Source organism: Helianthus annuus, chromosome 4 (assembly GCF_002127325.2).
Source record: "Helianthus annuus cultivar XRQ/B chromosome 4, HanXRQr2.0-SUNRISE, whole genome shotgun sequence".
In the NCBI taxonomy this organism is placed as follows: Eukaryota; Viridiplantae; Streptophyta; class Magnoliopsida; order Asterales; family Asteraceae; genus Helianthus; species Helianthus annuus.
The window spans coordinates 160,419,255-160,491,343 of record NC_035436.2 but is presented as its reverse complement, the minus strand read 5'-3'; the positions used below and the strand labels follow the sequence as shown (position 1 = coordinate 160,491,343).

At 39.5% G+C, this 72,089-nt stretch overlaps 3 protein-coding genes across 4 annotated transcripts; 1 reads left to right on the top strand and 2 right to left on the bottom strand.

Annotated features, from left to right (window-relative positions):
• Positions 1 to 47,284: 47,284 nt before the first annotated feature.
• LOC110933873 lies at positions 47,285 to 52,363 on the bottom strand. Of its 2 annotated transcripts, XM_035988575.1 has the most exons (4): positions 49,351 to 52,363; positions 48,014 to 49,272; positions 47,759 to 47,923; positions 47,285 to 47,671 (listed from the first exon to the last, which is right to left on the bottom strand). In XM_035988575.1, the coding sequence occupies exons 2-4, from the start codon at positions 48,611 to 48,613 to the stop codon at positions 47,357 to 47,359; spliced, it is 1,080 nt and encodes a 359-aa protein (XP_035844468.1). In that variant the 5' UTR covers positions 48,614 to 49,272; positions 49,351 to 52,363; the 3' UTR covers positions 47,285 to 47,356. The 2 variants fall into 2 exon arrangements, with proteins under 2 accessions (XP_035844468.1, XP_035844467.1); XM_035988574.1 differs by having other exon boundaries at positions 48,014 to 52,363.
• A 5,547-nt stretch (positions 52,364 to 57,910) lies between these two features.
• LOC110937214 (auxin response factor 6) lies at positions 57,911 to 64,009 on the top strand. The gene is made up of 13 exons (XM_022179605.2): positions 57,911 to 58,660; positions 58,923 to 59,035; positions 59,386 to 59,484; positions 59,591 to 59,647; positions 59,754 to 59,909; positions 59,993 to 60,077; positions 60,185 to 60,275; positions 60,370 to 60,534; positions 61,204 to 61,326; positions 61,419 to 61,642; positions 61,718 to 62,700; positions 62,812 to 63,002; positions 63,607 to 64,009. Exons 1-13 carry the CDS (start codon positions 58,618 to 58,620, stop codon positions 63,797 to 63,799), a joined length of 2,523 nt encoding a protein of 840 aa, XP_022035297.1. The 5' UTR covers positions 57,911 to 58,617; the 3' UTR covers positions 63,800 to 64,009.
• A 1,434-nt stretch (positions 64,010 to 65,443) lies between these two features.
• Positions 65,444 to 68,255, bottom strand: LOC110937215. Its single transcript, XM_022179606.2, has 5 exons — positions 68,085 to 68,255; positions 67,604 to 67,766; positions 66,117 to 67,116; positions 65,946 to 66,027; positions 65,444 to 65,814 (listed from the first exon to the last, which is right to left on the bottom strand). Exons 1-5 carry the CDS (start codon positions 68,115 to 68,117, stop codon positions 65,608 to 65,610), a joined length of 1,485 nt encoding a protein of 494 aa, XP_022035298.1. The 5' UTR covers positions 68,118 to 68,255; the 3' UTR covers positions 65,444 to 65,607.
• Positions 68,256 to 72,089: the final 3,834 nt, after the last annotated feature.

Here is a 72,089-nt window from a genome sequence, read left to right as displayed (position 1 = left end):
GGGTTTAGTTGACTTTGTTAATGGGAGCTGTAGTTGCCGAGTTTGGCAGGTTTCTGGTTTACCGTGCGGGCATGTTATTGTCGTGTCAAAATTTTTAGGTGAAACCGATTGCAGTAAGTATTACTTCCCGTGTTACTCAAACGAAGTCTATAAAAAAACTTATGAAGAAGCGATTAATCCTCTTCCTCATAGATCTGAATGGGAGACTCCAGAAGACCTTATCAATCTTCAACCGCCGCATATGACAAAACGCCAAGCTGGTGGTCCTCGAGAAAACCACCGGATCTTATCCCGCGGGGAAGAACCTACTCCCATGTATTGTTCCCGGTGTAACTCATACGGTCATTATCGGGATGTCTGTCGACAGCCAATGCCGTCAGAAATTCGTACTCGCAAAGGCCCAGACAATGGGAAAGGGAAAGAAACCGATGATCCTGATCATTTTACACAATCTCCGTCTAATTATATGTATCCGTCTTTTAACTTGGGAGACTTTTAATACTATAATTTATTTTGTGTATTTTAATTTCTCAAATAACGTAGTAAGTCTATTTAGATGCAAATAATTAACATTGAAAATCATTTCGTTACAATATGTTATTATTTTTTTATATTACATGCATATATAGAACCATTAAACATTAACAGGTGTGAAGCGCCCGGCATAGAGTTCATCTGTGTCACGGCCCCCGTCCCGGTTTTACCTGGTCCAGGAGCCGCGATTCAGAAACCCGTGGTATTTAATATTTGATTTGACAACGGAAGTTTTGACAGGATCTTTAAACTTGAAAATGTCCGATTATTTTATTTCATAATTTGGGACGAACCCCGTAATTTACAATAGAGGAATTTCACAAAGAAATTCCCTGATTTACAAAACATGTTTATTTATTTACTGAGCCACCACTTCAAGCTTTATTAGTGCTCCGTAGCATTTTTCCTTGATTCACAGTAGGTCACCTGAAACATGTTTTAAAAATATTTTTTTTTGTCAGCGAGGAAATACTGGTGGGTCACTCAAATTTGATAAAACGACACATAGCTATCAATTACAGCATAAGAGCGATTACAATGGCTTTTATCTTATTTTTATCTGGCGCCGTGTCACCTCCTGGTGATGATGGTCATACCACTATTGGCTCCTTTCACCCAAGTAGTGATGATTATCACTGTTAGGATTTATTAGCCTAACCGTGAGAAATTAGTAATGTGCACAATACCCCACTAGCCAATGATTCAAGATAACCACAACTTAATCCCTGTAATTATAACTTTTGAAAATAATTTGGAGTATTGTAAAACATTATTGATAAAAAGAGAATGACTCACATTGCAAGTTTAAACGAGCAGAGTTTAGCCTACTGATAAGCCTGATAACCTAATTTAAACAACAATGCACACGAACTAGGTCAGTAACTAATACATCATTTACGATAACTCACGAGATTAAAACCTTCACAACAAATGACAAAGTGCAACACTTAAACATCCATCGAATTTACGACGAATGACAAAGTATAGCCCTAATGTGGGCAGCACTTAAACATTCATCGGATAGTTTCAATCGATCGGACATTGAATCGTAGCAACGATCGAGTTAATACCTTGTATTGTAGCAGCGTCTTGATACCTTAAAACTTCGAATTTAAGCAGTATACTTCGTGTTTGAATGAAATTTTCGAGCACAGGTGAATGTCCCATGCACAGGCTAGTTATAGCCAGATTTTGAGTTTTACTCGGCCCGCGTAAGACTTAATAAGAGCTTACGCGGCCCGCGAGAGTCCCTAGTCTACGTGTAGGGCATACGTGTCACGAGTAGGGTCGCCAAGTGTATGACACGTAGCCCGGTATGCTTATCCGGTCAACAACACTTTGACGTGGCCCGCGTAAGCTTCTCTTGTGGCTTACGCGGCCCGCCTGAAACCAGAAAATTGATTTTTCTTGATTTTTGATATGGATTATGGTTTCAGGGGTCCGGGTTTTTACTTACGGGTCGTTTATGGACATTTTTGAAGGTCCTTACAATCTGCCATGTACCGTCTATATCTGAAACAAGCATCCTGAAGGTTTCCTTCGTTCCATGTTAAAGAACGATCCCGAACAAGTTTTTCCATTAGCATACATATGATGACTCCTGAATTTCTGCCAATACGATCTGTTTGATCAGGCCACACGAAATCCCCTACTATTTGCATGGCACGCGTCTCATATATTTCTAAGTGTTGCCAGTATGATATACGTCCGAGAAACCACAAAAATAGAGACTCAAATTCTAGCACAATTTGATGTACTCTTCTGTGTACGCAAAATGAATCTCCGTAATTAATCGTATCACAAGTATTGGCAAAGAAAATTCTTAATTCTAGTGACTTTAGCTTTATTTTAAAAAGCAACCTATTTTGTTCCTTGTCCGGTATAGGAATGTATACTTGCAAAAAGTGAATAATCTTAGGCTCTAAATCAATGTTGTAAATAAAAAAAACAAGAATTCTTAGCAAAAAATAATATTACATCAAACACGTTTAAGTTCTTATTCCAAAAAAAAACCCTGACATTTAACTAATAATCGGAATGGTCTTCCGCTTCAGAATCATACTCTACTCCTTCTTCCATTTCCGCACGATAAGCTTCAAAACGCACTTCATCGTACAGTCTTTCGAAATCCAATTCCTCGTCTGAGTCTTCGTCAGCAGTAACCGTCAAATATTCTTGTGGAATAATCTGGTCCAAAGGACGTTGTCGTTCATCGGTGTTAGGTAACGGCACAAGCGCCTGACACTGACCTGAATCGCTAAATGGTGCTTCACGTGTTGGCTGTTGCACCGGGTTTGGGGGGTTACGAGTTTGGGAATTGTTTGGTTCAGGGTTATCTGAGGGTGGGTTTGGGTGGTTAACCGGTTGGGAAATGTTGACGTTGATATGAATGTGTAGATGAATGTTGTATTCTTAATTCGCCGTGAGGTAGAAAAAAGGGGGATGTCAGTTGAGTAGTGGACCAACATGTGTTTAAATAGATGTGGAGTAAGAATGAGAGTCGTGCTTCGGTATATACGGTATAAGTATTTACAAGGTAAAACAACAGTAAATATAAAATCTTAATAAAAAACGGATATAATAAAATAAAAAAATTGATTAAGCCTACCGTATCAATTTCCCAGAATGGAGGATATGTTGTTGTAGAACCATCTGCGTATCTGGTTGCATCAATATCTTGTTCATTTAACATGTCGAAGAAATTTGGCGGTAGAACTGTCCAACGATAATCGTTTGACGACAGTGTCCTTGCATTTGTTTCAATCTCTCGTTCATACATGAGTTTGTTACACCATGCTTTTACGTGCTAAAAATAACGGTAATTTATTTATTACAAAAATAATGAAACTGATTTTTATTACGAAAATATTTATTATTAAGGTACCGTTTTTTGAATAAAACCCGCTCCAGTAAATCCAAGCAGTCCCCCCCCCCCACCAAGCTTTTCCTAGTGGTGTTATCCCCGTGTATGAAGAATAGCAAGTAGGATTATCCCCATCGTAGTAAAATTCAAGAACATTTGGAGACAGCTGGCGTTCCCGATCCTGTTGATTGATCCAAACTGTGTTTTGTATGGAAGGAGGAATGCTTGTCATTGGTAATGTTTTAACACATATGTCTTTGTATAAAGGTGGAACACACATATATATACACATAGAGAGCAGTACAAATGTATTTAATTTTTTTAAACCAAAACAATACAATTATCCTACAATTACGGGATCATCATCATCAAAGACGTTGTCACTTGTACTATCGGGTAACACGGAATCATAAAATAGTAAAGCTAGTTGACATCTCATTCGTTCCGCTGTTTTCTGAGTATCTTCACCATCGTTCAACGGTTTTTTATTTATCAACCTGTCAAGAAATATGCAAACCCAAACTCCACAGTCTCCCAAAGGTCCGGACTGCTGAGGAGCATCGGTTGCATAAATAACTTCGAAGGGGGTAATATAACGGTAATGGTCTGTGGGCATTATAACCATGAATTCGTAGCCAATGGTCAAACACAAAATTTATATGACACACCACATCCGTTCAGCGTCTAAATAATCTGAACTAGACAAATACCACGCGCTTTGCAACTCATTTTCAGTGGGCAATATAACCAAAGATGGCTTAAATTCACGTTTCTGCAATGTTAAAACAAAAAAAAAACGATTAATAAAATATTAATATCTCTCTCTGCCATTTTGGTCCCTGTGGTTTGGTCAATTTTGCAACTTTAGTCCAAAACTCAATTTTTTTGCAAAATGGCAGTTTACTCTTATTAATATAAACAATAAAAATGTTTATGTTTATTTTTTAAACTTTATTACTTTGGATATGAAAAGCTACTAAAAATAATAATAAAAAATTAAAAATTAAAAACAGTAAAATTTTAAATTTTATAAGTTTAACGCCCTAAATAGTTCAATTTTAATTTTTTTTGGGTTTCCTGTTAACGGAATATGAACACCCTAAACAGCCCACCCATTATACTTTAAAATATAATATACGGAGTTATCTATATTTAAAGATAAAGATTTTTACCTTTGCAGTTAGTTGAAGCAATCCGTCCACAGTGCTCCTCATAAACTTATTGCCTTCTTTCAATCCCAAAAATCTTGGAATCGTCGCACCTTGAAATCATTCCCTTGAATTCTTAAATTGAGGAAAAATCTTCAACACCCACATCTACACAAGAGAATTTATTGAAATTTTATATGGTTTTTGAAATAACTATATTAATTGACATTCACGGGTACCTTGAAGGGCCAGACAAATCCAGCCAAAGAAAAACCTTTAGCGTCTTCTTTTTGCCGATTGTGCAAATTGTATATGGCACTATAAGTACTTTCCATAAAATAATTACCCCATGGATATTGTCATAATTCTTCTAAATTATCCACAAGGTCTAAAAGCATATTATCAACAACATTGGTTTTTTGCCAACCCAAAAAACCTTGACCGATTAGCATGAGGAGACATATCCTCGTGGCGTCATCTTCGTTAGGCTGCCTAATGTTCTCGAATAAAGTCATTATTCTCCCAAAACTAATAGTTGATCCAGGTTCAAAATATCTGTTCTTAAATGAGTTTAGATGGTCTATAGGTGACCAAGAAGTGTGCCTAAAACGTAGCCCCGTTATTAAACAAAATTGTTTAGGGGTGAATGTAAATAACTCCCCTCGTAATCTATACGAAATACCAAGACGGGGAAAAGGAGTCGATATTTGTAGTTGTGCAACACCATATAAAAGAAGGCTATCACATATGGTGCATCTATTGTCTAAATATGGACCGAAACACGTCTGCCTAATAGCTGTTTCAATCGCCAGAGTCATCACGTAACGCAAAGATTGTAAAACCAACCACTTTTCTCGTACTTTAATGGTTATTTGCTATATAAGAAGAAAAAAATAGTATACGAATTCAAATAAAAATCTTATCTTTTATTCAATAATCCGCAAACATTTTACCGGGCATGAAGGGGGGGTCCATGAAAGCTTCTTCCATCTCTTGGTCGTTTGGCATGTTCCCGAAATCATTTGGCATGTTCACGTGTCGGTTGAAGTCCATAGTGGGGGGCCCACAACTAATGTCGAAGAAGTGTGATTAGTGGTCCCAGACGGGTCAACGATCTTTCGGATCTTCAACGTTGGGTCTTCAAGTGCTTTGCTTTGCTCCAAAGTGGAGAAAAGTTTCAAAGTGTTTTGGTGTTTGTCACATGGGAGGAAACGGCTGCTCGTTCTTGTTGACCCGACTTGAATGTCGTCTGACGAGGAACAATACTTTATTGGAACACGTGAAGTCAAACGGCTTGGCCATATGTTGGAAACGGCACAAAAAGCAACTGCAAATGGCTTGGAAAGTTATCTGAAGCAGCTCGAATAAGGACTGACGTGACAGCGGAACAATTGAACTGAAACGACTCGGGCATGCAGCGGAAACGACATGAACATGTTGACCCGGCTTGAATGTCGGTTGAAACGGCACAAGCATGAAACTGAAAAGGCTTGACTTTTTACTTTATTGGAGCACGTGCACTGAAACGGCTCGGGCAATTACATGAAACGGCTCGGGCAGTTGCTTTTTACTTTATTGGAGCACGTGCATTGAAACGGCACAAGCATGAAACGGTGAAGGCTTGACTTTTTACTTTATTGGAGCACGTGCCTTGAAACAGCTCGGGCAGTTACATGAAACGGCCCGGGCAATAGCTTTATTGAAAGGAGTGTGTTGAAACCGCTTAAAAAATTATTTTTTTTCAAATTTTTTTTTCATGTTAAATAAGATCGCAAAATATTCTTACAACGCCATTGAGAAGCCTTGAAACTCCCTTGAAACAAATAATGGTTGACAAAGACAACAGTGACGTATACTGCTCTCAACCAGTTAGTAAATCATCAACGTGGATTCTTAAGAAATGGAGAGCACCCAGACAGTCGGGTGAAACTTTGTCAACAACACGATATCTATAATAAACAATCTCTTATAAAATTCTTAAGAAGATATAAAGGTCTTGAACAAGAACAAATATCAAAATCGGCAAGAAACACCGTTAGACAATTGCAGATCAGCAGTAAGATGATCTGCACACGTTGATTTCAGAATTCCGATGACTGAGACGCTGATGTTCAGAAACAGCGACCACGATCAGAAGCACAGCGACAAACGGGAACACCGCGACGATCTTTCAATCTCGAACACAACGAACCAACCGGACATAATGTTCTAGAAATTGACTGGGATGCGTGGACAGCCAACTGAGATGTACAGCAGCAATGAATGAGAGGACAAAGTGATGTCTTTTTTTGTTGTCTCCCAACGAACAACCAAGGAGATTATAAAAAGCTTGGGCAGCAACAACCCTAGCCCAATATGCAGCCCATCTCCACATAGAGCGAGACCAAGAGCCCAAACATGAAACAAGAAGAAAAACTAACTTAATACATATAGAATTGAATAAAATAAAGGAGCCAGAATATATATTTCAACACCCCCCCTCAATTCAATATGCAAAACAGTTAAAAAGACCCAAATGTTTACAAACCTTTTCATGTGCTTGAACAGGCAATCCTTTTGTAAAGACATCTGCGGTTTGATTTTCAGAAGTAACACCAATGGTCTTAAGAACCCCTTTTGAAATCTTTTCTCTTAAAAAGAAAAGATCAATCTCAAAATGTTTGGTACGTTCGTGAAAAACAGGGTTAGCAGCAATGGATATAGCTGCTGTATTGTCACAAAATAAGGAGACAGGAAGTTTAATATTAACTTTAAGTTCTTTTAGAATGTTAAGAAGCCAAAGAATTTCACATGTCGCAGCACACATCGCACGATATTCTGCCTCAGCAGAAGATCTGGATATAGTGGACTGCTTTTTGCTTTTCCATGAAATAAGAGAGTTTCCTAAGAAAATACAAAAACCCGTGACAGACTTTCTAGAGTTAACACATTTACCCCAGTCAGAATCCGCAAAGGCTTTAAGATCTAAAGAAGCCCCCTTCTTAAACAGTATACCGTTTCCAGGAGATCCCTTAAGATACCTTAAGAGTCTCAAAGCAATTTTAAAATGAGCATTAGTGGGACTATGCATATATTGACTTAGATAGTGCACAGAATAGGCAATATCAGGCCTTGTGTGTGAAAGGTATATTAATTTTCCCACTAACTTTTGATAGACAGAGATATCCAGTAACACTTGATTATCTTGTTCACATAAATGCGTTAAAACATGATTTACTTCAATAGGACTGTTCACGGGTTTACACCCAGTCAAACCAAACTCAGCAAGCAAGTCAAGACACTATTTTCTTTGAGACAAACACAAACCATCTTTGGTTTTTAACACTTCAATCCCAAGAAAATATTTTAACATTCCCATATCTTTAATTAAAAACTTAGATTTAAGGAGAGATTTTATTTTATCCACTTCAGTTGAACAACTACCAGTTATGATAATATCATCCACATAAACAAGTAAAATAATAAACACCGTTTTACTTGTTTTAACAAACATGGAATGGTCACACTTACTTTGTTCGAAACCAAGTTCAAGTAACACATTAACAAGCTTCTCATTCCACATTCGAGGAGCTTGTTTAAGACCATAAAGAGATTTCTTAAGTTTACAAACCTTATTTTCATGGTTGGAACCATAACCATCAGGAAGAGTCATATAGACTTCTTCATTCAAATTTCCATATAAAAAGGCATTATTTATATCAAGTTGATATAAATCCCAACCATTATTAACAGCAACAGTTAGGACACATCTGACAGTGACCATTTTCACAACAGGAGAAAATGTCTCAAAAAAATCTATCCCCTCCTTTTGACTGAAGCCCTTTGCTACAAGCCTAGCCTTATACCTTTCTATCTCGCCTGAGGCTTTATACTTAATTTTGTATATCCATTTACAGCCTATAGCTTTCCTATTAGGAGGCAAATCAACGATTTCCCAAGTGTCATTTCTGTGTAACGCTTCTAATTCATCATTCATAGCCTCAACCCAGTTCTTATCAGACTTAGCCTCAAAAAAATTTTTAGGCTCGGAAGTTTTATTCAGCATAGAAGCAAAACAAAGATTACATGGGTCCAAATTAGCATAGTTTAGAACTTTTTCAAGACCATATTTAACCTTACCATCAACAATATAGTCATCAAGTTTAGAAGGAAATTTGGTATTTCTGGAAGACCTCCTAGGAACTGTATTAGTTTGACCAACATTATCTCCCTCAGAGTTATTAGAAGTATCCTCAACTTCATTATCATGCTCAGCCCTGTCCATATGTTCATCAGTGACACTTGGTTGCTGAAAATCGGCCTTTCCTAAAGTATCACTAGATTCAACATTGGACTGCTGAGACCCATGATCAGAAATAGGATTATTTATGATTTCATCATCAGGAGTAGGGCCAACTTTGGGACAAGGAGTACTAACAGAGTCATACAAATCAAAGAAATTAAGAGTATTAACATTCGGAGTAAGATCATGATCAGGTAAAGTTATTTTCTCTTTAAAAGGAAAAATAGTTTCATAAAACCTAACATCCCTAGAGAAATACATCACCTTATGATCAAGACTCCAAAGTTTATAACCTTTCTTTTCATTTGAATAACCTATTAGCACACTTTTTTCAGCATGACTTTTAAACTTATCTGAATTGTTTAAAATCGTACTAAAACAAAGACATCCTATAACCCTAAGTTGACCCAAAACAGGTTCAAAACCATACACACATTCATAAGGAGACCTTCCCTTCAATACCGACGATGGAGTCCTGTTAATAAGATAAGTAGCAGTTAAGACACATTCTGACCAGAATTTAAGAGGAAACCCACCTTGAAACAGTAAAGCTCTAGCAACATTTAAGAGGTGCCTATGTTTTCTTTCGACTATACCATTCTGTTGAGGTGTATGTACACAAGAAGTTTGATGGACAATCCCATTAGAATAACAAAAATCACTCATTTGATTATTAATAAACTCGGTTCCATTATCACTTCTAAAGGTTTTAACATGTTTATCAAACTGAGTTTTAAGCAAGTTAAAAAAACCTTGTATATGATAAAAAACTTCACTTTTGTTTCTCATTAGATACACCCATACAGCCCTGGTATAGTCGTCAACGATAGTAAGAAAGAACTTAAACCCATCTTTACTAGGAATCTTGTAAGGACCCCAAACATCAAGATGGACTAATTCTCCTAACATTTTCGATTTGTGATCACTTAAAGGGAAGGGATCTCTATGTTGTTTGGCTCTATGACAGATTTCACATGGTAACAGATTAGTATTTTTAACATCCAATTTGTTTTTTAATACATGTAAAACAGGTTCAGCAGGATGGCCTAATCTAGCATGCCATAGATTAACATCACATTTAGCATTACACACCTTAACAGATGAGCTACCACAGAAATAGAGACCATCAAGTTGATTACCAGTCACCTGGATTTTCTTTGTTTGAGAATCCTGAATATAACAGTTATTTTCATCAAATGTCACAGGTAATTTGCAATCTTTGGCTAACTTATGAACAGAGACAAGGTTAACACAATAATCAGGAACAAGAAAAACATCATATAAAATGACCTTATCACTTAACTTGATATCACCGATTTTAGTAACCAAGGCACTCGTGCCATTTGGATGTTTAACTTTTATATTATATTCAGTTACATCAATTTGATTAATAAAACCAACATCAGTCATGACCATATGTTGATTAGCCCCAGAGTCAATGATCCACCCAACCTTATTTCCATCCTTGAAAAAATTAGAAAAACAGTAAACAGGTTTGGGATCACATGAGGTTTTGCAAGACGTATCAACAAAGCTATTAAAGCATACAGAATTGTTAGACCTACCAGCAAAACCACTGCTTTGTGGATCATTTTTTGACTTATCATTCAAAAGACTAAGAAGTTGAGCCACCTGTTCACTAGTCAAAGAACTCATAGTAGAAGATGGAGAAGCAGTATTAGACGTTTCAGTAATAACATTATTACTAACCCTGCTACCCTTATTCCCATTGTTCTTTGATTTCATCCAAGTAGGATAGCCAACCAGCTCAAAACATTTTTCAATAGTATGATCCATCTTGTTACAGTGAGAACATTTAAGATTTGGATTAGGGGATTTAATACCTTTTTTCTTTGAATCAAAACCTTGATTTATTTTAGCAGCAAAGCCAACAGTAATATTAGGGATTCTTTCAGAAAAAATTTTCATATGAAGATGTGACTCTTCTCTTGAAATAATGGAAAAAGCATCTTTTACCGAAGGAAGAGTTTCTCTGGTTAAAAGATTAGTTCTCACAGACTGGTATGTACTATCAAGACCCATCAGAAATTGCATCAGTTTAATAAGATGATTAAAATCATTAAATTGTTTAGATGCATCACATGTACATGAAGGTAAAGCAAGTAACTGATCAAGTTGTTTCCACATGCAATTCAATTTATGATAATATTCAGAAACAGGCATGCCACTTTGTGTAAATGAATTAATTTTTTGATACAAATTAAACACAATAGACCCATCAACTTTATCATAAGTTTCCTTTAAGTCTTTCCATACTTCAGAAGCAAGCTTAGAATACACATGACCAAGGTACAGCTCATCAGACACAGAATTTAGAATCCAAGTGAGAACAATTGAGTTACATCTATCCCACTGTCTACCTAGCACTTCATCAGTAGTAGACCTACGACAAGAACCATCAATAAACCCAATTTTATTCTTAACTTGTAGAGCTAAATTCATAGAGTTTGCCCAAACTGTATAATTTTCTGTCCCCTTAAGTTTAATAGTAACAATAGACAGATTAGCACAATCACTAGGGTGCAAAAATAAGGGGTCACCTGCATCAATCTTACTAATCAAAGTAGCACTAGTCGAACTCATAGTATCAGTAGTGACTACAACATCATCTCCAGTCATAGTTATCAATCAAAAACAGAATAAGATAATAAGCAGATATAGCACAAAAAACAGCACAGAATTAATCAAGAAACAATCAAGACACGACACGACAAATGCAACAGAGTGAACCCTCTCTGTATCCCAAAAATCAAGCCGGTCTTGCTAAACCCGGTATCAATATGCCTAGACAAACTGACTCAGTGATGCAAAAAATTTAAAAATAAGATAAGGGTAGAACGATCTCACAGCGGGTGCGTATAACTCCAGTAATCAGACTTGTAACCTTCACTTAGGGTTACAAGAATCTGATCAGATGATGAGAGGAAAAAAACTGTTCTGTTGGTTTGATAACCTTCAAGAAGCCGCAACCGAAAAACCCTAAAAGTTAGGGTTTCAAACTTCAGCCGGTACAGAAAAACAAGAAACGAGAACCACCAGGTATGAAGTCGGCAGAACTAAACTAGAGCCACCAAGACTCCTATATCCATGATTGCAGCGGAATCAACTGGAACCACCAGAAACCCCTTGATTGCAGCGGAAGAAATCAACCCAAGAGCACCTAGTGCTCTGATACCATGTCAACAACACGATATCTATAATAAACAATCTCTTATAAAATTCTTAAGAAGATATAAAGGTCTTGAACAAGAACAAATATCAAAATCGGCAAGAAACACCGTTAGACAATTGCAGATCAGCAGTAAGATGATCTGCACACGTTGATGTCAGAATTCCGATGACTGAGACGCTGATGTTCAAAAACAGCGACCACGATCAGAAGCACAGCGACAAACGGGAACACCGCGACGATCTGTCAATCTCGAACACAACGAACCAACCGGACAGAATGTTCTAGAAATTGACTGGGATGCGTGGATAGCCAACTGAGATGTACAGCAGCAATGAATGAGAGGACAAAGTGATGTCTTTTTTTGTTGTCTCCCAACGAACAACCAAGGAGATTATAAAAAGCTTGGGCAGCAACAACCCTAGCCCAATATGCAGCCCATCTCCACATAGAGCGAGACCAAGAGCCCAAACATGAAACAAGAAGAAAAACTAACTTAATACATATAGAATTGAATAAAATAAAGGAGCCAGAATATATATTTCAACAAACTTCATCGTCTGAAACGGTTGTGCCGCAAGTGCCAGAAGAAAACAACTTTGTAACTAATCGTCAAAGCTTACAGCCGAACAAAGGCGGAAGATGGGCAATTCCAGACGACGAATCTGAGAATTGGTCAAAAGATGTTGCAACATTTTACAGTAATGGAGACGCCCCATTCTGTTATTCAGCTGTTTTCAGTCGTTATGTGGAATTGGACAAAAAATTTTGGGGCACTCTGTTAGGCTATCGTTGTAATGGCTACCTAACAGCAACGGTAATTTCATTAGAACTTTTATATTAACAAAATGTGTATTTTTACTGTTTATTACATGTAACTTGTATTAATATAATATTTGTTAAACAGCATACTGAAGGATGGACTGGACGACTAATGGCTTGGAGAAGAAGAAAGTTACAAAGGGATCCCACGTTAAATTTGCGGTGGACAATTCTTCCACCTCAATTCTATGACATGTTACTACAATCCGTTCCTAAGAGCGTGGTTGGTTATGGAAATGGTAAAGAAAACCCATTTCCTTCCTTTTTTGACGTGGATTTTGTATTTTTCCCACTGCCGATTGAGAATAACGAATGGATGTTGGTACGATTAGAGTTGGCATCCCAGGAATTAGTTTTGTACCAATTTGAAAACTTTTGTGGACGAGGAGACAAATTTAGGGCAGTTATTATTCCACGGTTGACGAAGCTTAAGGTGTATTTAACTGGTTTGCTGGTGCATTTGCAGTATTGGAAAAAGACAGGCAAACCAGAATGTTGCATAACTCATGAGCTAAACGATAACTACGTGATTTCTAACAGGTCAATCGTAGGCAATGAAGCTGTCTATCTGTGTATGCTTATGGAGCATCTCGTTACGGACAAACCAATTAACATTACTGGAGACGTAAAACAAATATGTTTGTCATATAGACGATTCATGGCTGATAAACTGTATTTTTTTGCGGTGTTTGCCACGCCCAAATGCTGTTAAATAAAATAACTCTTCTTTTTAATATGTTTTAACATTTAATATTATATCCTCCCATTTAACCCCATTTTCATTTCAAAGCTATAAATACATACATTACTCCTCCCATTTAACCCCATTCTCATCTCAAAGTTCCCACTAACAAAAAAATGGATTCTTGGACCGACGAGGAAGATATTGCTGCTGTCGTTTCGTACGCTACCGCTCGTGATCTAAGCACTTATTCAGTTTTCGATACAGCTTTCCGAGGGCAGGTTTTCAACTACTTTTGCATTCACCTACAAGAGACGTCCCGAAGTGTCGATGCCTTGACGACTCGTCTTGCTTTTCTACGCTTTAAATGTAACCGTTTTTTAGGAAGGTGCAAAAATGTTAAAAAAACTAATCCGAACATGGAAGAAAAAGAGGTCGTTGAAGAGGCCCTGCTCGACTACGCAATACTTTACGACGAGGACTTTGAACACCTTTCAGTGTTTGAAACTTTAAAAATTTATCTATAATTCATGAAATGAATTTGTAATATTTAGGTTGTATCGTGCAACTTAAATGTATGACTTTTAACCGTTTGTCTATGTGAACCGTGATTTTAGTTTTTTAACTCTTTTTACACATTAATTTTTATAAACATATTTTGGCCAAAACAGCCCAAACACAACAAAAATTTCTAGTGTTTGGCCCAAAGAGCCCACAACGTTTTATAAAACATAATTGGGCCTACACAGCCCACAGGCAACATATAAACGGCCCAAACAGATTAATTTTCTATTGTTTCGGCCCAAACAGGCAACAACGTTTTATTTTATAATATTTGGTCCAACACTGTTTTATTTTATGTTTAACTTATTATAAAGATTAATTATTATAAAACATATTTAAATAAAAGAATATAAAAATAAACACCAAACAGCCCACTGCGTTTTAAATTAACGGCCCAAACAGCCCATTACGTTATAAAGATTAATTATTATAAAACATAACTAAAACTTGGGCCTGTTTTATAAAACATATTCGGCCCAAACAGCCCACTGCGTTTTAAATGAACGGCCCGTTATATTTTTTAAATTATATTTCTAGTGATATTTGGGCCACTTTTATAAAACATATTTTCTAAAACTTGGGCCTGTTATATAAAATGAACGGCCCGTTTTTTTCTAATACTTGGGCCACTTTTATTTTGTAATACGTGGGCCTGTTTTATATGGACGGCCCAAACAGATTAAATTTCTAATGTTTGGGCCCAAACAGGCAACAACGTTTTAAATGAACGGCCCAAACAGCCCACTACGTTTTAAATTAACAGCCCTTTTAATTTTCTAATACTTGGGCCCAAGCCGTTTGTTAACGGACTCAAATATTATAAAACATAAATTTAAGCCTAAACCGTTTGTAGACTTTATTTTATAATATATTTTTTTAAGTTATTTTTTAAATTAGACAAAATTTTTTAAAGGAGACAAAAAAAATTTTATATTAATATAACAAACATAAACATTAAACATAAGATAAAAAAAAAAGTAAACAAAACATAATAAAAAAAATCTAAAACCAAATCCTAATAGCCTCCCATTCCGAGACATGCTTGAATTCATGTCCCTCGTCATGTCGGTAGTTGATCAGAGCCACCTCCTTCTGATCGTCCTCAACAAGATCCGACATTTCTCTCTCCACCTTCTTAAAATAGCGGTCAAACCTCTCACATTCCAACCGCAGCACGCGAAACCTGGACGATAAGGCGTCGACGGTCCGGTTATGGTTCGGACCACGTAGCTGCCCAAAAATCTGTTGAACCTGAACCCAGAGCCCCCCCTGTCCGCGTCGTGGAGGATCGGTCATGGCCTCCTCCCATGCTTCGCACAAAGCGATGTCTTCAACGTCTGTCTAGGAAGTGGCCATTTTCAGGTGAGTCGTTGACGGAGTCGGAGAAGATTTCTATTGAAAACGGCGAAGATTTTTTTATTTCAGACGGCGTGGTGAAATTGAACGTGGTGGGGGTGTTTATATAGTGGGTAAACGTGGGGACTTGGAACGGCAACGGTTAGCTTTAATAAAGGCGGTTGACGTTTTTTGATTTTTTTCTTTTTTTGGGTAAAAAAGGCGGTTGAGTTTCTTTATTTATTTTTTTTTTCGTTAACTTGTTAAGTTTATTTTTCTAGTGAACGGCCCAAACACATAAACAGCCCAAAACATAATTAAAATTATTTAAAATGAACGGCCCAAACACATAAACAGCCCAAATAGCCAAAATAGATTTAAAATTATTTAAAATGAACGGCCCAAACACATAAACAGCCCAAACAAATTTAAAATTATTTAAAATGAACGGGCCAAACACATAAACAGCCCAAACAAGATTTAAAATTATTTGCATGGTAATTTACTGCACTATTATATATCGAATGAAAAACAAGTAACTTTTATTATTATTTAATACAAATTACATAAAAGATATAACATGTAAAAATACAAACATAACTTCGCCAAACCGCTGAAACGGCTAGTAGAGAAAAAAGCTCGGTCTCCAAGCAAGCAGTCTTCAGATAACAACATAACTTCGCCAAACCGCTGCTTAGGACTCGGTTGATAACTGAGAGCAGATTGAAATTTAGGGGTGATTCAAATCTCTTCTTCTGAAATTCGAGTCAAAACGCGTGTAGCAATGATAAAGATGCGTTTTGAACTCGAAAGTTCCATCCACACTCACTGGGTAAGTAGAGGTGGCATTTCGGAAGAGAAGGACACTCCAATATGAGAAACGATATCAAAAGCTAATTTGACAATTAAAGCTAATTTGACAATTAAAGCCTAGGAACACGTCTTTTACACTAACAGATACGTGAGGTTTCATAAATATTTATTGCCTTTGATACACGAAAACATGTATGACAATCAAATAAAGAAAGCAGGATAACATTTTCTATGAGATTTAAGTGTGGCAGAGGGATTCGTTTAACAAGTACACAAAAAAAAAAAAGTGGGTAAATATATAGGGGAACAGACGGTCAAACGGCTCGAACAACACATTGACCCGGCTCGAAGTATAGGTTGAAACGGCTCGGAGCAGTTGAGACGGCACAAACAATGGGGCGAAACGGCTCGGAGCCAGCTGAAACGGCTTGGCTGGCAGAAGTGGGGCCATGTGTGTACGGTAACGGCTCGGCTCCAACCCATGCACACGGCTTGGCTCACTGAAGGTACTCGGCTAAGTTCCTTCAACAGGAGCCGATTGTAACGGCTTGGCTATGATCTTTCAATGTTAAAAGGACACGTGGCGTGGACTGCAACATCCTCAAGCCGTTACAGGCTTTGTCGGACACGTGGCACACAATGGTTGGCTGGTCGTTATAAGAAAATCTTTTGCCGTTTCAGCATGAGGAAACGGCTTGGTGTGCCGTGTCAATTGGCCAAATTTGAAAAAATGACGTTGATTTGGCTATTTTCGTGGTTTTCCCTTTTTTTAATACCAATATTGGTTAAAACCTGACAAAAAAACTCATGTTTATTGCATCAATAATGAGTATGGTATAAACATATATTCATGGGTGTAATGTTATGCTAAACTTTCAGATGTTGACTTTTATATTTTCGTGTTGTATCTAGAAACAAATTTGCATTTATTTGAACTTCTTACTTAGTCTTTAGAATAGTCTTTAGAAAGAGTCCTATAAAAATGCACAAAAATGTATATAGCACTTATTATCTATGTATTTAGATTTCAAAATTAACTTTTGATATATCAACATTTTAAACCTTAGGCCACTCGGTGTGGGGCTCGGTTTGGCCCGTCCTGAACCATCTCCGGTCCTCAATACCATCCCGGGTGATCCATCGTCGTCCAAATTGTCGAGGGTGGGACGCTGGAGACGGTCACAAAATGACAAAAAAATTCATCCGTTTAACAACGGCTATTATTTAAAAAAATCAATTTTCATTTACCTATAAATACACCCAAAACATCCTATTTTTTACCCACTTCAATCATTCTCTCTCACAACTTTATACAGTTCTTCTACTTTTTATACAATTCTTCTACTTTATATAAAACTCTTCTACTTTTGACATGGATCCATACAACCCGAACAACCCAAACCCGAACCAAAACGTTTTTACGGTACCCGGCTACTTCCTTCAATGGAACGTTTTTATGTAATGTTTGGTTTTTAATATTACGTAATGTTTGGTTTTTAATATTATGTAACTAGGGTTAAGAACCGCCTGCGTTGCGCCGCGGGTACATCGTAAACATTGAATGGATTAGTCCAGACGTTATATGATGCATTAACCATATGAAAACACACACTTCGAGGTATCCAAGTGAACTCAATGTAACCTGTATAAGCATTGTGATTGAATCAAACATAAAGTAAATCAAATTCATATCGAACAATCATAACGTATTACATGTGACCCAACTCATACATAAAAAAGGTAACGGGTATGAAGGAAAATATGCACATGTAATCGAAAGGGATTAATTAGAGCTTTCGATAAAAGGGGAGAAAAAGAAACCATAATTTGACTCCATTCGGTTCGAAACAAACTTTACGAAACATACATAAAATAAACACGAAAACATATTATATTTGACCTGAATTATTTCAAAAAAAGTTTACGTCGAAACGTAGAACAACTTGAATTTATACCAAAACGTACATAAAAATATGCATGTAAAAATGGTTTCTTTAAACGAAAACGTTAATTGACCCGACTCGTCTATAAAAAAAGTTTACGTCGGAATGTAGAACAAATCATATTTATACATACCCATACATAAAATATGCACGTAAAAAATAGTTTTTAAGTAAAGAAAGTATAGGGGTAAACCGAAACAAAATATTAGTAAAAAATTAATAGGATAGAAACGCTTGTAAAACCGTGCCAAGTAGTACCAATGCCACAACGACATCGACTCTCAACATCATAAAAATAAAATAGATAAAATGGTAAAAATTACACTGAATGAAAAGCAGACTAAAATCGTTGAACCACGTACACCCGTTACAGTGTGTTAATGCGAAGAAATTAGCCTGAGACGTAAAACGTAGAAAATAATAACTTAGTCGATCTAGGACTTGCCCGTTGCGGCGAACTTTTCAAAAGGGAAAAAATGGACGCGTTGCGACGGGTCTGTCAAATACGAAAAAATAGAGCAAAAAACGTTAAACCTCACATGCACGCTACGACATGTTAGCGAAAAAATTAACCAGAAACGTAAAACGTAGAAAATAATAACTTAGTCGATCTAGGACTTGCCCGTTGCAGCGAACTTTTCAAAAGGGAAAAAATGGACGCATTGCGACGGGTCTTTCAAATATGAAAAAATAGAGCAAAAAACGTTAAACCTCACATGCACGCTACGACATGTTAACTCGCAAAATTTAGAATGAAACGTAAAACGAAAAACTTGCGAAAGATCAAAAGTATGGGGGAGCAAAGTTGTAAATAATAAAGTGTTGTGTTAAATTATAAAAGATGGAAAACTTTGGATTAAAAGTAAAAAAAAATAAAAGAGGTCAAAACATAAAATATGAAATGTTTGGGTTAAAAGTGAAAAATCAAGTTTTTTTTTTTTTTTTTTTTTTTTGAAACACTCTCCAAGTTCATGGTACAACTCATCCAAGCAAAATGTAGTTGCTTATTTATAATGGAATAATTAATGATTTTATTTTTGTATCTTATTAGAGGTTAAAAAACTAGATGAATTAAAAAAAAAATAACTATGTGGGGTAGGGTCATCACCCATTTTCTTGGTTTCATCCTTAGAGGGGCATATGACGTAGCGTTGAGGTGAAGGGTTATCCTCCCTCTTTATACTTAGCTTTTAATGTGCACGAGAAATTAGGTTGTTATTGGTGTGACCCCATTTTTTTTCATGTGGCTTTGAGTTTTGAGTTTAAATCTATAATCCTCACTGTCCTTGGACTTCGGTCTCATTGTGACCACTAACATCATTGTCATTGCATCAACTTTTAGTTCTTTTAACATTGTGTGTGTAGGTCTTCAATTGTGCAAACGCCCCATTACATTTCTTTCTCATCCATGCTTATGTTCGCATAAACAACACCTCAAATTAGGGCGTGGTTCTTCAAAACCCAATAACAAAAAAATAAGGCTGGAGGGTGAGGGAGGGCGTCACCTCACCACCGATAGCGCCCCCGGGCCGCCACCACCCATACCGACCAATTTAAAGGGGGTGTCATGGGTCTCCTGCCATTGTGTTAACGGAAGAAAAGGGGGGGTGTGCAGGTGGGGCCCACCTCTTTTCAACCAATGAAATCTTTTTTTTTTTAATTTTGTTTAATAGGGGGGGGTATCCCACACCCTGCAAGTTAAGGGAAAGGGCCTTAAAGCCCCCTATCCGACGTGACGTGATAAAACCCTTAGGAGCTTTATCCCACACTCTTCAGCCTAAGATTTACATGAGAAGCTATACAACTAACACGCCAACAAGTGAAGGTGAGAGATGCAATAGGAAAAATCGTGGAGCGGTAGATGCAAATGGCTTAGGAGTAAGAGGTGGTGATGATGTTTGGTGGCATTGTTTATTAGAACTGGCAATGGTCGGGGTGATTCCAAATGCCAAAGATGGTGACAAAGGTGGGACAGTCATTGTTAGGGTCATTTATGACGATGGGTGTTACGTGACAATTCATAAAGTTCTTAGAGTTAGTAACATTTAAAGTAATAGTTAATATCAATAATAATTCACATTCAATTTTTTTACAATATTTATAAATGTATGTGGTATATGTTTAATGATGTAGCTGTTATTAATAAAGGTATGAAGAAGAACACGTTTCCTATTCTATATGTCAATTGATACATTGAATGATGACTTTTAAAATTTTTACATATTTTTTTTTTTTTTTTGAACGGCCAACGAATCCTCCAAATGGGCTATTGGCGAAATTCACCATATCGGGATACACTCGCCTTCCGAACCGGGGAAAACCCCCACCTAGGGCCGAAGCCCGTGAACACTCGCCCGAAGGCACGACAGTGCGGTGAGGTAAAACCCGCTCAGTTCAAGGATCGGACTAGCGATCGCCGCCTACTCGCCTAGTCTCCCATCATCACCAGGTGACGCAGAAACTAAATGCTAGGGGCAGGAATTGAACTTGAGTCACTTGGAACACAAGGTCTCTCTAAATGAATTTTTTGATGTCTACACAAACCAAAAGTATAGTACATACATAACAAACACAATCAATAAGCAACGCAATGTACAAATTTCCAAAATGACAAGTAATAAGTTTATTATGTATTACTAATTTTGTTATGTTAGAATCTCCTATATAACAATAATAAAATTAAGAGGAGGTTTATGTTATACCCTTAAAAGACATTTAATATTTGACTAGCTATAAGCATAGTTTTCAAAGGCGCATTCAAGACGCAAAAGATGAGTTGGGGGCCCTCAATGCAAGGCGCTTCAAAAGCGAGGTCTTTTTCATTCCTATACTAGCTATTAGTCGAAAGTTAAGCAAATTGACTTTTGCTTCTAACCATTTCGGTCAAGTCAATGTTCGAATCGAACTTTGCAACGTGATCGTAATAATGAAGGTGTTAATCCTTGTGATTGTACCTTCTGAAGATGACGTTAAGTAGGCGAATGACGGGCCAAAATTATATGAAATAAAAGTCAAAATTGTAAATTTTGCAAATTATGCTAAATAAACTTCTAGGCATCAAAACCTTAATTTTTGTCATCATAAGAGTTCATATAACATATTAGGTGCTCGAGCTACTGGCGCTGCTCCAGGAGCTAGCTCGATTTGAAACTCAACTTGGCGATGAGGCGGAAGACCAGGTAATTCCTCAGGAAATACCTCGGGAATATCGCCCGCAATAGGGATGTTTTCAATTCTCTTCTCTTCCGTTGATGTGTCAGTAACGAGTGCTAAAATGGCAGTGTGGCCCTTTCGCAAACACTTCTGGGCCTTAAGGAAAGAGATGATGCCTTCGACAGCACCACTCTTGTCGCCACGAATCATGAGAGGTTCTTCACCAGAACGAGGAATGCGGACAATTTTCTCCTTACAAACAATCTCCGCTTGATGATGAGATAGCCAATCCATCCCAATAACAACGTCGAAACTACCAAGTGTGATAGGAATAAGATCGATAGAGAATGTCTGACCAGCTAAGACGAGGTTACAACCTTTAACTACGTGTGTGGCTTCAAGACTTTTACCGTTAGCTAGTTCTACCGTGTGTTTGGTGTTCAGAAGTGTTGGAGTGTGTTTAAGCATTTGGCTAACTTTTACGGACACATAGCTAGTATCGGCACCTGAATCGAATAAAATAGTAACAAAGAAGTCATCCAGAAGAAACTTACCCATCACAACGTTGGGATCGTTCCTTGCTTCTCCCTGACCAATCACGAACACACGACCTTTTGCCCCATTGCCATTGTTGTTTCCCCCATTGCCACCTCCATAGTTACCTCCATTGTTTCCTCCATTATTGTTGTTGTTCTGGTTCTGATTTAACTGGGGGCAGTCTTTCTTGAAATGGCCCTCAGCACCACATTGAAAGCACCCTTTGTTGTTACCTTGTTGTTGCCGCTGCTGGCGTTGATTGGGTGGGGCTTGCTGTTGCTGCCGGTTCTGATTTGCCGGATGCTGACTCCTGTAGTCCCTTGCCATGTGACCAGGCTTGTTGCATCGATGACAGTTGCCTTTACCACATGGCCCACTGTGGTGCAAGTTACAGCGATTACATTTGGGGTGATTTCCCTTGTATCCACCCTGACCTTGATTCCCAAAAGACTGCTGACTGGGGCTCCTGTACTCATCTGTCTTTCGCTGCTGGGACTGAGCTGAAGTAGAACCTTTGCCTAAATTCCCATCCCATTTTCTATTGTTATTATTGGGTGCGTCAGCAATAGCAGCACCAATACGCTTGGGCAGTTTGTTTTGTTCCACAGCTTGATCGGTGAGACGATGGGCTAACTTAATGATCTGCTGAATGGTACCCAGGTTAGCCGAAGTCACGTGACTCTGAATCTTGGGTACAAGGCCCTTGAGGTAAAGCTCAATACGTTTGATGGGAGGGTCCACCATAGTAGGGCACATGATGGCCAGTTCATTCGACCTCTTGGTATACGCCTCAATCTCAGACCCCGTTATCTTCAGATTGAAAAATTCCACCTCCAGTTTGTGGATGTCATCCCGACTGCAGTACTCTTCCTTGATCAGTTCCTTGAAACCGTTCCATGGGGTGGCATTAGCAGCAACCAACCCCAGCAGCTGAACCTGAGCATTCCACCATGTGAGCGCTACCCCTTCAAGTATTCCGGTAGCATATTTCACCCTACGGTCTTCGAGGCATTCGCACATCTCGAAAACTGACTCAAGCTTTTCAAACCAGTGAAGAAGACCTACAGCTCCTTCTGTGCCGCTGAAAGTGCTAGGTCGGCAATCCATGAAGGTTTTGAATGTGCACATAGGAGGCTGTGCAGGTTGACCTGTGGTGCGAGAATAAAAGACAAGGTTAAGCACGAGGGTTGATTCGCGAAGGTGGGATCTAAACGTCCTAAGATGGGTTGATGTAGCAAGTTATACCTCCTGCAGGAACAGCCGCGAGTGCCTCAGCAACTCGTTCGTTGATCAGAGCCGTCAACTGGGCTTGAGTGAGGTTGATACGTCCTCCGCGTCCGCTCAAGATCTTCATCACGAAGCAACGTAAGTGAGAAAAGTGTCGTGAAAGTGCGTAAGTGTGGGACGACGGTAGAGAGTAAGCACACAAGGTTCAAATAGCAACTACCACATTATCTAATGCACAGTGAGAACTATCTAACCGACAATATAACATAAATCATACCACTTATGGTGTCGAGTCTTGCACGTGGAGCGTAGCGTCGTTGTGGATCGTTGAGCACTGTACTGGTTATAGTCTGGCTTTTATCAAAAAAAATTTCCCTTTTAAAAACCAAGTTCACTATAACCAATGGCTCTGATACCAATCTGTCACAACCCAAAAATCCACCATGCGGAGTACCACCGCTTGGAGGCGTGACGTGAGCAGGATCGAGCCACCAATCATACTGAAAAACGTATTTAAGTAAATCAAGCCAACCACAATACGATTGGTGACCAAAAGCTAGTTAACCAAGTTTTAATTTAGACAGCGGAAGCATAAACATAAAGTTCAAAACATAAGTTCGCAGTTCATAAGTTTAAAGTCCAAAAGTAGGTTTAATAAGCTCATAAAGTTTATTCATTAAGTACGGGACATATCAGTTCGCATCCCACAACGACCACCTCCATATGCAAGCTCCATAGCATCTATTGACCTTCAAAGCATGTAATAACGAGTCAACAACAAAGTTGAGTGAGTTCACGGTTGGTTGTCCATTTTAGAGTTGTTTCCAAAAACATAGTTTAATCTCATTCGGCTATCCAGCCGTGGGGGTTACCCCATAGTTCGAAAACGTTAATTAGTTAACCATCCCATGTCCACCTTCCCTGGCTATCCAGCCCGGCACTTTGGCCGTGGGGAGCTACCCCAGTATTTTAAACTACCAGACTCGTTTATCATATCGACTACTAACAAAAATCAATTGTGCCCTAGCGTCGGTGTTCTATCACCACCGACGTGCCATAGTCCATTAGTACACGCTCGTCTGACTGGCACGGTGTGAGGTTTGTTAAACCTAATAGCGCTATTAACTAATGACCCGCTCGCCATAGCCTCGGCGATTAAGTCGATACAAAAAGGGAGGGACTTCGCTGATAGAGTTCTAGTCCAGTAAGTCTAACACGTCCCAACAGGACGAGGAATTTACATTCTTGAACGCGTCCCAAAGGACGAGGAATCCCTATTCCTGTACCTATTCCCATTCCCACCGGGAATTTACCATGCTTTGTAGAAAAGTGTGAACTCACCTCGGTTTGCTCGGTTAGATTCTCAAATATCGCTAACAGTCAAGGTCGGTCAATCACGTCCTAGTATGATTTACAGTTAGTCATTTAGTGTCTTACAAATAGAGCACAAAGTTCCTACACGTATCTGTCACATAGCATGCATTACTTTAACTGTTTATGCCCGTATATATATACTTCCCATCCATTCCCCACTCATAAGCATACATACGATAGTGCACGTAACACATATAACATGTTAGATCATTCACAGATAGCATACTCGACATTTAGACACGCAAGTCGCAACTTATGTCAATTCAGCATTGACATTCAAAACCGGCTGTTTTCAGACATTTTAATAAAATAGTTAACTTATTCCAAAAATTCCCAAATTTTTACAGAATGCCTTAAACGTTCCAAATTTTATTCTGTAAAAATATCGAGGTCCGGTTCATTGCTAATATTTTATAAAAATTCATTTTCCGGACTGAATTCAGATTTATATTTTTCTGACCACAGTCCACGAGATAATTTATTTAAAATTCATCGAGCGTCCGATTTACGAAATTCCAGTGGGGTAATTACAAATGCATCGGTGGTCAACTATGGTATAAATTTCGTGATTAGACTCCATACAGATTACAAGTTATAACAGAAAACAAGACGCACTTTTTCAGCAGAAAAATTGCAGCTCTAGCTGCTGTTACGAAAAGACGCTTTTAAAATAGTAAACGGAGTCCAAAAATTACGATTCCGGTGCCATTAGAACCGTATTTCATAATAACACGTTTTAGAGTCAAAATATCAGTTTTTTGTAGTGTTTACAACCTGTTTACAGCCAACTGAAGTTGGCCGTAAAACCGGGACAGATTCTGCTTTCGCTCTTTAACTTCCTAGTTCGTGTTCGATTGATTTCCATTAGCAACTTTATTAATTACAACAACATTAAACATAATACTAACCAGCAAAACATCAGATAATCAACCAAGAATCATAACAAAACTAGTTTCAAAAGTTTTACACTAACATTCATTCATTAACCACCATGTTTATTATTTTTAGTGGACTTTTAGTTTTGAACTCTGGTGTTCATGATTTTTATCCGACAAAATTCTTATTAACCACTTTAGACAAGCTTAAGGAGGTGATTAGAATCACTTACTACTAGCTCATGGCTAGGGAAGAAACTAGACGAAAAACGGATGGTTAATAGCAACGTAGTGAGGTCCTTGGCAATCCGTAAGCACCGAGCTTCCTTGGATGAGATCCTTCACCTTAGTGTATGCTTGGAAATGCAAGATCCAAATTGAAAGTGGGTGGTGGATGTGTGTATATGTTCAGCCGAGAGTGTGGCAAGAAGAAAGAAAGAAAAGCAATTTTGATTAAGTGTTGATGTAAATAAGGTTTAACCCATGATGCATTCTTATAGTCCATAATTTCCTCTTTATCCATTAGATATTGTGCTCAATAGATATTAGACAAGTTCAATTAAAATAATTAAAAGTGAGTGGTGGGTGTGCCACATGTGGGAACCGAACGGTTGTGGGGGGTGCAATATGGTTTGGTTTTGACTAAATAGTTAGGGTGTTAGTTATGTTAGTTTAGGTGATTAATATTAATTATTAGTGTGTAGTACTTTGTAACGGGTGTTAGGGTACTCGGGGACCCTAACTGGCTCAGAAAAGGAAAAATAATGTCATGCCAATATTTTTAGGTTCCGAGTTAAGTTCGGTTGTTCGGTTGGATATTGTTCCGTTAAAGAGCTTAATTAATCCGTAAGCGTCCTATATATATATATATATATTTGTGACGTTTTTACTTTTCAATACTCAGGAAATCATAACGGACTATTTAATGACTTTTCTGTACATTACTAGTGTGTTAACAGGCGCATGTAAATATAACACAGATATCAGAAAACAGTTACGTAATTCCACACAGTCGTCAAGCACATTAATTATTATTAATAAATTGTACGGAATACATGGAATTATGAGGGTTGTCACATGCGGCCTGGCACCGCATCCCGTAGTCTTCGCCAGAGTGAGAACGCAGAGACAACAGCAGTTACCGCAGGCAGTGATGCAGCGCAGTACCGCATCCTGCCCATGAGGCAAGTGGGACTGACACCACAGAGCAAGTGACACCAATGACAGTCGCCTGTCATGTCACACCCTGGCTTTGCGGAAGCGTGAGTTTATTTGGTGTGACTTCTTAATACCATAGCTTAATCACAACAAAGCTATATGCAAATAAAACCATGATGTTCATCCATTACTTCAAGTTTTGAAAATAAAATACCACAACATTGTTTTCAAATGTCGACACATGCAACGAAAATACAACACAACAAAATAAAATCTTGTTCATAAGACACAACCACAAACATAAAATAAACACCGTTTAAGACTTGCGACTCATCCAGGTAAAAGTCACAACCCCTAAACTTGGATGACATCACTCTTCTTATTCAGCATGAAGACATAGCATACCTCGCCAGATCCCTAATTCCCTGAAATACATGTAAGTTGAAAAATCGACAAAAAATGTTGAGCGAGTTCATGTGAAAGTGAGTATGTAAAACCTTTGTAATACATTTGTAAGTATAAAAAATCCCTGGTATGTAGCAAATAAGGAAATAAAGAGATCACCAATGGTTTGCAAGGCCATTGATATGTGTGAAGTGCAGTAGGAAGACTCAAACCTAGCAGATTTTTGCGTCGGGTACAAAGTCACACCGAGGTCCGTTCTGTTGGGCCTGGAGTTGGGCTCGCTACACCCAGATAGATCTACCGCTAATGACCCTCGGTCCTACAATGAAGATTAATGGCCTCCAGTTTCAGCCTACTCACTCACATGATCTAAGTAGTAACCCTCCTTACGCTAACCATACCATGTAAAAATTATTCGTACTCATAGTAACATGTATTTCACCCCCGAAGTATAAAAACTGAAAAACAGTTAAGAGAAAAGGGGGACATGAACTCACAGAAGTGCGTCTCGAAATAGTAACTTCCAATCAACCTGCTGCGTGACGACATACACGTACTAACTTCTATTAGACGGACGGCCGTGCCTTGGCTTAAGGTTTAACGTTTTTTGGGAAATAGTTAGGCAACTATTTCGTATTTACACTTCTTAATTATTTTGTATAAATATTCCTTCCCAATGATGGGGGTTTTAATACATGTGCGTTTTTATAATTCCAAAAATATATTATTAAGTCTCACTTAATAAAATATATTTTTATTCATTTGTCTAAAATATTCTATCTCCAAAATATACATATTTTTCCCAAAAATATTATATTTTATTTAATACAATTTCCAAAATAATACTTTTATCAAAATACGCATTTAAGAGTATTTTTCCGAAAATACATAAGTTACATTTAAAGTTCGGGTGGTAATAATAATACCGGTGTAACTTAGATATTTATTTGTAAAGGCGTTGGTATTATTTTGGAGGTCGTAACTTCATGATATTTTCCAGGTTATATTATTTTTAGATATTATTTTTACTCTAAAAATAATATACTTATAGTTCACAAGATAATCATAAAATCGCACAAGCGTCTTACTGTGAAATATATATTCTAAATATATACTTAACGAGTTTTACTTATGAAAATCCACCTCCGACACTTAGAAATTTTGTAATAAAAATCATGGCGAATTTTATTTAGAAAACAAGTTAAATATATTTATAACACTTGTCACAAAATATTTCTAAGTGTTATTTTATGGAAAAATTTCGCCAGAGTTTCCTCTGTAACCGGAGGTGGCCACGCTTACAAGCGTATCATTTTCTTTTAAAAACTCAATCAAACAACTTTCCAATCATCAATATACATCATTCGAACATCAAACTAGTCAAAAATAAGCATAAATCGCAAACACATGAACTTGTAAGTTGTGTAAAAGTATGTAGTAACTTTATAACATATTTTAGCGGATCTCTCCATCTTTAAAAATAAATTTAGTTTCTTAAAAACTTTATTTTTAAAGAATATGTAATTTTACAACTTCTGGTCAAAAATTACGAAAATATTTCTTGGTTAAATCTTTTTGTCACACAAGTGTTTATACACTTGCTTTTTCACGAAAACACCTTTAGTTTATGAAAGATCCGGCTTTAAACAAGACTTGTATATTTTACTTGGTTCTTCCGAAAAACCACTTGTAGATCTTTAGATCTACTAGTTTAGAACTCTATTTTACAAGAAAAATCATTTTTACACAAGTTCATGTTTATGTGTGGAAGGGTTCGTCATCTTGTATCTTCTACTAGGGATGGCAATGGGTCGGGTTTGGGACGGGTTTAGGTAATCCCAAACCCAAACCCGGTTAGATAAGCTTGTCCCAAACCCGTCCCAAAACCCGTCGGGTTTCTAGCAGGTAAATACCCATCGGGTATCGGGTATACCCGCGGGTTTCGGGTAAACCCGTTAATTTAAAAAGATTAAGCGTTGGGTATACTCATCTCAAAACCCATTGGGTATCTATCGGGTAACTACTAATCGGTTACATTTTGTATTGTCAATATAAAAATATATATCAAATAACTACAATGTATACGGAATAGAATACCTATATGTGTAAAAAAATGGATGTATCATATATATACATATTTAATAATATAAAAGAAATTATATCGGGTATACAATCGGGTAAACGGGTACACTTTATCGGGTAATTAGGTCGGGTAAACGGGTATATCACTAAATCCCAAACCCGTCCCAAACCCGCCAAAAAAATAGAAAATATTCCCAAACCCGTCCCAAACCCGATTAACCGACCCCAAACCCATCCCAAATGTTTCGGGTTTCGGGTTTACCCATCGGGTTCGGGTTTGATTGCCATCCCTATCTTCTACACTTAACATATTGCTAGTTCATGTTCCATGAACATGATCTAGCATGGTTAGTTGACGATCCGTTCCACTACTAGCATCAAACAACATAAATTAATCATAGCTAGACAAGTTTTATAAGTTTTACACCACTAGCTTTTCTTTAACCATCTTGTTCATCTTTCATTCAAGACTTTTAGTTTTGTTTTCGCATGTTCTTGAGTTTTAGCCATTAAATCTCTTATTAACCACCTTAAACATGAACAAGAAAAAGAAAGTGTTTAGAAGTACTTACAACTAGCTCAAGGCTAGGGAAGAATCAAAGCGTAAACAAGGTGGATAAAAGCGATGTAGAGAGGTTCTTGCGATTCTGAAAGCACCGGGTCTCCTCGTATGAACTCTTGCACCTTAGGATGTATGTGGAAAAGCAAGATCAAACTTGAATGATAGTGGTGGCTATGGTTGTGATCTCAGCCGATTGTAAGGAGAGGGAGAGAGATGAGAGCAATTTTTTTGTTGAAGTGTTTATGAGAATGAAATGTGGTCTTGTGGTTATACTTATAGACCATCCAACTTAATTAACCATGGTATAATATGTAAGCTTGATACTAGACAACATGGAATAAAATAATCAAAAATGGGTGGGGCGTGTCCCTTTGGGGAACCGATCGGATCATGGGGGGGGGGGGGGGGGGTTATGGTTTGATTTGAATGATATAGTTAGTAACTAGTTAAGTTCCAAGGGTGTTAATTAGTGTATTATGTGTGTTATGAATTATAAAGGGTGTTAGGGTATTCGGGGACCCTAACTAGCTCAGAAAAGGAAAAACAATGTCATTGTCAATATTTTTATGTTCCGGGTAAAGTCCGGTTGTTCGGTTGGATATTAATCCGTTAAAGTGCTAATTAAGCATTTAGAGTGTCTTTAATATTATTTTTAGTGACACAATGAATTCCCGACACTTTGGGAAGTGTCTAGTATTATTTTCCCATGCTTTTGCACCTTACTAGTTAAGTAAAATGCTGAATTTTGTAATAAGGTGCAGAATTTTGTACTTAGAGCATATTTTAGGCACATCCGGTTACTATAACTATCACCTAGTGACGCAGTTTTACAATCCTCACCTCCCTACACTCCCCACCAGTGTAGTAATCTATTCCCGGCTCATACTGGCCTTAGAGACAGTGTCTGTCTAGTGCTGGCTATGTCAGCATATTTACTGGGTTATCCGTTCATTGTGCTACTGTGCTCTTGTGCATCAAGTTTGTCACTACGGTTTTGTGTAAATAATGGAGTGACAGCAATAAAGTATGATGCATGATTATGTATGTATCAGAAATCAAGTAGCAGTTTAACCACAATTGTAAGCAAGCTCAGTAATTAAGCATTAATTAAATAGTAATTAATTCGTACGGATACCTGATTTGGTGAGGGTTGTCACATGTCAGCCCATACATAAGCAACAGACTGACACCGCAGTAGGACGTGGCTTCACCTCCACAACCGACAAGCCTGACACACCTGCATAAGGGCGGCGCGTCGTCAGTCTAGCCACTCAATTACCCTCCTCCACTCCTCGGCTATAAATACCCATCCCAAACCAGGTTTGAGGTATCTCTTCTCAACTCTCCCATAACTACTACTATCATACACTTTGCTTCTCAAGCAAATTACTGATTCTCACGCCGGAGAGTGGTAACAAGGAGCACCCCCACCCCTTCCTCCTTGTTACGAGTCACGGTGTGTTTCCCTTGTGCAGGAGACAGCCCAACGGACGATCCAGTCACCGATCCTCGAAAAGAAGGGATTAACCCTACTTGACGAGACCAGTGAATTAACCACTCTTGGTTAAACACTGTTTCATCATTGGCGCCCACCGCTACTCTTAGCACTTTTTTCCGCATCTTTTTCTTTCTTGAAGATCATGTCTGATCGTCAAAACAATCCTACCGGGGATAACCTCAACCCCACAAACTTGGTACCTACGGGGAACACCACCCCAGCACAACAAATCGGCCACATAGGCACATCCGCACAGGGGGGCTCTCCCCCAGTGTTCATGCCAGATTTTTCACAGTGTTCTGTGATACCTCCAGGAATGGATCTTCATACCTGGTTCTACCAACAACAGACTGCCCTTCCGGCAGCCTACAACAAAGCTTGCGCAGAGGCGCAAGTACCTGGAGGACCCACCCCCGCACCATACACACCTGCGCCTCGTATCTTGCAATACGAGAGTAGGGCACCGGCAAACCCGGCCTCCCGAGATAGGGTAGAGGAACGCGGATCCTCCTACTGTAGCGTCCGCACGATCGATGAGAACGACTCTACATATGGATCCCGCCATAGGGGTCCAATACAAAGCCGCCTAGGCCCACATGGCGAAAATCGGCCGCAATCAACAGTCCACCGCGACTCTAGCATTCATAGCCGTCTGGGACCAGAAGTCCCACAACGAGGGGCATGATCGTACCGACCTAGACGACCACACGTATTTTGGGGAATCCCACTCGGCCAATGGCCGATCGGGAGGATACAACTATATTCCTCCCACTCAACCCCGCACTACCTACGTCCGCGCTGCAAAGCGCAGGCCAACCCACCCCTACAGGCCAAAGTCCGCTGCCGAAAACTACAAATTCATACCGGAGATCGCCCACGCCGAAGTAACTACCACCAAACTCCCACTTACGATTGGGAAATACAGTGGCTCGTCCGATCCGGAAGACCACATGAATGTTTTTACCGGCGCTGGGTGCATGGGCAAATGGGACGAGGCCACATGGTGCCATTTTCCCCCCAGGCCCTCACTAGATTAGAAAGGGCCTGGTTCGATTCTTTGCTAGTTGGAGCGCTGACTTCATTTGAAAAACTGCAAGCAAAATTTCTTCCACACTTCAGCCAGCAACGACGACACAAACGTGATTCAATGGACGTCATTAACATCTGGCGTGGGGAAAACGAAAGACTAGAATCTTTCGTTATCCGCTACAATAAAGAATGCCTCGAGATCGGTGGGATCGCAGACTAAATGGCCCGCAACCATTTCATCCGAGCCGTCAAGGACGATGAAATGGTGATGACCATCTCAGGCAAGGAAGGCTTGCTAGAAAAGTGGGACGACGTCATGGCTGCGGTCAAGACGTACGCCCAAACTCAGCGGTCTCTCAAACCGCACACTGCCAAGGCACAGCCCCATGCGCAACCGGGACACATGGAATCGTGGCAACGATTCCAAACCTTATGTCCCGCGCGGCTAACAGCCCGACGCAAGGGCAACGATCAATGCCCAACGCGAACAACGGGCATCAAAGAAGGAATCTCAGGACCGCAATTAGACCCAGATCAACAAGTCGCCAAAAGAAGTCCTCCAGACGGACGCACAATTCTTGCGACCGACCCAACCGATGAAGTCCAAAAAGAACCAAGATCTCACCCTTTACTGTTGGACCGTGTTCCGACCCTAAACAGTCAGTTGAGAACGTTCATCTTCACATACAAAGGCGGAATCAATGCACATGAAGTTACACAGCTATTCCTTTTCAATTCCTTCTCTTTTATTGCTTTCTGATTCAATTTTGACAGAGTTTGGTTACACAAGCAATGACTAGGTTCCGCTCGTACGTACATGCATGAATGACCTGGTTTCGCTCAAAGTGACTATACAAACTTATCTTTTCACAAAATCACAAATTCAATCAGCTTTAGAAATCCACTCAAGTATTCAGGTCCAAGTTAATAACCCTGATTACTCAATTAGTCTACCAAGTTCAACTTAATGACCTTGGTTGATCATTGACGAATCAAACTGATTTTAAAACAACACTTTCAAACATTTTCTGAAAAAACAAGTATCAAGTTAATGAACTTGTTTTTGACTTTTCTATAACTCAAACTCCAACAAGATAAGCACTTCTCATTCTTCAGTCCAGAATCTCTTGCATCTGCTTCAATCTTCTGAGAATCCAACAATCAACTCTCCACTTTGGTTTGTCAAAAAAATAAAGAAAAAATAAAATCTTTTTGGATTTTATAATGCGTTCTAAACTAAGAAATGAAATGCAGAAAACTTAAATTGCAGAAAGTAAACAAAGTAAACTATATACAAACTTATTTTTGGCGAGCGTGTCAGGGAATCATATCAGCTTTTCAGACAAATTACAAGTACCGTTAAGCTTCATTTCATAATCAGACTTAAACAATTCACCTCGATTGTCGATGTACTGATCCATCTTGAATTCTCACACAAATTTCAATTCACTCAGGATACTATTTAGATGTCTTATGAACTTAGCTCATTCATGTGTCCCACCTCTTGAATATACTCCCGTATCCAAAATCCCAATATTCAGTCTTACAGGTGAGTATACTACAATGATATCTGTATATAAATTAGGTATGCGAGGGCCGAGGGATCTCAGGTCGATACTTCCGTATGCGCAGAGAGATATCAGCTTCGACTTTTCAGTATGTCCCTTTTAGAGGATCTTTTAGCTACAACAGCAACGACTATCAAATTTATTGTTTCATCTGCATGCTGAGGGTTTATGCTATGTTTCAAGCATTTTGAGAAAAGTATTATCCAAGGACTAGGTCATAACTTCCATTCAGCAGAAGTCCCGGAATAATACCCTAGACATCATTGAGTATAAAAACCTAGTATATCAGAATACGAGACCTTTCAAACGAGATTTCAGGGGTTACCTATATATCCAAGTAGTGTTCCCCACAAATTTCGCAAGTTTGAAATTATAGGTTTATATCCCGAATAAATCTACTAAATGTGCGAAAACCTATCGACACATCAACAGTGAGACTGTTTAACTCATTTAATCTTTACAATTCTTTAGCATACTGTAATTGTCTAGCCGATGTACTATCATTTTCCCTTTATACAAAAGCTCTTTTTCAGTTTTATCATGTTTTTATATTTTTGCATTTTTTACTGTTTTTTGTATTTTCTGAAAATATATCTATTTACATCTACCTACTCCCCCTAAATACCAAAACAGGTAAAAAATCGACAAACCATTGCAGATTGTTTCTCGTCTTCATCCGCAACAGTATTCTCATCAACGCCAATTATGCCATCCGACACCGAAAGAAACTTCATACCATTCAGTTTTAACAAATATTTAAACCGATTTTTATCAAAAGCTTTGGTATGTAAATCAGCTTTCTGTTCGTCAGTGTGGATTTTCTCAATTCGTATCAACTTTTTCTCGAAACAATCGCGAATAAAGTGATGACGAATTTCTATATGTTTAGTTTTAGCGTGATGTACTGGATTCTTTGTTATGTTTATAGCGGCCTCATTATCAAGAAAAAGAGGTGTGTTAAGAAACTACAAACCGTAGTCACGCATCTATTGTTGTATCCACAAAATCTGAGAGCAGCAACTGCTAGCAGATACATACTCCGCTTCACATGTAGATAGCGCCACAGACGTTTGTTTCTTACACTGCCAGGTAACCAATCTAGGTCCAAAGAACTGGCATCCTGAAGTTTTTGATTTGGTATTGACTTTGCAGCATCCGAAATCCGAATCGGAATACCCTTCGAGCGTAAAGTCGCCTTTTCTAGGATACCACAACCCCAATGAAGAAGTTCCTTTCAGGTAGCGTAATATCCTCTTCACAATAATCATGTGCGAAGCTCTCGGGTTAGATTGATATCTTGCTACGAGGCACGTTGGGTACATGATATCATGACGTGAAGCAATTAGATACATCAAAGAACCTATCATGGAACGGTAAAACGTTTCATCAGCCCTGTCTCCGGTGAGATCTGGGTGAATCCCATGATTTGTTGCAAGTGGGGTAGCAGCTGGAGTAGAACTTGACATCCCAAATTTCTCTAGAATATCACGAACGTACTTCGTCTGGTGAATGAAAATTCCCTCAGGTAGTTGTTCAACTTGTAATCCCAAAAAGAATTTCATCTCCCCCATTGATGACATTTCAAATTTTTGTTTCATCACTGATTCAAAGTCTTTGCATAGACTCTCATTTGTCGACCCAAAAATTATATCGTCTACGTAAATCTGTACTATCAGAAGATGACCGTCGACCTCTTTAGTGAAGAGAGTGGCATCCACTTTTCCACGAATGAACTTGTTGGCTAGTAGGTGTTGAGACATAGTCTCGTACCAAGCTCTCGGGGCCTGGTGTAAACCATACAGCGCTTTGTCCAATAAGTAGACCTTGTTTTTGTGGATTGGATCGGTGAAGCCCGGCGGCTGACCGACATAAACCTCCTCTTTGACCTTCCCATAAAGAAACGCCGATTTTACATCTAACTGATATACCTTGAAGTTCTTCCAAGACGCAAATGCAAGGAAAATTCTGATTGCCTCCAATCGTGCCACAGGAGCATAGACTTCTGTAAAATCAATCCCCTCCTGTTGACTAAAGCCCTGAACAACGAGTCGAGCTTTGTTCCTTACAACAACTCCTCTGTCGTCTCTCTTACACTTAAATACCCATTTAGTATTGATTTTTCTATGACCATCCGGAAAATCCACTAACTTCCACACTCCCAACTTTTCAAACTGACTTAACTCTTTTTGCATCGCAATGACCCAAGAGTCTTCAGTAAGCGCCTCTTTGTAAGTTCTCAGTTCAATCTGCGAGATAAAACAACTTAGTGAAAATTCAGTTTGTAAAGGTGCTACTGTAGAATAAAAACATGTAAGGCCCTGGTCAATTTGACGTCTCGTGCGAACGCCTGAATGCAATTCTCCTATGATCAACTCCTCTGGATGATATGAAAGAGTTCGCGGCATCACTTCTCTTGGAACATCTACATTTCCCTCCAGATTAGTAACATTCTGATCTGCATCTTGTTCACCAACTTGGTTTGTTTGACTTGATATCTGGATATGCTCCCCCTCAGAATCTGAATCACCATGATCAAATACTGGCATGTTCTCAGCGTCTTGATTATCATTCTGATCCGACTGATTACCAGGAGCAACTTCATCATCATGTTCACCAGCATTGCTGGGACCTGCTTCATCATCATTTGCAGTTTCCCGAGGTCTTCTAGAATACTCAGCTGGGAACCTTTGCTGCGACTCATATTCACGCAAAATATCCAGCTCATCAAAGAAATCTTCATCTTCCTCTGACTCTTCTCTCATGTCAAACGAATCCCAAAGTTTGTCATAATGATAACGCCATGAATCACCAGGATTCTGCGGCGGCATAGTATAACCTTGACATTCAACATTTGCAGCTTCAATAATCCGCTTCTCACTTGGAACGAAGACACGTCGCATTGGATTTGCATAACCAACAAATATTCCCTCAATGCACTTCGGACCAAACTTTCCATGAGGTTCTATAACTGTACAGGGTGACCCGAACGGTTCTAGATACTTCAAATTTGGTTTGCGATTATTGATTAGCTCAAAGAATGTTTTGTTGAACTTCTTGACAGTTAGAACCCTGTTGAGCGTATAGCATGCGGCGGAAACAGCTTCAGCCCAAAAATTAATCGGTAACTTTGAATCTGCGAGCATAGTTCTAGCCGTCTCGATTAGCGTCCAGTTTTTGCGTTCTGCGACTCCATTCTGCTGCGGAGTGTACGGAGCACTAAACTCATGCAATATACCTTTTTCATCACAAAATTCTTCCATCTTGCTGTTCTTGAATTCAGTACCATTATCACTTCGAATTCTTTTGATACGCCTTTGGTACAGATTCTCAATTCTTTTAAACAACGCCATCAAACTATCAAATGTTTCGTCTTTCGTCTTCAAGAAAGAAACCCACGAAAATCTGGAATAATCATCAGTAACGACCAAACAGTAATAATCTCCTGTAATACTCTTGACATTCACAGGACCAAATAAATCCATGTGAAGTCTTTCCAGAGGTCTCGAAACTGAATTGACTTGCTTTGTAGGGTGTGACTTTTTCTTCTGCTTGCCTTTGACACAGCTAATGCACTCCCCTTCCAGATTAAAACCTTTGACATGAACTCCTGGAACTAAATCATTGTGCACCAAGTGATTCATCTTCCTTAGGGGAATATGTCCCATCTTGCGGTGCCACAATCTCGATTCTTTCTCAGTCGCTCTGGACACAAAACAATGAGCCTGACCCGTCGTTGTAGTAGCTACGCTCATGTCCAACACGTACAGATCATTAACTCTCGGTGCCCTCATGATAATCCATTCCTCAGGAATAACAAATCCTGGTTTCAAGATCAAACATTCTTTGTCAGTAAAGTGAGTAGTGTACATCCTGTCACAGATCTGGGAGATACTCAGCAGATTGATCTCCAGCTCAGCAATGTAGTTAACTCTCTCAAACGTCACAATCCCGTTGGATAACGTTCCTTCACCAATAATCCTTCCTCCTTGATTACCCGCAAAACCTACGTATGCTCCATTTATGTTTCTTACATCATACAGCAACGCAGTCTTCCCTGTCATATGTCTTGAAGCTCCACTATCCATGATCCATCTGGATACAAGTTTTGGAAGATCCTGCACATAACAAACTTTGACTTAACCAACTTCAATAAAGATGCCGATTCATGCTTCGCGATCCAGGAAGCTCCGACAATTCAAACTGCTTAGTCAAACATGGTATCCACCCAGGCCTCATCAGCCTTGGGTGTAACCTTGACTGTTTTAACTCTCGCAACTTGAATTTTAAAGTTTTCAGCCTTTAGAGGTGGAAAATTTGCATCATAATCAACTTGAATTGAATCCTCAGAAGGTGAAATCTTTTTCTCTGTTTTTGGTTTCCAAACTTGTTGAGATAATGCAACCCGTTTATAAAACTTGTCGTTTTTAGTTACCACTTTCTTTACAGGTTCATTTTTCACTCTGGTTTTGTCATTTTTCAAACTCTTTTTCTCAACAATCATTGGTGCTTTACCCTTCATATCAACTTTCTTCTGTTGAGTCTTCACAGTTTCAGTCTTAGGCTTCACATTGGTACACTTTCGTGCAATGTGACCAACTTGATTACATCTGAAGCATGTTCGAGTATCAGCCACTCGACTTGTGCCTTCAGACTGAGCCTGTGAAGCTCTTTTCTCAAAGAATTCTTCATTTGATTTTGAAAAAAATTCTTTTTCTTCATCAGCAAGTGAACTCGAACTGTTCACAAACTTTTTCTTCTCAACAAACTTCTTGTTTATAACATTTCTTTTCTGATAAGACTTACCCCTAATAACCACCCGACCAGTTATTTCGATTGTTATTGTAAAAACGTGGTGGATTAACAGATTTCTTGTTGTAATCTTTTTCTTTCTCAAAACTCATTTTGCTCTTCGTTTGACTCAGATTGTTCACTTCTGACAAATCAACTTCAACTAACTTGAAAACATTTGTCAATTTGCTCAAGTTTACATTCTCAATCGGAAACTCAGAATCCGAAAACAACTTATCTGAACCTAACATCTTGTACATGACAAGATTTGATTCTTCATTTAAGTTGTTCTTGGACTTTTGTTTCGGAATGTATTTGTCCAAGAAACACCCATCTTCCTCAGTAGTGTCACTATCCGTTTTTAGCACATTTTCAACAACACCTTTTACAATATCATTTTGGACACTAACGTCATTGGAAGATGTGGACGTGACATCAATTGAATCCGGAAGTTTCATTTCACTTTCTTCTTCAATTTCAACCAACCCAGATTGCTTTTTCGTGTAATTATCCAAAATCGGCGGTGGAACTCTATGAAAACCCACCCCGGTTCCATCAGAATACACATCTTCGCCAGCTTTGTTTTTACCAATGGGTTTTGGAACAATGTGTTGCAAAACAAAGCTTGCGGAGCTGTAACTATTAAGCTTCAACTGGATTCGCTCGTTTTCAATCACAACCTCTTGAACTTTAAGTTTCAATTTAGCGATTTCATCCAGTTGTTAGTTGATTGATTCTTCTTTTACTCTAAGCACTGATTTTAATTGAACGTTTTCTTTATATCTTTTACCATTTTGATCATTATTATCTTTCATTGTGCTTTTGAGTTTTTCAAACTTTTCAGAAATCTGACGGTTTTCAAGAATTAACTTTTTTATTTTCCTTTTTAACTTTTTCATGATCAATTTTATCATTTTCAATTTGACTAGTTAATTCTCTTATCCGTTCAGTTGATTCTCAACGCTTCTGACTTTTGCTGTCAGATCATCAACTTTCTTTCCGTTGAGATACGTGACTGTATTACAAAATTTGCACTCTTTGTTGCAATTTTTGCAATCAATATTTCCATCAATTTGTTTACCTGACGCATTTGTTGACAAGTTTGAACTGACCTGGCTTTTTGACTCAGACACGGAGTTAGAGTCTACCTCAAGTGCTTTAGCAGCCAGCACTTTGTCAGCCATTTTTCCCAGATTCTCCGCAGTCAACTCCTGCGTTGTGTCAATAACCCCAGTATCAATCTTCTTTGATTTTTCTATCTCTTCTTTCTCCTTTTTCTCTTTCTCTTCTTTCTCCTTCTTCTCTTTCTCTTCTTTCTCTTTCTCATCTCCAGTTCCTCACCATTTATTTTGCCAATACTCATCCTCTTCTTTGTACTCCTTGATTATGGCTTCAATATCAAGCGTTTTGTCATCGATCGCAATATTTCCATATGGGTCAAGATAACACTCCCTGTCCGGATCCCATCTTCTCGCTCTCCTCGCTTCCAGATAAATACCAGAAATTCTAATGATTCTGTTTTCAGCCAACATTTTTCTGTATTGATACTTTTGCTCTTCAGTTCGGTTATCTTTCCACGGAATAGGTTCAGTTTTTGCCATGAATGCGTAGCCAACCGCATCTTCCTCTGGTAAAACCTCTTTACTCCAATCATACCCCTCATCATCATAAATCACCGCAAGAGCTCTAGATTTCTCTTTGTTGTCTTCAACCTGCTTCAATCTAGGCGGCTCGGATTTATTCTGATGATATATCGCCTTCTTGTAGTAATCCCCTCTGAAAGGGTTCTCCGACTCATCAGCATATGCGTTTCTGCATTTCGCTTGAAGTGACCTTTCTGCTTACACTTGAAGCACGTTACCTTGGACTTGTCAAACCCCAATTGGTAGATGGACCACCAATTGTCTTCCTTCCAGTTATTTCCATGAAACGTTGTGCTCGACGAACCGCACTGGCCATGCACCAACGAGTGTCGATTAACTCCATTTCTTCAGGATCTATTTGATCATAGTCCTCTTTCGTTAAGTTGGTGTTGCCTATCTTCCCTGCTACTAACCCTTCATAGGATTCCAACACAGATGCTAGAAAGATCATCTGTTGTTTAGCCGACTCCTCATCAAAATTCTGAGCATTCTTTAAGTCTATTGCGATATTGCATTGAAACTTTGCATCAGAATGACTTGCAGATGATGAAGATCCACTGTGATAACCACTATGATTTCCACTGCTTTGACTGCTTGACTTTCTTTGCTTGCTATGGACACATTCTCAGCAGAAAACGCAGTCTTGGGAGAAGTTGTTTGTGGCATCATGCTCTTCGGATAATACAAATCCAAATTCTGTTGATAAGATGAGTGATTGACTTTGAATGTCTTCTTCAACTCCAACTCATGACTCTCGAGTTTTTCAATCAGCAAATCTAAAGTCAACTTTTCTGGATCTTTGATGGTATTTTTCAGCATCAACGCATAATATCTCCAATCCATCTCGTCTGGTAACGAATCGAACAATTTGTCGATAAGCTCATCCTCAGGATATCTAATATCATGTCTTGCTAATTCCAGCTTTAGATGACCAAACCTTTCTATCATTTTACAAACTGATTCGTTCTTAAACATCCAAAAAGATCAAACTCTTTTCTAAGAAGTTTTCATTTGTTTTTCACAATTTCTGAACTTCCTAAACATTTTGTTTCAAGCTTCTTCCAGAGACCTTTTGCATTTGAATAATCAATCAGTGAGATTATGTCTTCCCGAACGGACTGAAATAACAATGCCACACATTTTTGCTCAGCCACAAATGATTCGATCTCCTCAGCTGATGTTAGAGTTTCACCATTTTTGTTTCCATTGACATAACCATTTTTCAGACTTTTCCAGCTGGGAAATGCAAATGCCATCAACCAATCTTCAAACTTTCTTGACCACCGACTGTATTCCTCGATAGCCATTAGCTTTGGAGGTCTATTGAAGGTTCCAAAGGCACTTTCAGATTCCCAAACTTCCGTTAACTTTTTCTTCGCATTCGGCGGATTCTCATTCGCATTGCTTGACGAAGTATCATCGTTTCCAGAATTTCCAGAGAATGCGTACATGTCGCTAAATGGGTTCAAGAATATACCATCCATCTTGAATGTACCTGCAAAATCAGCAAACACTTAGAAAAATTTTCGAGATTTTTGAAAAACAGTGACAAATGAGCGAAATATCAATTTTGTGACAAATAAGCGAAATCACATATGCCACAAAAGCGAAACCAGTTATTTGACAGAAAAACGAAACCAGTATGACCGTATGAGCGAAACTATAAGTGACCGTATGATCGAAACTACTCAATGTCAGTATGAGCGAAACTACAAGTGTCCGTATGAGCGGAACTACACGTCTGTATGAGCGAAACTAGCAATTTTGAGCGAAACCTTCGAGCGAAACTATGAATTTCGAGTGAAACCTGCGATGTTCGAATAAGCGAAACTAGGTTTTTAACTGATTTTTACCATTTTAAGCCGTATTTTAATCTGATTCTTTCTAGGGTTTGTTATTACTATGTTTCACACGTTATATTCGAAAATTAGGCCATTTCAACCGTAGGAATCAGTTCAAATCGAAAAAGTATGAGAGAAAGTGAGTAGAAATGAGAGAATTCTGTAGAATCAAGCTGTAGTATTATGAACTCCTCGTCCTGAGCTCTGATACCACTTGTTGGACCATGTTCCGACCCTAAACAGTCAGCTGAGAACGTTCATCTTCACATACAAAGGCGGAATCAATGCACATGAAGTTACACAGTTATTCCTTTTCAATTCCTTCACTTTTATTGCTTTCTGATTCAATTTTGATAGAGTTTGGTTACACAAGCAATGACTAGGTTCCGCTCGTACGTACATGCATGAATGACCTAGTTTCGCTCAAAGTGACTATATATAGTTCCTGTGGTTTCGCTTATTAGACATGCCAAATAAGCGAAACTATCTAATTACCACATAAGCGAAACCCTCATGACAAATGAGCGAAACCTCTTACAAATTATGACATATAAGCGAAACCTCTTATATAAACCCTAATTTTGTCTTTCAAGCTCTAATCTTGACATATCTTGACCTAAGACTTAATGTAGACGTAGTCAACAGACATCTCATGCACCAACATTTACTGTGAGTATCATAAGGACTCGGGCCACTCAACCAATAACTGCATCAGTCTCCGGTTGGAGATTGAACGAGCCCTAAAAGAGGGGAGCTGCAACATCTATTGACAGCCGCGCAGAAGAAAACCAAGCGCATCACCCCCAACGACGAGGGCACTTCCACGGGGAAAAAGACCATGTATGTGGCCTCAACCCACATGATCAATGGAGGCCGTGGAAGGCCGCGCAAAGCGGCATGAAGAGGGGATAACGACTGGAAAGACGAACAAGTCGTTTTCCCCAAAGTCCGAGGCGGACCGCGCGACAGGCGCGCCGTCGTTATCACCGGCTACCTAGCTAATTACTGCACGGAGCATTTGTTCATCGATCTGGGCAGTACTACTGATATTATGTATGAGCAGTGCTTGAACCAATTCGATCAGGAAGACAAAGATCGATTGCAGCCGGTAGACAACCCTTTAGCCGGATTCGCGGGGGAAACAGTATTCTCTCTAGGCCAGATTACCTTCCCCGTGCGCCTTACCAACCGTAAGCACACGAGGATCGAGGAGGTAAACTTTATGGTTTTACCCCACACCTCCGATACGACGTAATTCTCGGGCGAGAGTCCCAAGGGGACTTTAACATGATTACATCCGTCCCACATTCTGCCATCGACTTCCTAACCGAGACGGGGGTCGCCATAATTTATGCCCGCAGATAAGTCATGTCTACGGACGAACTACGTCCGACCAAGACAGCAAGGCTCACCTCCAACACCTAACCAGAGAAATAGGTTCTTAACGCAAGACACTCAGAAAAGACGGTGACATTGGGTCACGCCTTGTCTAACAGCACAAGGGCGCACCTGAAGCAACCCCTCTTCAGGAATCAAGATATTTTCACGTGGACACCCGTAGACATGACAGGTGTGCCACGCGAAGTCGCGCAACATTTCTTGAATACCTTACCAGGTATCAAACCGGTGATCCAATGCCAATGCCACCTCGGATCCGCAAAGAATGAGGCGATGAATGAGCAGGTCAAAAAACTGCTCTCCGCATGCATCCTGCGGGAAGTCAAATAACAGACTTGGTTATCCACCCAGTCATGATAGAAAAAGCGACTGGGGGCTGGCGCATGTGCGTCGACTACAAAGACCTCAACAAAGCCTGCTCCAAAGACTGCTACGCACTTCCAGAGATCGACGAAAAAGTTGATAACCTCGCCCCATTCCGATGGAAGTGTTTCCTCGATTGTTATAAAGGCTACCACCAAGTGCAGATGGCAATCGAGGACGAACACAAAACGACATTCCGCACCCCTACGGGGAATTACAGTTACACAAAAATGCTATTCGAGTTGCGTAACGCGGGTGCAACCTATTAAAAACTGATGAACGACACTTTTGGCAATCAAATCAGCAAGAGTTTCAAAATCTACATGGACGACCTAGTCGTCATGAGCATGGAGGAGGATACCATGCTCACAGATATCAAAAGAACATTCCAAACTCTGTGAAGCGTCAACATGAAGCTCAACCCAGGGAAATGCTCGTTTAGAATGGAAGAAGGCAAGTTCCTTGGATTAATCGTAACAAAAGATGGATTCAAAGTGAACCCAGAAAAAGTACAGGCGATCGAGCGCATGCCATCGCCTTCTACGATGAAGGAAATGCAGCGACTAGCCGGCCGGTTAGCCGCGTTAAACAGATTCTTAGCCAACCACGCGGCTAAATCTTACCCCTTCATCAGTACTCTGCGGAACTGCTTAAAAAAGGAACGGTTCCAATGGACCGCAAAGGTAGAAAACGGCTTTCGAAAGATGAAAGAGTGTTTGATCCAACTCCCAACTCTCACTGCACCACGCAAGAAAGAACCGCTCATCCTATACCTATCAGCCGCAGACAACGTGGTAGGTGCGGTGCTCATCGTGGAACGAGAAGGAGTTCAAACACCAATCTATTACGTCAGCAAAATGCTAAATGACCCAGAGACAAGATACTCCATCATGAGAAGTTGGTACTCGCACTGATACATGCATCCAGACGGTTGCGCCGTTACTTTGCAAATCACGTCATTACCGTGTTAACCAACTACAGGATCGGGCAAATCCTCTCCAAGCCCGAAATCTCTGGGAGACTAGCAAAATGGGCCATTGAACTGGGCGCACACACATGGGTTTACAAACACGCCCATCACTCAAAGGACAGGTCTTAGCTGACTCCGCCGCGGAGGTACCGCCAAATCGCATTCAAGAATGCGAAGACGAACAAACCCCTACACCTCCACCATCCTCATCAGACATCTGGGCACTATACACTGATGGTGCGTCTAACGAAGACGGTGCGGGTGCAGGTCTGCGACTCGTTAGCCCAAATGGTCAAGAGCTTACCTACGCAATCCGCCTCGACTTTAAAAGTACAAATAACGAGGCATAATACGAGGCTTTACTAGTAGGGCTGCGCTTGGAAGTCAAACTCGGCGTCCAACACTTGGAAGCACACGTTGACTCATTATTGGTTGCAGGGCAGGTCCGTGGCGACTATGCCGCGAAAGGAGATATCATGATCCTCTACCTTGAGCAAGCCATGCAACTGAAATCACGGTTCACCTCCTTCAATATTCGCCATATCAACAGGAGTGAGAACAAACCCGCGGATGCACTCTCAAAACTCGCATCCACAAGCTTCTAACACCTGGCAAAGGAAATACGTATTGAGATCCTGCAAAATCCCTCAGTACCTTTGCGCCAAGTTAACGTCATCCAATACGGGACAACGTCTTGGATGACACCAATCATCGCATACTTACAATCAGGTGTTACCCCTAAGAGCAAAGCAGAGGCACGTAAACTGCAATACAAGGCGTGCCACTACCAGATGGGGGACGATATTCTATACCGAAAATCATACCTAAGGCCACTCCTACGATGCGTCAACCCACAAGATGCCACGTATCTCATTAGGGAGATACATGACGAATATGCGGCATACATGCAGGGCCGCGTATGGTAGTGGCCAAAATCATCAACGCTGGGTACTACTGGCCCAACATGCACCTGGACGCCGTTAAAGTCTTGCACAAATGTTTTAATTGTCAACGACACGTACCAAAGACATCGCGCCCAAAAAACAACCTCATCCCTGTCACCACTGCATGGCCTTTTCAAAAATGGGCAATCGACGTGGTGGGACCATTTCCAGGCGCACCGGGTGCGGTAAAATTTATCATAGTGGCGGTCGACTACTTCACCAAATGGGTAGAAGCAAAACCGCTAGCCTCTACCACTGCTATGATAACCAGGAAATTAGTCTGGGAACACATCATTTGTCGTTTCGGTCTACCAATGTGCATCGTAACCGATAACGGCACCAACTTCGCGACCGAAGATTTCCAAAACTGGCTAAAGGAACTAAATATTGAACACGTCTTCTCCTCAGTGGCGCATCCGCAAGGGAATGGCCAAGTTGAGAGCATCAATAAAAGTTTAGTCGAAGGCATAAAGGCACAGTTGGGAACAGTCAGACGCGGTTAGGTCGATGAACTCCCAAGTATCCTATGGGCCCATAGGACTAGCCCAAAGACAAGTCACGGGGAGACGCCCTTCAACCTAGTCTATGGCTCCGAGGGGGTGATCCTCGCTGAGATAGGTCTCCCTTCACCACGAATGTTAGTTGTCAACGAAATTACCAACAGTGACGAGCGCAGACTTGAGTTGGACCTCTTGGAAGAAAGACGTGAAAACACAGCAATCAATGAGGCCAAGTACAAAACAAAACTGGAAAAGTACTACAACGTGCGCGTCCGCATCTGCACATTCAACCCGGGAGACTATATCCTTCGGGACAATGAAGCCTCTAACGCAGAGTGCCCTGGGAAACTTGCCCCCAAGTGGGAAGGACCGTACCTTATCCAAGAGGTCTTGGGCAAAAGCGCATACAGATTACAAACGTTAGAAGGTGAACCTATCGCAAGAACTTGGAACGCACAACAACTTCGACGTTATTACATGTAAGCTACGTTTACATTTTCCATGAAACCTACTGGCCCGCAGGCCATTTGTCAATAAATAAATGAACAATTTAATGCAATATTGTTTATCTTTTTATTACAAATGCGTGTTCCACTTTGCGGTATCTTCAAAAACAGATTGGCAGAATCCTCATTCGCGATACCCACACAAAGTGGTGACCACACACAAATATTGTAATATGCCAGCAACGGCAAAACATCAGCATTTATCCGGCTGGATACGCACATACAGTTTTTACAAAACTTAAACAATTCCTAAACCCTAACGGGATAAAAATGGGAATTGACTAATACTCACACGACAAAGGTGTAGAGTATACTCAACCGCGCTTTACAGCCAACAGGGTTATTCATATACTTGCATGTCACCTAGACGTGCAAACGGCAAACAATGACTTAATATTATTTACATGCGCCTGAAACATTGGCCTTAAATAGACACTATTTCAACCGCGCTCACACAAAGACAAAGTAAATATCCTTTACTAATGAACTTTGAGCCGCAGATACTTGCATATCACCTAGACATGCAAATGGCAAATCCAGACTTAATGTTATTTATAAAGGCCTTAAACTTTGGCCTTACAAACATTAACTCACACATGTTCAAGAACGCAAGAAGTAAACACACTTGTACAAATTGAACAAAAAGAAACTTTATATTCCAAAAAAGTTTCTACACCTATGTGGTGCACAAGAAATTTACATAAGTTTATCCCAACATTTATATCAAAGAGGAAGTCAAAAAAGGGCACGCAGGCCAACCTAGTCTTCTTTTGTACCACTGGTGCCCGCTTCACCCTTTGCGCCACCAGCGGTCTCCTCCTCCTCCTCCTTAGGATCATCATACAACAACCGCAAGCAGTCCACATAATCTTCCGCCTCTAAGCATTTCTCAATATCTTCAATGGCGGAAATGGACAAGCTGTTGTACGCGTTAACAGCTGCAACATACCGAGCCTCAGTATCTACACCATGGAACTCAGATCTCTCATCAGTAAACTTGCTCTTGTAGAAAGGGTTCACATGATTAAGGCATTCCTTGTAACCAGCCTTGAACCCCGCCTCCCGTGCACGCTCCTTAAGCTCATTAACAGCAGTTGCGTTTTCAGGGACGAGGTTAAACAAAAGCAAAACCTAAAGATAACAAAGGCACCGGCTACTTACATGCCCGATAGCGTGATCACGCATCCAGTCATGGTCTACCTTAAGCTGATCCAAAGAGGTAACCAAACTATCTCTGGCCTCAGCAGCCTCCCTTGCCCGCGTTTCAGCTTCAGTCGCGCGGGCAGTGACCTCCTCAAGAATGGTCACACGGTTCTGCACTTCAACCTATCAACAACAAAGCATACATAAGTATAGAAGGATAATCAATTATACTTGTAAAACAAAGAAGCAAACTCAAGTAAACGTAAGTCATACCTTGAGATCCTCAACAACCTTGTTTAAATTGTTGCGGTCAGCATCCGCCGCTTCAAGAGCCTTGGCACCGCGTGCCTCCGCTTCTTTTGCCTCTTTGGCAGCCGCTTCAGCTACGGCCTTCTCCTTCATCAAAGCAGCATTCGCCGCCTTGAGATTGGTTAGCTCCTGACGAACACGGAAAAGTTTTTCATTTTCTCGAGCGCAAGCTTCCCTCCAACCCTTGTGCTCATCAGAAAGCAATTTGGCAAGAGTACGAACCTGTTTAAGGCTAGCAGTCGCAACCCAAGTTTCGGTCTGCTTTAGCTTCTCAAAAGCAGCTTTCTCTCTTTCAAGCTGCTCCACACCTTCACGAGCAACTTTCGCCATTGCCTCAGCCTCAACCCGCAGGCGAATGGTTTCCTCTTCCTTGTGGCCAAGGACCCTGTAATCCTCTATAATCGCATTCGCCATTATAGAGCTTCCAACAAGCATGGAAGAGATCTGGTTTATCCGGTTCTCATGAGATAGACCACGGGCACAAAGAACGTCAAACGGGGTGCCCAAACCACTCAAGATATCCCTACAAGCGGAGGGATCGTTCGAAATATCATCCCCTTGCATAACAGTCCAAGAGGACGATGGTAGTTCACACCCCGATTTTCCGTGTAAGAACGGTAATAAAACTCCAATTCAGTCTCACCAGGCTGAATGGACGGTTCTTCAAAGCCCGTACCTGCGAAGGTAGAACCAGAAACCTTCTCGACAGCAGGGGATTTTGGCTTCTCAGCATCAGGGGACTTCAGATTATCCCCCCCCCCCTCAACATCAATATCACGCGGCTCAATCAAATTGTCAGATGAATCCACCGTATCAAAGATGGTCTGACCCGCGGCCTTCTTCCCAGTATACTCCGCATGCGCAGATGGCGGAGTAACTACTTCGATAGAAGGACTTCTTTTGAACTCCTTATTGACTCCCATGTCCACATCCGCGTCTCACGGGGGAGAAAAACGAGCGTCAAAAAGGAAAAAGTCTTCTAACGCGGTTCTACAACAACGCAAAAAACAACCATAAGTTACAAGCTAAAATGACAAACACTTGTAAACATATGGTCAACTTACCAGTCACAACCGCAGGCTTTGGCTGCGAGATAGCAGCCGTCTGAGTCCTTCTCAACTTCGGACGTTTCTGCTCACCAGCACCAGCGACATCTACCTTCCGCTTCTTCTCATCAGCAGGTTTAGAACCTGTAGAGGACCCACTTGCAGCAGCACCACCACCTAGAACACCCAAACCCTCAAGGGTGTCAGACACTACCACGTAATTGTTGTAGCTGCGTAAACGAGTACGAGATATACCTGCCACCTGCGACACCAAAGGAGGAACAACAGCCGGCTCATGCGTTTTCTTCGGTTTGCGAATCCTCACGCCTTTCTCCACATGCTTTTTGGGAACACCTGTCGCATCAGGGTCTCCCAAAGCCCCAAGATCACATGCATTTCACTCATCAACAAGCAATCAGCAAGGCCAACTTATTTACAAAACAAGTAAGGAAAGTATATCTACTATACCTTTGCCTTGCGGCAACTCTGCATCCAGTGCGGCCTTATGAGGCACCCGGAAATTGCCGCTAATGGTGACATTAAACCCGTCCTCATCATCCGCACAAGCCAAAACCTCAACGTTACCCTTAAACTTTGGGTCAAACATTCTCCAAAGGGGAGCATCCTCTGATAGTACATTTACAAAATCTCAGTAACAAAGATAAGAAAGCAAGAAACCGCACAGGAGGAAATATACTTACCACCACTTTTCTCTCGCACGACCGGCCTTGCTTTCCTGCTCATTCTCCCCAACATCATCCGCAACACCCACAACTGCGAATTACTCAGTTTTTTCCACCCAATGATCCGCAACCGCGGGAACAAGTCCACCGTATCCACTAGAGGGACAATAATGGTCTCCGTTATGATCGTGTCCGTCACGTTCCTAAAGGTCAACTTGGCAGTAACCGCAGCAGCCTTGATGTAGAAGAACTTTGTCTTCCATTTTATCAAACCCTTTGGTGGGACCATCAACTTAGAGCTACCGTCCCTTTGACGGAAGAAGAAGAAACCCATTGACACTATCATCTGATAGAACCGCCGGAAGTCTCCGACGGTGGGTTCTATACCAAGAGCACGAAACGTGTACTCGAAATTTCGAACCCGAATCATTCCGAAAGGGCTCAGTTAAGAAATGTGGAGTTTATACCACTCCAGAACCTCAGCAAAGAACACAGTCAGCAGTAACCGGAGGTTACAAACGCCGAAGAAATCAGCCAACATAATGACATACCCCGCCGGAGCATCGGCGGCGGTATCACCCTCTTGTGGATGGATGGCACCATACTCTTGTGGCATCTGAACATCCATCATCAGATTGTCGAACGAAGCTTTCGACCATTTCAGAACCGACAAGCCTCCGCCGAGAGCATCACCCTCCTCCTCCTCCGCCGCCACCGGCGACGAAGGTTCAGGATTCTCACCAGGAGTAGAATAGGGATTAGATGGTTCAGCCATCATGAAAAAGAAGAAAGAGAATGTATGGTAAAGTCAGGAATTTCGAAGAAACCTCACCGATAAAACAAATGATTTATCGAAGAAGACGAAGGTTTTTTCACTCACTCTTGGCCGGAAAATTTTTTGAATTTTCGAAGAAGTGAGGGGAAACCCCAAACGATTTCCCCTTTTATACTCATCGCAATTAATGCTGTACAGTAACCGAAACGTCGTGCAAAAAAGGAACGACTCATGTGACGCCACTTGTACAGCGACGGTTCCGCTGACGGTTACCACGCGCGCGTGGCCGTTCACGCTCCTGACATTACTTAACTTTTCACCTTCTGCTGCAGTGCAGTGATTGCCTTGGGCAGTGCAAACGTCCTTTCATTTCAGCACATGCCAGGCAGATCCCACCAACTTTCACCAACCCGCACGTACGGTCTACAAAGTTTACAAAAGCTACAAATGAAGAGAACTCTCATGTACGCGGCATGCGGTTTTTTATGGTTTCTCAAACCATAACCTAGACCGCATGTCATTTTTTACATCCCCTCAAAAAAATAGAAAATGTATATTTACACTATGTAAAGGGGAATAACCAATATCCGCATATACCCACGAGCACACGTGGAATATGCAGAGATGACACACACGAGCCCGCACAGGTGTGTCAGATACTCAGAACCAGCGTTGTTCTTTGGACTGCGAAAACCGCTACTCGGGAACAGCAAAGCCGCATTACCTTGAAGTTCTTCAAGCTTCAAATCCCTCGTGTCCAGTTCATAACCACAGAGGGAACGCAAACAGCTTCTCCGTAGGGAAAAAGATAAGTACGATGAGCGACCGCACATCAGCAACCCTGACTCATGATCTTTCAAGAGCTACAACAAACTGGAATACTCTTTTAAAGCAAGTCTTATGCGACAAACCGCAGACACTCATGAGTAGCTACGGCGAAACGTAACTACGCGAACAGTAGCTACGGAAGAGCCACGCCTAAGTCATCACAAAGCTACTTCCAGGAAAATTGCTTTCCAACTAAGCGTGAAGGAAAGTGGCTACAAAACAAATGCGGACGAGTTCCACCCAGATTCCCAAGTATCTAAGGTGATCTCCTTGAGCAACAAGCCAAGCAACAGTGGTAACAAGTCTGCTTATGACTTTGTTTGCCCACCTACGGACTACATAGAATAAACAATGGTGGGCACTACCATGCCTATGACCATGTTTATTTGCCCATGGTTCAAGAGAACGATTCACATTGTTCGACCAAACATGGCCAACAACGACACAAGATCTCCATATTGTTCGACCAAACATGGCCAACAATGTAAAAGAACGAGGTAACCGCAAAGGACGTGTGGTTACTTGAGAGCTAAACTGGAAGGACACGAATACCCCACAAAATAGGGATCATCGTTACATATCCAGTTGATAAACATAAAGCGAGAGCAAGACACTTACAACATTGCATCCGCTACCGCAGAGGTTACAACTAGAGTTGCGGCCACTGACATCTTCAGTCACAATCTCAAAGGTTGGTTCGACACACCAACAGGTGGCAACCAACCTTGATGACATCAGAAAAAGGTAGACCATACTACCGGAAAACCCTCGGCTGAGAATTCCGCATCAGACGGAACTTGCTCACCGGTACGGATCCCCAGCGTGATTTACTTGAAGCAGGAGCCATCAGCATGGCCTAGAATCTTCTCCAACTTCTAAAGTACCCAATCGACCTCATAGTCTAGTATTCCTCCCACATGCAACTTGCATGAGGAAACAACACTAGACTGGGGGGACTTGAAGGGGTATAGTCCCAGATCTCGCGCCAACATGACCGCGAGTGACCATTACCCTTATAAAAAAAACCCCGCCGGCAAGAACTTATCTGTGTCCGTGCGGGCACGCGCTAACACAACGGTCGAATCCAATCGGTCAAATGATGAGAAGACTTACCTTGTGTATGAAAAGGGGTGTACACATAGCGATGCGGCCTGGAACCGCATCCTATGAACATTTTCATCACGACAAGGGATCTGGATAACAGCAACAGTCACCACAAGTGGCGATGCGGCCTGGCATCGCATCCCGCAGTCTTCGCCAGAGTGAGAATGCGGAAACAACAGCAGTTACCGCAAGCAGCGATGCGGCGCAGCACCGCATCCTATCCACGAGGCAAGTGGGACTGACATCACAGAGCAAGTGGCACCAATGACAGTCGCCTGTCAGCCCATACGTAAGCAACAGACTGACACCGCAGTAGGACGTGGCTTCACCTCCACAACCGACAAGCCTGACACACCTGCATAAGGGCGGCGCGTCGTCAATCTAGCCACTCAATTACCCTCCTCCACTCCTCTGCTATAAATACCCATCCCAAACCCGGTTTGAGGTATCTCTTCTCAACTCTCCCACAACTACTACTATCACACACTTTGCTTCTCAAGCAAATTACTGATTCTCACGCCGGAGAGTGGTAACAAGGAGCACCCCCCACCCCTTCCTCCTTGTTACGAGTCATGGTGTGTTTCCCTTGTGTAGGAGACAGCCCAGCGGACGATCCAGCCACCGATCCTCGGAAAGAATGGATTAACCCTACTTGACGAGACTAGTGAATTAACCTCTCTTGGTTAAACACTGTTTCATCAAAACTGATTATATAACATAATGAAACATGTTTTGGCATAACTGACCTGTTATGAACCTATTCGACCACCCGATACCGCATATGTGCGTACGACTAGTTTAAATAGAGTAAAATGTATAAACTAGCCGAATCGGGTCAAAACCTTTCGAAAAAAGTTCTAATCAAAATACTTGGCTGTTTAACCCATATTATACGATTCCTTACACTCGAAAGGGTATAAACCACATTCTATCCGGTTAACGCTTAATCTAGCGAACCGTACGTATCTATTAAGTTAACCGGTCAAAGTCAATGACTTTTTAATGACATGTTAACATTCTAATGGATCATATTTCCGTCCATTCCAGACTAGAAGCCTCCAGTAAATTGCGCCTAAGTTTAGGTTGTTTTGAGTTACGGTTGTGCTAAAATATTTGATTTGTAAAGACTAGCACAGGTAAATACTCTTAGCCTCTTTTATTTTACAAAGCTTGGGATACAACACTAGCTGCTTGGTTGGGTATTAAAAAGGGCGAATCATGTCATAGAAATTCAAATAATCCGTTTTAATCCGTTTTGCTTGATAACTTAAACATTGGGGGTTAATATGACCATGTCCTGGATATCCCAACTAATTTAATTGAAAATGGCCACAACCTAAGCGCGGGGTGTAGGCATACACCTAACAGACGCTAATGCTATATTTATATGATTTTGATAATGTGGTGTGTCGATTAATCATGTACCGGCGTTTAGTTCCGGTCCCTAACTGTATTGACAAAAATGTAAAACTGGTAACAAGAGATATAGTTTGTCTCAAGTTATTTATAAATGATATACCAAATGGTATCAAATAAATTTTGAAATGATTTTCAAAAGAGTCGGTTAATTGTATTTACCAGTGAAAACTGACGTATTCTCAAAAGACTAAGCGTAGATTATTTAGCAAGTACGGCGTAGGTTGGAGCTGCTTGAGTCTAGACACATTGGAATTTGCAACTCCACGAAAAAGACCTTATTAGTCTCAGGTCGCATTTTATACATTCGACTCATTCTTAGGACAGACTTAGCTCGATACGTACCCCCCATGTTGATGTTCATATTAGAGGCAAAACCGAGTGGCCCTTGAAAGTATTATTGGGACATGTTTAATAGTTGCTTGTACCCCTTCGTATTCGGATCGTAATCTTGGTAATTATAGGTTGGTAGTGGTTGGGTGGTTTTCGGGGAATACGAATTTGGGTTGGTTGGTCAAGACGGCGCACCAAAAAGAAGGCGGAATGGATGCATAGTATGTTTTTATAAAAAAAATAAGAGGAGAGTTTATAGAAAAGTGTATAAAAATGGGTTGACTTGAGGTTTAAATAGGTGGTAAAGTTAATTAATAAAAATGATTTTTTAACCATAACGCCAAGGCTAAATATTTGAAGAACACGCTCATAGAGACGGTGTAGCCGGCTTTTTCGGACGTTTTAGGGCAACGTCACACCACTTCACCTATAGACTATAGGTGGTCCAACAGATTGCTCATTTTAAAAATACCCTTGACAACAAAACAAGAAATTAAACAAGCACTTGTTAGAGACAATAAAATAAATCAATAGAAAAACAATTCACCCCCTATTACATGAACTACAAGGGCTAAGAATTACAAACTACATGTTATATTTAAACCCAGCTCGTGATAAAGAGATATATTATACACATACATTTTGTGGTATTAATTAAAGTCTTATACATGAATGATATTAGGCGATCACTAGTCTATAAAATTTATTTTCTAGTTTTCATCTCAGATGCATCATGCATGTATATTAATTAAAGAACTCGTAAAATAGTAAATATCACTAGCGGAGCTTTTTTGTCGGCCATTCAAAAAAAAAAAAAGTGTGAAATATTGGATTTTTAAGAGGCCGGCTCCCATCAATTTGGATTTTAAGAGTCCGGTCCCCGCCGAATTTTCATTCAAGCTCCGCCACATGTAAATATTGCAAACACTAAAATGAAAAAGTGTTGGGTATGACATAGAAAGTAAGAGATCTTGTTGGGATTTTAATATTGTTTATATAATATGATGAAACTTATTTTATATAAAATTTTCGTAAGTGAGATATGGGCCCGGACCTCGATGGGTCCAGGGCAAGCCCAAACTCGACCCACAACCAAGAAAACTGGTACAGACAAGTGATCCGCGTAGACCATACATCACCTCTAATACACTAGGACAGATGAGACAAAAAGGAAATCCTGATAGCGAGGTCTAGCCAGTGACGTTTCGCGGATTCTTGCTCCTCTCAACCTCCACTAACCATTATTAAAGAGGAGACCGCTATGACACCTTCACAACGATGTTTAGCCAATGACGCTTCGCGAACACACATCATCCTATGCTACTACTAATGGCCAACTTTGAGGGGACCAAAGAGATACCCATAAAGCGACGTCCCCACCAATACCTTCTCCATTGGCGAAGGTTGGGGGATCGATTTTTCCCAATTCCAGGGGGCGAAAACGTATATACCTAAAAATTTCTATACGAAGCGACTGTTCATAACACTACGCGTCGAAAAGTTCGGGAGAGCGGGCGTCTGCTCCCGCCCCAAGGAAGCTGCGCCCCTGACCTTCTCACCACCCCGGCTATAAATACCACACTTCTCCTTCAAGTGGAGTCAGTCGATTCTCCTCACTTTCACTCTCACTCACACTTTATACTCATTAAAGTGATACTTATTCTTATGACGGATGATAGTTATAAAAAGAACCTTCAACCTATCATTCTTGTGACGAGCCTAACGATGTTTTTGATTTTGCAGATTGAATCATTGTCAAGAGCTCACAGTAATCATAAGTTTTTTCAACCTGTGAAACCTAGAGCAAACCACACGTTCAACTTATTGTTTCTTCATTATTCTATTTCAATAGTTCTATAAATTGCCTGACCAAATTAGTGAACCAGAAAAATAAAAAAAGAACTTCAATGATTATAAAAACCTCCACACTCAAATGATTTAAAAACCTCCACACTCCATCATACATTGATTAGGAAATAAAGTCGTGTTTCTTTTCTTGTATCGTCAAAAGAAAAAAAAATGATATAAAAGAAAATGCTTTTTTAAATAGGGTTTAATCCCAAATTTTACAATTAACATTTTTGTAAACCTCTTGATTTTTTTTATATCTATGGTTGGCCCCGGATGAACATGTACGAAATATCGTTTTCAAAAAATATTGTTTAACAAAAACGTCTTTAGTTTTCTTTAGATTCTCATTATTACCATATTTATATTGAAAAGTATTTTTCCTAATATCCATATAAGTATTATTTTCCAAACAAAGTATCAATTAAAGTTGGTCAAAAATCTTTAATTCCGTAATCCAAAAACGATCTCATTCAACAACTAAACTAAATGGCGTTATAAAATACAGGAGAAGATTTATTTGAGAAGAAAATTTAATTGAGAAGAAAAAAACAAAGGATACAATGATAAAATATTAAATAGTTTTTCACCTATCTCATTTATTTTCATCTTTGACTAATTAATTAGTTATAAATACTATCATCATCCACACTAATTTTTTTTTGCCTACACATCAAAAGTTATTCTACACAACTCATAATTTAACCTATACACCTCGTAATTTATCTTACATTCTAAATTATTTTGTATTATTTTTTTTGAAAAAATATATATTTTAAAAATAAGTTACAAATTTTAATATAGTTAGATATTAAAAAGAAAGACTATAAATTAATGATTTATGTAGGTTTACCAATATAACTTTATAGTAACATTAAATACTTATATTAAATGAAGTAAAATGAAACATTATTATTGTTTGAAATTTCTTTTTTTTTTCTTCTTATAAAAAAATTATGTTTATTTAAACTCTGCACTATAATAAAAACACTATAAATCAAAAAACAAAACAAAAACTTTCAACGTTTTTGGCGACTTGTGATTAATGAAAGATAGTGGTACCACATTAGGACCAGAGTCCAATCTTACTCTAGATTCTGGGTATGACAAAATCCGACTCCGTAAAAAGTATTTTAAAACTTTAATATTTTATATATCTCAAAATGTGATGAAGGGAAATAGTGTCCGGCAATTGCCTGACACTTCTTTATTGACCCGAATAAAATACGATCGCTACTTTAAAATTATGAATATCCCCCAGTTAAAAGTTATGATTTTGTCCCCAGTTAAAAATTACAATATTGCCATCGTTTTAACTTTTGACAAATTCTGATTTTACCCTCAGTTTAAAATTATGTTTTTGCCCCCAGTTTAAAATTACATTCTTGCTATCGTTTTAGTTTTTTTTTTCAAAACTATGGAAGTGTTTTTTTTAATTGTTGACATGATGTAATTTTTATTTGTGCCAAACAACTGCCTAGCTCTCACTCATTCGTCCTGATAAATTCAGTTTTCCACAGCTTAAAATTACAGTTTTGCTATCGTTTTAGCTTTTACTATGATGGTGTTTTTCTAATTGGTTGAGAAATATTCGACCTAACACCTCGTAACACGGATAGACATAAAACTAGTTATTTTACATTAGATATTTGATTTACAAACTTTATATAGTGCATTGATCTTGGAACAAATATTTTATTTTTAATTTTGCTTTTTATTTTAGTGAAAAAGTTCAATGGCCATATTTGATGATTGATTGGTAGCATATAAAAAAGAAATAAAAAAAAAAGAAAATAATAATATAAGGAGCTAGAGAGTACTTGTAACAGTAGCAAGAAGCCAGTAAAGCAGCAGCAAAGGAGCTGAAAGCCATTTCCATTACTAGAAAACTGTTGAACAACCAACCCTAAAGGTTCAACCTTTGATCTCATTTAATCTTTACCACAAAAACCCACAAACAGATATGATATCAAGATGCTTCTATCTGCAAATCTTGGTGTTCCATTGAAGAAGCCCATTGTTATTCAAGTGTTTTAGGCTTAAAGTTGCTTGCTTTTTGTGAATCTTGGTGAAAGAGATCTAGGTTTTGTAAAGGGCTTCTGTTTGTGTAAGTTTCAAGATTAGGGTTTTGTTTTTCTGGGGTTAAGAACTTAAGATCTGAAGTGGTTCTTGAAGCTAAATGAGGTTCTTGGTGTGATTCTTGGATAAATTTGGTGGTGGGTTTGGTAGGAAAAAAAGAAGAGAACAAGACTGTTGTTAGATGAAGCTGTTTGTAGTTAATTTTTGGGGGTTTGGGGTTAGGAATATCAAGATCGAATGAAGTGGAAATCATTTTTGTTTTGTAGTACCACTGGTTTCGGTTGAAAATCTAGTGGAATAGTGGGGTTTCTTTTGTTGAAAAAGAAGCAAGAATCATTAATCTTGAAAGGAACAGTGGTCCCTTTTCATAGGGTGGTGCATAGTTTAAGGATTTGGGTGGTTAGTTGTTGAGATTCTTGATTGTTTTTACAAGTTTTGTTGTTTTAAGCTGTGGAAATGAAGCTCTCTGCAGTCGGTTTCGGTCAGCAGTTGCCCGAAGGTTTGTTCTTTTCACTTTGATCATATATGCAATCAGCATTTATTGGTGGTTAATGTTAGTTTATCTATTTGTGTAGTTGGTATTTGATCATATTGGTTTTTGAGTATATAAGTTTATTTGGAGGTTATTAGCCAACTAGCTACTTTGGGCTTAGGGCAATACACCAAATATGTTGAATATTATCATTATAAGTTATGATTGTTAGTTGCGTACTTGCGTTAAAAACTGTTTTTTTTTTTTTTAAATATGAGTTTGTTTGCAGGGGAAAAGAGATGTTTGAATTCTGAACTTTGGCATGCTTGCGCGGGCCCTCTTGTTTCTCTTCCGACGGTTGGAAGTCGTGTGGTTTACTTCCCACAGGGTCACAGTGAGCAGGTTAATATTAGCTTAGCAGAACCGTTTCGGTTTTTATTTCAATTTGTTTTCTTATGAATAGGTTGATTCTAGTTGTGTTTTATCTCAAATAATCAAATGTATTGTCAATGCGTCAAACCAGACTAATTGAAATTATATTATTGACACTCTAATTTATATATATATTTTTTTACTTCGAGTCAACCCAATCTGGTTCGGGCCTGCATTGGCCCATAATAAAGCTACCCGTTTTGACCCGAACGAGCCCATATTGCAACCACTAGATGTAATCTGAGTGCAACAATGGAATCCGTTTTGCAAATCGTTTATCTCTAAATTACTTTGGTTATTTCTAACTGTATCTCATGTAGGTTGCTGCATCAACAAACAAAGAAGTCGATGCTCATACTCCCAATTACCCGAGCTTACCTCCTCAACTCATCTGTCAACTTCACAATGTCACCATGCATGTAAGCATCCATAAACAATCTTTTATAACCTTTTTATTTCTTTTCTATTTCCATTTCTTTGTTGTCTCTTTTCTATATTCATTGTGCGACTCAAAATTATCCTCAGGCAGATGCGGAAACCGATGAGGTTTACGCTCAGATGACATTGCAACCACTGAGTTCTGTATGTTCTTCCCCTTTTATCATTTTAAGAATGTACGAAGGTTTATTTACGTATTTCACATGATGTAATCTTTCAATTTATTTCTTTTTTTTTATGATTTATATAGGACGAGCAAAAAGAAGCATTTCTTCCAGCGGATTTGGGTGCTCCGAACAAACAACCCACCAACTATTTTTGTAAAACGTTGACTGCAAGTGACACTAGCACTCACGGTGGATTTTCGGTTCCTCGTCGCGCAGCTGAGAAAGTGTTTCCTCCACTTGTAAGCTAGATTGCATCCCAAAAATATTTCTATACACAATAAAGTCTGTGCAATGTCACACTAATTTTGTTTGGATTTTGCAGGACTTCTCACAGCAACCTCCGGCTCAAGAACTGATCGCGCGAGACTTACATGATAATGAATGGAAGTTTAGACACATATTTCGCGGTATGCTTGCAACTTGATTCGCATCATAAATACATTAAAATTGTTTAAAATTTTGTCGTTCGTGTTTGAAAAGTCCGCATCTTTATCTATTCTGTACACTATTTCAGGACAGCCAAAAAGACATCTTCTCACAACTGGTTGGAGTGTTTTTGTAAGCGCAAAAAGACTAGTTGCAGGTGATTCAGTCTTATTCATATGGTAAGCGATTTGTATACATCATGTAATGCACATGAATGAAAATGAAGATTGTCTGCTTGATTGGTTATAATAAGTGAGTATTATTTTTGCACAGGAATGAGAAAAATCAGTTGCTGTTAGGAATCCGACGTGCAAATCGACCTCAAACTGTTATGCCATCTTCCGTTTTATCTAGCGACAGCATGCATCTCGGGCTTCTTGCTGCAGCTGCACATGCTGCAGCCACTAATAGCCGTTTCACCATTTTTTATAATCCAAGGTACATTTTTATTTATTAATTAATTATATATTATATAAAAAAAGAGGGTGTCTTAGGAATAGTTTCTAAGACACAACCTCTATTATTTTATTTTTTTTCCTTTATCATATTTACAAGAATGCCATTTAACTCATGAACTCATGGCTTTTTTTTTCTTTTTGTATTCAATCCTTCAACTTTTAACATTGCCACTTACACCCTTTCGAGTTTTACGTACTTATTTTTATGTACGTGGGTCAAATATAATACGTTTTCATGCTTATTTTTATGTACTTTTTTGGTTGGTCTACGTTTTGTTTGGAAACGAATCGGGTCAAATATAATACGTTTTCACTAAGTGGTATAAATTTGAGTTACTTTACGTTTCGACTCCGCCCCAACGCGTGGTACCGTTCATTAATGTTAAAAAAAAACTATTTTCTTACGTGCTTATTTTTAAGTATGTTTCGTTATAAATCCAGGTTGGTTAATGCTTCGACGTAAATTTTCTCGGAATGAGTCAGGTCAAATATAATACGTTTTCATGCTTATTTTCATGTGCGTTTTCAGTTGGTCTACGTTTTGACGTAAATTTTTTCGAAAATAAGCCGGGGTGGTCAAAATACTACTTCATATATAAAATCACAACTTTTGAAACCTTGAATTTACTAAAATCACGATTCTCTACAGGGCAAGTCCATCGGAATTTGTCATACCTCTTGCTAAGTATATTAAAGCCGTGTATCATACACGTGTTTCTGTTGGCATGCGTTTTCGAATGTTGTTCGAAACTGAAGAATCAAGTGTCCGTCGGTATGTTTATAGAAAGCTTATTCCCTGTACTTTTTGCCCTATTTTTTTAATTAAAAAAGAGTACGTGTTTACTAAAGTTGGATGTGTTCCAGCTATATGGGCACTATCACTGGCATTAGCGACCTGGACCCAGCTCGCTGGCCCAACTCACACTGGCGGTCCGTTAAGGTTGGGTGGGATGAGTCAACAGCTGGAGAAAGACAACCAAGGGTTTCACTATGGGAGATTGAACCACTAACCACATTCCCTATGTACCCTTCGCAATTTCCCCTCAGACTCAAGCGACCATGGCCATCCGGGCTTCCGTCTTTTAACGGTAAATTACTAAACTAAAAACGGGCTTTTCTCGTTATTTTTTAAAACTCAATATTTGTTTGTTTGTTGGATTTAGGGATTAAAGAAGAGGATTTGGGAATGAACTTGCCGATGATGTGGCTCCGAGGGGACCCGTGTGACCGTGGGATCCAATCGCTAAACTTTCAGGGACTAGGTGGTTCACCGTGGTTGCAACCGCGGCTCGATGCGGGCATGCTCGGTATGCAAACCGATATATACCAAGCTATGGCTGCAGCCGCATTGCAAGAGATGAGGACTATGGATTCTTTGAAACAGTCAAACCCGTCACTTCTACAATTTCAACAACGCCAAACGGTTCCAACCGTTTCGGGGCCGGTTGGGCTGGTCCCGGCTCAGATGGTGCACCAATCTCAGTCTCAACCTACTTTCGTTCCTGAAAACGTACCCGCTTTACTTCAAGAGTCTCATCTTCTTTCACATCAGCTGAAGCATGAGAACCCGTTCGATAACCAACAACAAACTTTACCCCCGATGATCTCGTCAATCCAAAATCAGAACTTTTCCGATTCGAACGGAAATCACGCGAGTCTTTTAGGCTCGTTTTCTCATGAGGAAACTTCACATCTTCTTAACATGCCTCGGTCCACCTCTATGTTAACTTCCACTGGCTGGCCCGCAAAACGGGTTGCGGTTGACCCGCTTCTCCTGAGTGGTTCGTCACAATCTCTTCTTCACCAAGTCGAACAACTGGGCCCTACGCCGCACACAAACCTTTCTCAGAACACTAATCTTTCACAAAACACGGTTTCGTTACCACCTTTCCCAGGACCGAACAATGATCCTCAAAGTAATCTTTTATTTGGAGTTAACATAGATAACTCGAATCTTTTTATGCAAGGTGGTGACGGTGGTTCATTGACTATGCCGATGACTTCTTCCACTTATAACGGTAATACAGGAAACTGGTTCTCAGTCAATCCGACAATTACATCTTCAAGTTGTCTTACTGAGTCAGGTTTCCTGCAGTCTCCTGAAAGTGCAGGTCAAACAAACCCACCGACCCGCGCGCTTGTTAAGGTGAATTTTTTATGTTACTTGTACATGTTTTGTTGTAAGTTGTAACGGTGTTTACGATTCTTTTATCGGTTTATGGTTAATTGATGTGGGTTTTTGGTATTGTTTTAACAGGTTTATAAGTCAGGATGTTCTGGGTTGTCACTCGATATAGGTAAACTCAGTAGCTATCATGAGCTGAGAAGTGAAGTTGGTCAAATGTTTGGTCTTGAAGGCCAACTGGAGGACCCGTTGAGATCAGGCTGGCAGCTTATATATGTAGACCGGGAGAACGTTCTTCGTCTCCTTGGTGACGACCCTTGGCCGTAAGTTTCCCTCTTTTACTAATTTATAACCCTGGCAAAACGGGTGGGTCGGGTAATGGGTCCAAACTTGTTCAGGTCAAAATGGGCCACTTAAAAAATAGTACAATGCCATTTTCGTCCCTGAGGTTTGGTCAGTTTTGCGACTTTCGTCCAAAGGTTTGTTTTTCCGCATCTGGATCCAAAAGGTTTGAAATTTTGCAATTTTCATCCAACTCACTAACTCCATCCATTTTTCTCCGTCAAGTCAGGGGTATCTTTGTCTTTTTTGTTAACTTAAAGGGCAATTCGGTCTTTTGAATACGTGTACATTATGTGAAAAGGAGCGAATTGCCCTTGGTTACAAAAAAGACGGAAATACCCCTGACTTAACGGAGAAAAATGGATGAAGTTAACAAGACGGATGAAAATGGCAAGATTTCAAACCTTTTGGATCCAGATGCGGAGAAACAAACCTTTGAACGGAAGTCGCAAAACTAGCCAAACCTCTGGGAGGACAAAAATGGCCTTTTACTCTAAAAATATCAATTTGGTTTGGGTTCGCCTATAACATTTTACAAACGCCTACGTCCCGTTATCATGTGGTGTTTTTTTTCTCTATGAACAGGGAGTTTGTAAGCAGGGTATGGTGCATTAAAATAGTGTCGCCGCAAGAGGTGCAGCAAATGGGGAAACAAGGGGTCAAGGTTCTTGACCCGGTTCAGATACAGAAACCCTCAGACAGCAACTATACTCCGAGCCAGCAAGAGTCTATGAACTTGAGCAATGGGGTCACATCAGTGGGTTCGCTTGAGTACTGAACCGACTTCATGCTAGGATTTACGGTTATATGTAACGTTACTTAGCGGCACTTCAGGTGATTTGGTTTATTAAGAGCTTTAGGTACTTTATATGAACCCGAATATGTAATTAATATGACCACGTTACTTATGTCTTCGGAGTATACATGATGAGACTTGATGCTATGTATTATATATTTCTCTAGGAATTATTTGGTGTACTTAATTGGATGTTTTTGATTTTCGCTTTATGTAGAAGTGCTTAGTAACTTGATAACATGCTAGAGGTGGTATAATGAAATTGTAACGGTTTTTGCAAATAGGTTAAGTATTTTGTGCCGCCTTTTGTAGGCCATGGAAATGCCTTAAGCCCCTTAACTCTATTTAGGCGTTACATTACCCACTTTAACCCCTTTTACTCCACCTCACTCCCCAATGAAATAGTTTAACACTACTTTACGGACTTCACCCATTTTTTTTTTTTAAATTAACACGATTCATTTAATTTACAGAGTTGTTGCCATCAGCGACGGCTAACTCTACTCCTTTTTACGTTATAATGCAAGGCCATTATAACGCCCTGGGGCGGAGTGGTATTTACCTGCCTTCATGAGTCCATGTCCATGTCATCTTTAACGTATGTGTCGTTACAAACTATAGCTGGTATTTATCTTGTTTAGTTTGTAAAATTTCATTTTGGTTTATAAATCTTTTGGTACATTTCCAAAATATAAATGTTAATAAATAGGTTTAAATTAGAACACAATTAGGTGGTGTTTGTTTTTTAAGAGATAAAATGTTTGTAGTCTGCGGATCACATCTGCAGACATCTATAGAAGAAGAGGTGGACCAAACCTCTGCAGTTTGCAAGAAGAATGTTGTTTATTTTTAAATGTATGCAGACTTCTAAAATAAACTGGTGGTGGTGTACGGACGGTAGTGGTGGTCCTGCTGCTGCTGGACGGTGATGGTGGTGGACGATGGTGGTGGTGATGGACGGTAGTGGGTGGACGGTGGTGGTGGTGGTGGTGGTGGTGATGGACGGTAGTGGGTGGGGGACGGTGGTGGTGAACTGTGGTGGTGAACTGTGGTGGTGGTGGTGGTGAGTGGTGGTGTTTAACTCTCTGCAAACTTAGAAGATCTTAGAAGTAGCTAGGCCAAGTCTGCACCAAGAAGAGTTCGCGCAAACGTTTTTTTATGAAACGTATTCGAAAAAACAAACATTCTGCGTGTGATATGCGCGACGCAGACAAAAGAACTTGTACAAAGCTTTTCAGAAAAAACAATCACCTTAATAATTACACATCATTGAGTTAAAAAAATAACCAACATAGTTTTCAAATAGCTAACTAAAAGGGACAGATTACTTAATATTATTTAAAAATATTGTCGACCAAGACGTCTAAACACCCAAATACACGACTTTAGAAAACAATAATACGAATATTAAAAGAAAAAGTATAAAAAAACAAGTATCATGATTTCCGAGATTTTATTCCAAAAACGTGAGGTAGTGGTCAAAGAGCAATGTAGGCGGTCAAAAAAGGAATTTCATTGAAAGTACAACCCACATGCTTCCCATTTCTTGACTTTGACCACCACCCTCACACTGGACCATTCTAACTTACCAACCCTACACAACAATTCTTTATAAAAAATAAACAATAATAATAATAATAATAAAATTTACTGTGGTACCACCTGCCATCAACTACCAACAACTCATATTATGTGTGATTGCTGGATCATCAAATCCAAACAAGAAATTATGCAAATATTACACCACCAAACCAAACTGGACTAATTACAGATAATTATTATTATTATTCTTATGACCACCCACAACAGCTGTTGGGGGACGATGGCGGAATTCGACCCGTTTGCCTAATGTATTCGGCTTGCGCTGCTGCCCGAGCCGCCTGCCTGCTCTTTAAGGCTTCTGCTGCAGCCCGTTTCGCCTCCGACTTCTGTTTTGCCATTGCAATCTTTTTCAACATCTTTGCTTGTGCATGGGCTCTTTTTTGTTCAACTTCAGCCTGAACATATATAACCATTAATTAACTAATATGTATATGTTTTTAATACGTACCAAGGGTTACCCGTTTTGACCCATTACGCAACCTGCCCATTTTACCGTTTGAACAAGAAATATCACACATTAAGTTACCTCTATTCTTCTCATTTCGGCTTCAAGTTTCGCCTTCTGCTGACTCTCCCAAGCTTGAATTTTGATCTCTTCGCGCATGAATCTAGACAAAAAAAAAGGTTAGCTAAACATAAACAACGGGACGGACTTAAAGAAACTTAATAAAATGGAGTTAAAACTTAAAAGTATTACTTTGCGTTATGTTTAGATTTTTCAGCATCTTCCCAAGCAGCAGCCCGTTTTTCATATTCAATCCTCAACGTTTCCTCGTCATTTTCAACATCCGATGCTTTCTTTTCCATATCTTCTTTGCTAGCCCATGCAGTGATGTTCGTCTTCCCGAGCTGCATCCCTAGCTGTAAGATCTCCTTGCGGGTTCTAAGTTTGACTTCTTGCTCGGTCAACACTTTTGGGATCTGCGAGTCGTTGTTAACCGTGTGTTGTATAGGTGTGGATGTGGGTCTGCCTCTTCTAGGTGAAGATGGGATTGAAGAACTTGGACTACGAAGCGGGGTTGTGGCCCCCACGGGTGTGGAAGTCATTGACGGTTCTTGACTCGGAGTTGGAGTCATTTCCGTTCCCATGTCTCTCATCGACACAGATCTTACATCATTATTTGAACTTTGGGTGTCGATTTCTTTTAAATCTTTACTTTCAGGACATTGATCGATTGACCCCCTCGGGTCATTTGTTTGACTCGAAACGGGGTGGTGTTGTGAGCCAGAGGGTGTAAATGAAAATCTATCTGGCCCCAATTGCAATGCGGGTTGACTACTAAAGTCAACCCGTTTAACAGAACTAATATTAGACTCAGAATAACCTCTAACGCCTCCAAAATTCACTCGGTTTTGCATAGTGTTTTTCGAATTATGATAATGCATATTTTGTTTATTAATTATCCACTTTTCAGCATCATTCCATTTAGAAGACATAGGTCTCAACAGGGATCTTGAAATAGCATTTTGACTTGATCTTTCGTGTTTATGAAACTCAAAGCTAGATGAGCTTGCATTACTATCATAATCAAGATTATCATCTTCCAATGACCTTATAGGATGAACCGAACTCGAATTACTGCAATCTGTCTTTTGAAACTGGTTGGGCTTCACACGAACCTCTTTCATATGTTGCCCAATACCCTGCTCAACTTGCCCGTTATCGAATGACAATGATGAAATCCCCATGCTAGAAACTGCAGGTTTAGACCCACAAATCCACAATTATAATACAAAAACTTACTCTAGTATATGTATGTATATGTCAATATCATTGTTTTTTTAAATTTAAATCTAGAAGTAGAATTGGGCCCATAAAAAGTATTGATTTACACTCATAAAAGCACATCTTTGGCTTGCTTAAAAAGGACATCTTTGGTTAAAAACATACTTTACCAAAAGAAGTTTTGGGGTGTTTAAATGCACTTTTCAAAATGATATTGCCATTAAATAAAAAGATAATTACTTGCTTAAAGCTAATAATAATAGTATCCTCAATTTTCTTACACATGATGATCCAAAGAAACTCATAAATACTTAGGTGATTATTGTGATTTAATTTTATATCTAAACACTTCCTATATCCAGATAATTAACTTACAAGGTTTCAACTTTCAAACAACATTCAATAAGTAAAATGTTACTAGAAAAAAAAAAACAAATATTACTTAAAAAAACTTATACCTTCTTCATCAGAATTTGAAGCTAATAAACTGTTGTTGACAAAGTCTGCATCTTCAAGTTTAGAAGGAGATGTTCTTGCAGAACTGCTTCTTGAACCTCCTGCATCTTTTTTTCTCTGGCCCATTAGTTTCATCCTCAATTTACTAGGAGATATTATACCAGCCTACATTCAAAAATATATATATGTTAACAAAATATGGACACATGGCAAGCTTCATAAATTACATTGTTAAATTTTAAATAATACAATAAGCCAGATATAAAATGGACCCAGATAATGAAAACAAAAAGGATCAATGTCTTGAATAGTTTGGATAAAAATAACAGAAGAAAAAAGAGGAGTATTTCAAATTCTAACGAAAAGAAGGAAGGTGAATGAATGTAGCTACTGTAGTGATGTTGCGTGTGTATAGAAATATGAACAGGGATTCCATTACTCATACAATGACAGAATGGGAGAAGAAGAAGAGGAATTGAATACCTGAAGTGGGTTGTGAATCCTTTCGTAGTCCATATTTTGTTATTATTAGATTCTGCAAAATGAACAGTGAGCTAGAGAGAGAGAGAGAGGTTGTGAAAGTTTGAAGCTGGTGATGAGAGAGTGAGGGAGATGACAATAATTAAACAAGTGTGACGTTTGCCATCTTTTACCCATTTTTCACCTTTTTCCTCCCCCGGTTTTTGTTTTTCAATAGTGTGTTGTGTGTCTAATATAATATAAATAAATATAATATTTGAGTTTATCAACTTTGTTTATTAAGGTCGTCAGGCGGATCTAATATTTTTTTCATTATGTTCTTTTCGATAGATTTTTTACTAATTATGACTATTTTTTTTTTCAAATTATACAAAGTTTTCACTAATTTTTTTTGTTTTTCTAAACTAAAAGGGTTCCTGAGAACCCTCAAAACACCCTTGGGTTCGCCCTTGATCAGTTATGAGTCATTATTATTATCTAATCAAAGTTAAATTTGATAAAATATGATGATTAACTTACATAACTAGAAAGCATAAAGATCAACTAAATATAGACTAGAGATTTTTTTTATTTAAGGCAACCTTGATCAAAACTTATCCATAGATTGGTGTTCTTGGAAAAAATATCTACTAAAAAGTTTTTTTAAGTGTTTGTTTCTCATTTCAAATCTCATTGGTTGAAAAAAGTTTTATAACAACTTATGAAAATCTCAAATCGGTCGTGGACATGAGAGATATTTGGTTTATAAGGAATATATATCTCGCCTTAAATATCACCGGTGTGTTTTAGGCTTAATGATAGTGGATGTGAGGAGTTTTTCACAATTAAGCATTCTATGGCGAAAACAGGCATACAAGATGGGTGATCTCCCAGGTGTAAGTACATATACAAGATGGGTGATCTCATTGAACTTTTCACTGGGTAATAAAAAATCCGTTAGCTCTTTGTGTGCATAACACAAAATATTGATGATAGTAGGGACTAGGGACTGGATGTTAGAAGTTTTGTTAAAATAAAATTCTTTCAAAAGAAGTTATAAGGAAAAATGTTCCTAAGTTAAGAAAAAATGTTCTTAAAATAATTTAATGAAACGTTTTAGAAATAGTTAAAGGAACATGACGTTAAGTTGAGATGGCAAACGTACTTCCACAAACTTTTCAACGGCGATAAGGCTTACCAACAACAAAGAAACAACTCGATTACACAGAGACAACAAAGAAATAACTGCTACTATAGTCGTATCACACGGGGAGAGGTGATGACATCACTTAGGAAGATCGGAAGGGCTAAGGCAGTTGGTCCGGAAAACATACCAATTGAGGTTTGGAAGTGTTTGGGATAGGAAGAAGTTCATTGGCTATCTATTTAACTTGTTTAATCTTATTTTCAAATCTGGAAGAATGTCAGACTAGTGGAGGAGTAGTATTGTAGTGCCTTTGTATAAGAACAAAGGAAACGCCCAATGTTGTGGTAATTATAAAGCGATTAAGTTGTTAGGTCATACTATGAAATTATGGGATAGGGTGATTGAGACTAGACTTAGAAGAGAAACTCATGTTACAGTAACCTATTTGGTTTCATGCCAGGGCGGTCAACTACAGAAGCGATACACATTCTAAGGAGGTTGATGGAAAATTATAGAGAGAAAAATCGACATCTGCATATGGTGTTCATTGATCTAGAAAAGGCATATGACAGTGTGCCACATAGATTGATATAGGATAGTTTAGAGGATAGAGGGGTTCCTAGAAAGTATATAGACTTAATTAAGGATATGTATCTGAATACTAAAACTAGCGTTCGTGCACCAGTAGGAAGTAGGAGATACTGATTTTTTCCTATGGAGATAGGACTCCACCAAGGGTCAGCGTCGAGTCCATTTCTATTTGCGATTGTCCTAGATGAGTTGTCAAAGTCGATTCAGGAGTCAGTTTCGTCATGCTTGCTTTTAGAAGATGATATTGTGCTAATTGAGGAGAGTAAATAGAGTTTGAATGAGAGGTTAGAAGAATGGCGAGTAGCCTTAGAATGCAAAGCTTTGAGGATTAGTCGCTCTAAGACTGAGTACCGTTACTGTGATTTCAGTGGACCAGGCAATGAGCACGACACTCAGATCACCACTGAGGGTCAAATGGTTCCGTAGGAAACTAAGTTCAAGTATTTATGATCGTTTGTTCAAAGTATGGAGAGATACATAGTGACGTAACTCACCATATCCAGGCTGGATGGTGTAGGTGGAGAGCAGCCATAGTGCGACAAGTGGTTCCCGGCTAATTAAAAAGGAAATATTATAGGTGTCACACTCCAACCGATGGCGGAATCATTCGGCTGGACAGTCCGTTCGGACAGTCTGTTCGATCGGCCAGCAGGCTCGATCGGCTGGACTGTTCGAGTGGATTGTTTCTTCCTTTGAATAGGATGTGTTTGTGTATGAGGGTTTGACCTTTTGAAGTTTTTGTTGTAGTATTTGGGAACACTGAAGTGTTCTTACCTTTCAGGTCGATCGATCGAACGGTCTGTTCGATCGGCCGGCTTAACCGATCGGTTAGACACTTCGATAGTGAGTCCTCAGCTGGATGTCACCTGATCGATCGAACAACATGTTCGATCGGGTGGCACTCCGTACTACTACGAGTTGTAAATCGATTAAGGGTTGAAGCATAGTATCTCATGATCCAATGAGTAATGTTTACCAAACGGTTCGTTCGATCGAACATCACCTCGTTCAATACTATACTTCATGAAATTGTCAAAGTGTGGGGCCACTTGCTAGCCGATCGGCTGGCCTGGTCGATCGGCTGACATGTCCGATCGGTTGGGCTGTCCGTTCGGACAGCCTAACCGTTCGGTCAGCATCCTGACCTGGTCGGCCTGTTCGTCTAACACTTGGCTGTTCTGATCATTTGACGTTATATCGAGGTAGTTTGTCAACGAGGCTAAACCATGGAACTTTCGTTCTTACTTGTTTCCCTTGCTCGGACAGGAATCACCCAAGTCCGGCCGGTGAACTGTTCGGAACGGTAGTTTGATGTTTAACCCGAAGTCGGTGAACCTCGTAGATAGAATCCGAATCTTGAACCACTCATCCACTAGAATGATTGGTAAGTTGACTCAAGGTCCGTTCCTATCGGTTTGAAGGCATTGAGTGTAAAAGAGTTGAAAGAAAGCTAGAAATCCTTCTTTTAATCCTTCACACCATGTAATTGTTCAGATCTGTGATAGATCTTAGCTTGTTTATGTGGAAATCGGTTAGATCCGAGCTATTCATGGTGGATTGAGGCCAAAACATGATGTTCTTGAAGAACACCATGATGACATCATCCTAGAATGCTTAGATCTTGATGATTTTACGATTAGAAATCAAGATTTGAAAGGTAGAAAGGTGTAGGAGTGTGCATTGATCAAGAAAGTACAAAATTTAGGATGAAAACTTACCGAAATCGGAAGAAATCTGAGAAAAGATGAGGAGCACGAGCTGGTCGGTCAGAAGGTTTCCAAAAGTGGAAAGAATGATAATGACAACCCTATTTATAGGCTCCAAAAGAGGAAAGGGCTGGCCAATCGGCCAGGCATCCCGATCGGACAGCCTGCTCGATCGGACAGTCCGTCCGATCGGCTGGGCTGTTCGATCGGCTGGCAGCCTGATCGATCAACAGCCTGGTTTGAGAGTTCGGTGTGACGATTTTTGATATTTCGATTTTGATTGAAGACGATACGAATATGATAGAGTTTCCTATTCAAATTACTTTTTGTCCCAATCACTATATCTAACATACAATCATCTATATTTCACACTATCCTCACGTTACCATTCGTCATAATTCGATTTCGATTGCATTCGATTTGGGTTTCGAGTTTCGATTGAGTCGATTGATCACCACACCAAATATAAAGTAAACATGCACAAGTAACACATAAGGCACACACACACGTATAAAAACAACCAAAGTTCGCGTAATTCGAGATTCGAGTCGATTGATGATTCGATTAGCTTGATTATTGAGTGAT

Coding starts and splice junctions, on each gene's coding strand:
- LOC110937214 (XM_022179605.2), top strand. CDS start 58,618: ATGAAGCTCTCTGCAGTCGGTTTCGGTCAGCAGTTGCCCGAAG. Junction 59,910..59,992: donor AGAAAGTGTTTCCTCCACTT/GTAAGCTAGATT, acceptor TGGATTTTGCAG/GACTTCTCACAGCAACCTCC. Junction 61,643..61,717: donor CGGGCTTCCGTCTTTTAACG/GTAAATTACTAA, acceptor TGTTGGATTTAG/GGATTAAAGAAGAGGATTTG.
- LOC110933873 (XM_035988574.1), bottom strand. CDS start 48,613: ATGCAAGGGGATGATATTTCGAACGATCCCTCCGCTTGTAGGGATATC. Junction 47,924..48,013: donor AGGTTGTTGAGGATCTCAAG/GTATGACTTACG, acceptor TGTTGTTGATAG/GTTGAAGTGCAGAACCGTGT. Junction 47,672..47,758: donor GTGATCACGCTATCGGGCAT/GTAAGTAGCCGG, acceptor AATGAGCTTAAG/GAGCGTGCACGGGAGGCGGG.
- LOC110937215 (XM_022179606.2), bottom strand. CDS start 68,117: ATGGACTACGAAAGGATTCACAACCCACTTCAG. Junction 67,117..67,603: donor TTCAAATTCTGATGAAGAAG/GTATAAGTTTTT, acceptor CTAAACCTGCAG/TTTCTAGCATGGGGATTTCA. Junction 66,028..66,116: donor AAATCTAAACATAACGCAAA/GTAATACTTTTA, acceptor TTTTTTGTCTAG/ATTCATGCGCGAAGAGATCA.